Genomic DNA, 72,089 nt, shown 5'->3' on the forward strand with positions numbered 1-72,089 from the left:
ACGGGCTCCCTCGTACCGCCTACTTTCCTTTGGGCCTATTTGACCCGTTCACTTTTCTTGAGGCATCCTCGACCCTTTCCAATTCTATACTTCCCATGGGTTTTTGCTAACTCCTAGGGCTTCCTTGGCCTAAGTACTTCATACTTCATCTTTGGGGCTTATGGATTCTCCATTGTCCCTTACTCTCTTTACTCACATTGCTTTGGGTCTGCTGTGATAGCTGCGGCCCATTCTCACTTTTCTACATCTACACTGCCCATGGGTTTGCTACTTCTTTCTTCCAGGTAGTCTTAGGCCCATTTACTTCTTCAAGGTCCATTTGCTTGCTTTACGGACCCATGATCCATTATTCCTGCCATTTGGGCTTTAATGGTATTTATATCCCACTCTATTTCGTCCATGTCTTTGGGTCTTTCCTCCTGCTGGGCTTCTAAAAAAATGAGCATCTACAAGTGTATGCAAGCATATGTGTTTCTAGATGTTTTGCAAAAATAAGGAAGTTACCTAATAAAGCTATAGTCAGAAGTGGAGAGAGATATACTTGATTAAAACATGGCAATTTTTTATTTTTTATTTTTGTAAATAATGAAAAAACTCTTTCAAAAGAGAGAAAAAAAAAACATAAATAAGTAGCTTTTAAGGGAGAGTAGGTAAATAACCCTCCTAATTTGCTTGAGACATTAAACTCCGCGCTTTTAAATGAGATACTTTTAAAACACACACTTTCATAAATAGAACACTTTAAACCCCAAATTGGGTCCTTTTTTTCTTCTTGAAAATATGAGGTTTAAAGTAGTCCATATAAAAGTCTATATAAAAGTCTAGATCGAGTTAATGTGTCCCAGGAGTAAAATCGTAAGGTTTTATATATATATATACTTTCCCCCTTCCCCTATCTTTTATTTTAAGTCAAATATGCGTTTATTTTTGGTTCTTTAAAGATAATGTTGTTTGTCACAATTTGTTGAAATGATTGACTGTGACTAATAGAAAATTACATATATGAATCCAAAACTTTTTCTCTACCGCTTGCACTTGACAAAATCACAATTGTGATAAAAGTAGTGTCCTAAACTTTCCCATTACTTTAACTAAAAAGAACCAATGAATATAAAATATTTTTAAATGACTCATTCTAGAAATATAGTAAAAATCTATAATAATTTAACTGCATTTAATTTCAAATTAGCTTATCACCTCACATATGGATACTAAAAAAAAAAATTAATTGTAAATCATGATTGAATTTTTGTTGTATCCGTAGTTTTTTGCATTGTTATATTAGAATAGTATTATTTTATAAAAGGCTTAATAAATTATTAAAACTTTCTTCCATTCAGAAGGTTTAGATAATCGTCTAAAAAACTAGTCAAAAAGAGTTTCTATTTTATATTGTTACTTAAGTATAGAAAGTAGTTTTTATAGTATATATGACTAAAAGTATAAAATTTTATTCCATTCCAGGTTTAGACAATTGTCTAAATAAACAGTCAAAAAGAAGAGCTGGCCTTGATTATAATACTTGCTGTACCTGTAGGTTGCGTTTGTGATATTATGCCAGATCTTTTGTAAAGTATCTCGTTTTTCTGAATAAACTTTTCTCAGTTTACTAGAATAATAAAAGGTGAATCATATCAAAGTGCTGATATTTTGGCTAAAATGGATGCTTCTCAACTCATGGACTTTTCTTCTTTTGACTGCCCGCCGCCTGTGGTGGCTCTTTACTAGCTTTTGATAAAGCTCAACGCTTTTGTAATAAACTAATTTACTTACGAAAAAAAATGAGTAGTTAATATTAAATGGTTGAATCCGAATTCATTAGTTTAAATTTTTAGGTTAAGTGGCGTTCCTATATATTATATTAACCACTCGTCTAGAGTTTTCTCCGCAACATTATGTCCTAAAAATAATTTTTCATATATTTTATTAATATTAGTTCTTGTTTGTATTCTTTATCATTAACCTCTTTATATTTATATATATATATATATATATATATATATAGGATAAAGCATTTTGCACATATAAGCAATACAAAACTTGTTTATTTATTCATTTATGAAAAGAATTACTGTGTTATTAGATGCATGCGTTTTCCTCAAGTATGTAATCAATCAAACTACAAATAGTTAATGAAATGGCCGGTGGCACTAAGGCCAATGAGAGACATTGAGGGCCGTTTAGTGATATTATTCTAGTAACATTGTTTACGTGTTGTAGAAATACGTGTGAGTGAAAAAATATTGTGAAAATATGCTCTGTGTTGTTTAAATAACGAAAATTGTTATTAAAATAACACAACCAAACAGATCTTGAGAGTTTGAACCTGCATAGCATTGCAATAGAATCCCTAAATTTTTTCTCACTATTTTTGGATAAAATTTTATTTATTTTTTCTATTTTAGCTAACTACTTTTCAAAACACCCACATCAATTATTGATTTTGGCACTCATGTTATCATCTTCCCTCAACTTAAAAACACTTCCAATAGAAGTGGTAGTGTTAGTTCTAATCCTATTAGTAGAGTTCATCTCCCCCCCAATTACCTATTGTGGGGAGTAAAAGGACCCAAGCAGGCATTTGGGCCTTTGGGCTCTAACAAGGAGGGCCGACCTGTTCTTAAATTAAGAAACTGTTAGTACCGCAAATCGACCCATACGCCGAGGGTCCGGGGATACATCCGAGGGTGAGTTTCTCCTCGGATAGACCCAAGAGAACTCGGAGGTTCACTATAAAGGTCAGGGCAAAATTCTGGAAAGATTTTTGGTTAAAGGGGGAATTCCTGAACCTTTTAGACGCACCGGTGTTAGGAAAATATCTTAAGCAAAGGCTGCCACCTCCGCATTAAAGACCCTGCACCTACCTCCCTGGCCGCATTAATGGGGAAGTGACCCCTGGACAGTAGAACCGAAACTTCTGGTTACTATTTAAAGTACTAAGAGAAGAAATATCTAGGGGAGAGGAGATTTGAGCAACACGTGGATAAAGCACCAAGGGAAGAAGTATTTAATGGGGGTGAAGGCCAAAGAAAAGGGGATCGGTCAGTTGCCAAGAAAGAAATTAAGAATTGTAACCTTTAAGAGAGAAAGAGAAATAATACAGAAATGGTCCTCGGCTGTAAGCCGAGGAGGTCCCTTTGCTATTATCATCTACTATTTACAAGTATCTTCACACCTTAGCCTGTTATCAAGTTCTCAGTACCTCTAAATTAGATTTTAAACTCACACTCTACAAATTTCATTGTTTAAGGCTCATTGGGCCTGAGCCCATAATTGTCTTTGAGTCCAGATGCAATTGTGCGCTTACACCTATAAACCTAGGTGGTGTAAAGCCAACTTCTTGCCTTATCCTTAAAAGAAAAAGGAAGAAACGTAACTTAGCAGTCTCGATAACATTTTGTGCATAGAAACTACTAATTACCTCTTCAAAACCTCTAACATGGACATAAGAATTTTCATTTTCTTGTCCCCTAAAGTAGGAAGTATTGCTAATAAATCTTGTTTCACTTCTACATGCAGTGCATTAGGTGGAAACATGATGCATGAAGGAACATAATTTTGTGTGGGAGGCAATAGTTCATACATAGTTCTTCTATTCTCATCATGATTATTATGTGTTTCATCACCCATGATTGATGAAGAAGGTGAAGGTGAAGGTGTGTCAAAAAGATTACCAAAGTAAGTTTAAAAAATTTCTAATCTGCCTCTCTTGTTTTTAACCCAAATGCTCATGCAATAGTGAATGCACAATCAAATCAAATCAAATTTTTTTAAAAAAAAAAAAACATATATAAAAAAGGGAAAAATGGAATGAAGTTATCAATAGAAGAATTCCTACCAGTTATGCTTTGCTTTCAAAAAAAATTGCCTCTGAATACACAGTAGCTCCCCGGTAACGGCACCAAAATTGCTTGCTCACTCCCAAGTTTAGGAGATCATAGTAATATAATTCTCGGAATACCGAAATCGAACCACAAGAAGCAATGTAAATTCAAAGACAATGTAATCAAACAACAATTTGGATGAATAACAAAAGTAATGTTTTTTTTTCTTGGTGATTGTTAACAATTAAATAACGGCTGGTTTAAATCAATATTTTAAATACCAGGGCATTAGGGTGTTTCCCAATACTGAAATGAAATTATTTATGATCTAAGAAAATATATATTTCATAATTAATTGTTCTTAAACAATTAAAAATCTATGATTCAGTTGAACTGAAACAATTCAAGAACGCATGACAATCTTGATTAATAATGTGGTTAGAATAGTTTTCAAAAATACTCTTTCACTTTAAAACATGATTTCTATTTAAAACTATTAGAAATTCATCTAAACAATAAGAAAACATGATTGAACTTATTGGAAGTATGGAAGAACTAATACATCTAAAGAAATCTAATTGAACAATCAAATATGTCGTTATCTAAAATCTTAGAAAGAATCACATTAAATATTTATACTGTATAGAAGAAACATAACCCCTAGCCCTAACAAAGAATTTAGGCTGCCATTAGAGAAAATAAAATAAATTTTTTTTTACTTTTCCAAATTCATTCTCCACAACCTCTTTTCAAAAGCATGACGTAAAAGTGTCCAAAGAAAAATAAAATTTTTACTATTTAATTTTTGTCCAGATTTATAGCAGCAATTTGTGAGTTAATTTTGGCCTTCAAAAATTTTGAATTTTGAAAAATGCAAAATTGAAAAGTTTTAAATATTTAAGTTGCAGTTTCAGCACATCTTGCTTTGAGTCAATTGGATTTTTGAGAAGAGAGATACGTCCAAAATACTAATTAGTGCTCAAATCTGATTTTTCCTATTCAGATTCTGCTTTTTTGATTTCTTTCCTTATTTGAAACTTCTAAATATGGTAAACAACCCAAGCACTTCAGCTGTACCTCCTTAAACATTTAAGCATGGTCCTTTAGCTCCTCTTTAATTCTAGTTTGGCCTACATTCTCTCACAAACTCTTGTAAACTCATTTTTTCACATGATATCATGAAAGTAAAAAAAATTACATACAATAAATAATATCTTATTCAAGAAATTATGTCAAGATAAATAATAAGGACTAATGCAAATCATAGCTTAATTATACAAATTAAGCATAGTAATATAAGAAGATAATACCTACATAAATATATAACAAATATACATTTTAAGGCATTATTTTAAAATTATTTTCTCACACTTTTCAAAGCACACACTTTTCTTTACCACAGTTACCAAAATACAAAAAGTAATAAAGTAATGAAATGGAGAATGAACAGTGCAAGGGAGCAACTGTAGCAAATATGGGATAGGGAAGCCAATGTGGGGGTGTTTTTTGGGCTTTCCTTTCTATTTTGTTCTCTTACCCTATTTTAGGGAGACTAATATCAATGCTCATGTGAATGTGTTCGAGGCAGGTGATAGTGCAATTTCAACATGCTTCCTTTGTATAGCCCCCATCGGGTATACCATGGTGGCAATAGCTAAATGACTAATATACCGAAAAATATCATAGATCATAAACACTCCGTGTAATTAGTTTTAGATTCTAATTTTTATTGTATATAGTATATACAATATGATATACAGGATTATTATGGGACCACTCTGATACTTATTAGTCAAAAACAGAACAAAATTTTGCATCTTGCAAGAGGGGCCAACCGGCCAAGCCGCCAAGGGGTCCGCTATAGTTGCATTCATGGAGATTGGAGGCTGGAGGCTGGTAAGAGTATTCCCAAAGCTCGTTCTGTTTGTTTATTTAGGAACAAGTAGAGGGGACAAGGGACCCTATATGGTTATTCATGGAGGTGGTACATGCAGATTGGAGACTAAAAAGTGAAAATAGTATTCCCTAAAGCTCAATTTGTTTATTTAGAAAAGCAACAAAAGAGAGAAACCTGGAGATCGATTTTTGACTTATAAGAGTATTCCATAATCTCTATTTGTTTATTTAGGAACATCTTTTTCTTACTTTGGGGCTTACACTTATCTCTAATAAAGATGAAAGAATCCACGACAAACTTCTTAAGATCCGTTTGAGATCCGTTTATTTTTACTAAAATTGAAAACTTTTTGCTGAAAGTATTGTAAATGAAGGTAAAAGTTTGCTGAAATAATATAGTAGGACCATGAATAGTACCAAAAAATAAAGTGAAGTCTATGAATAATAGCAAAAATAAGCTGAATAGTAAAATAAGTTGGCAAAAATAATATTTGCCAAACATACACTTAATTTGGGGATTAGGACAAAAAGCAGTGGCAAAAAAGGAAGAAAAAGACGAACTATCAGTATTCCTTGCCTTTTGAGATACGGAGGGTTGCTTTTGTTCCTATAAAAACCAATTCTCGTACAAACTGTGAAACATAAAAAGAGAGCTTGATGAAGCAAAACATGTTTCGGGCAAACACTCCGTCAAACATTGTAAAGATGTTGGTGATTCTCGCAACGTTGCTTTTTAACATCAAGCCTCTTGAAGCTGCACGGCATTTGGACGTGAAGATGTCAAAACTTGGGACAATGAAAGTATCGATTTTACATAATAAAGCACCAACACCAGCTTCTTCTTCTAATCCACCCGGTTACATACCCGGACCCTATACTGGAGGTTCAGGTTGTCATAATTAAATGAAGAAAACGGAGCTTTAGGCTTTTGGTGTGGTCTTGGGGGAATTGCTATATTCAAGGCTACTCTCAATGGTAAGAATACAATTGTTATGTTCATCAAAAAAAAAAAAAGAATACAATTGTTATGTAGTAAGAAAAGGGAAAATATCTCTACTTGCCAAATGTTTCCCTTATGTTGTAGTTGCTTATTAATCCAAATGATATTGCGCATGGCTTAAAAGTTGTCAGAGTTTTGAGTGGAGTTCGATGTGTGTCTTTATAATAAAACCGAATTTTATCTTTCTTGTGTGAATGTTTGTTTCTCAAAATAAAAGTTATCATAAATGATTTAAAAATTATGTGGCATGAATATTTATATACAAGAGCCCAAGGATCCAAATATGGCACAATAATATATATATGTGTGTGTGTGAGAGAGAGAGAGAGAGATATTGAGGAAGCTACAAGAAAACAAACATATGGCTTTCTGAATGGAAAAAGAAACCAAACACGTTAACTTCTGAATAAAAGCCTTAAATCCACGAGAGGTCCCTTAAATCTATGAGGTGATAGGATTCTGGAATCCATAAGGAAAAAATAGACAAAGTCTATATTTTTTATAAATTTGAACAACTAAATTGCTCTGAAAGCTACAATATGTTTAAATAGTTTTTAAAAAAAAATCCTAGGGCGGCTAGGAAAATGCTCAGAAATCCTAATTCGCACTAATTACTAGATTAGGTGGCAAAATACCGAATTTTACCAAAAATAGTAAAATTTTGTTAAATGAAAAATCATAAAATACTGACCTTAAAGGTCGTCCCAAAACAAACGGGGCCTTATTTTGACTTTTAAACTAAAAGTTATTAAAGAAAAATAACTTTTACTATAAATAGCAAAAATACTGTTTTCGGGGTCTTAACGAAGGAATTTGCCTAAATTTAGGCAACACTTGATATTATCTCAAGTTTGGATTAGAATGTCGTTTCCCTTCAATTTACCAAATTTTATGCAATTCCAACACTATTAGTCTGATGGCCTCTATTAGCATCTCCCTTAATCTTGCACCGTGATTTTCAACGCTCTTGTTGCTCCAAGAAGGCTGTACTGTTTTGTTCTACATCAAGATATATATATATATATATCAATGGTTGAGATTAAAAGCTAAAAAATTCACTTTTAATCTCAACCCTTAAATCATTAAAATTTTTAACCTACAACTTTTTACTTTTTTATTTTTTATTTTTTATAATTTTCAAACTTACATCTCACAACACCATGATATAATTGAATGAGATCGAAATCCAAAGCGAAGGGGTTATGTGACCAAGGCACAAAATTAAGGGTGTTATGTTATGTGGCTACCTTGTCTTAAATCTAATGATCTTCTAACCCAATTGATTAGCTCTTGTTAGGTTCTAAGGATTTGGGATCTAAATGTATTAGAACTTCAATATGCAATGTTGGCAAACCATGATCAAAACTTAGAGTCTAGAATTAGGATGCTCAAAGTGTATATATTTGTATAGTTGGAATCAAGTGTACTACGGGATTTATTATGTAAATCTGCAAGACTCGATCGATCGAAGCTTGTGCAAGTTATTTTTCTGCAGAATTTTCCAACCCAGCCCAAGGCCGTTTGACGTGTAGGGTTTTATGTTTTATGTTTCATATAAATAGAAAAACCCTAGCCACGTTTTTGAAGTTGTTGTTTATGTTGTATGTTAAATCTCTTGTGAGATCTAGAAGTGTTTGTCTTCATACACACTTAGGGTTATCAAAATTGAGATTGATATTGAGAGCTTAGTGATCATTTCAGTTGCTGCATAAAGAGCTTAAAGATATACAAGTGGTGTACTTGTGGATGCTGTGGATCTGAGAAAAAAATAGTCTGTGGACTCGGAACTGTCACGTGGTCGTGGTAGTAAGTTTCCTACTAGAGGTAGCAATAGGATGTTAGTGGTCTAAGTTGCTATTATGTAAACTTCAATTCTTTCATCGTGGATCTTATTTTACCTTGAGGATAGCTAGATTAAATCCTCCCTAAGTTTTTTACCGGTTTGATTTTCTTGGGTTATCATATCGTTGTGTTCTTTATTTTTCGCACTTGTCAATGATATGATTTACTTGTGTTAACCTAGATCTGAATAATTTATCTAAGTTAATCACTTGGCTAAATAACTAGGTTAATCTGTTTGTGTTTAAAGGGTCTAAAAACGTACAAGTGATATCAGAGCGGGTTAGCTCTTGTGTTTAGATCCTTTGATCTAAAAGTTGATCCTTAACCCTTATTGTCATGAACGCGATCACTCTCTTGTGATCCCACCTCATTTTGATGGGAACAACTATGCCTACTAGAAAGTAAGGATGAAAGCATTCTTGAAATCTATTGATGAAAGAGTCTGAAATTCTGTTGAGTACGGATGGGAGAAGCCCACTACTCTAGTTAGTGAGTGCCAAACTTCTCAGAAAGAATCAGCCACTTTTAATAGCAAAGCCATAAATGCTATTTTTAACTGTTTCTATGGAGGAATTCTAGAGAATCTCTAATATTGAGGTTGCTCATACTGCATGGAATATTCTCCAAACTGTGCATGAAGGCACAAAGACAGTTAACATTAACAAACTATAGCAGTTAACTTCTAGATTTGAAAGTATTAGAATGACTAATAATGAATCTTTTGATGAATTTTATGCTAAACTGAATGATATTATTAACTCTACTTATGATTTGGGTGAAATCTATGATTAACCTAAGATTGTTAGAAAGATACTTAGATCCTTGACTGAGGACTTCAAGCCCAAAGTGACTGTCTGTTAGGACATATGTGTTTCACTTGTTTAAAACATATGTCATTCTTTATGTAATTGGCTAATCTTTTGACAAAACGCACTTTACTTGTAATTGGGTAGATTTAGGATGTGTTTAATGCTTCAAGAAACTATATTTCGAGATCAAGTGTTGAAGTCATCAAGTCTATCCAAGAAACAAGCTGAAAAGTGCAAGTTTATTAAAGCTCGACAGCTAGCATGTGTCGAGGTTTAAAAAGCTATTCCAGCCCCGTGGTTCGACAGCTGCCCGACAGCATCTCGACACCTCTATTTGTAGAGGTCTAAGAAAAACAGATTTTGAGTTCTATTTTGATTCCAATCTGTGGATGTATCTTTAGGCCTTTTTTTCTCCTAACCTTAGACATATAAAAGGATTATTTTAAGGGCCGTCAAAGAGTACACAAGTTGCACAAGCATTGAGAAATCCTTGTTCAAGCAAATTGTGACAAAAGACAAAGTTCATGCCTTAGTTCATCTCTCTTGTGAAGAAGTTGCTGTGTCTTTGCACCGTAGGGTTTTGTAACCAAGTATCTTCTTGATCTTCATCATGTGAATGAATTGAAGAATTTTGCAGCCAACAATCTTCTCTAGTTGGTGATTGAAGTCTCGTACTGAGATCCACGTAATTGGTTAGTCACGTACTTGGGAGTTATGCATTGAAAGGAGAAATTATCACTACAGAACAAGTCCAATTAGGTATTGGGGTAAGGGTTCAATTGTAGGTTGGTAAGGTACTTGAGATTCCTTTACTTGTAACCGCTTGTTGTGATAATAGTGGAATTTCGAGAGTGGTGACCTTAAAATCACCCAGTGGGGTTTTTGCAGTGTAGGTTTTTCCCATTTGTAAACAAATCACCGTGTCATTTATTTTCTGCTGCATACTTAGTTTAATTGGTGATTTTTTTGTGCTACCACGCAATTTGCATGTTAATTTGATTAATTAATAACTTTGCTAATTAATCAACTTAATTCACCACAATGGGTTAATATGTTTTTGGCCTATTACTGTCATTATTGAAAGCAATGATGTTGACTCCATTCGTGTTGATGAACTTGTAGGATCTCTTCAGTCTTATGAGTTAGACCTACTCAAGACAAACAAATCCAAATCAATGGCTCTTAAGTCAGTTGATGATGTTGAAGGGAATGGATTTGATGACGAGCTCTCTGCTATACATATTGCTTATCTTGCCAAGAACTTTAGGAACTTTCTTAGGAACAATAACAAAAAGGTAAGAAGTAAAAACAATGCTGAACCTAGAAATTTTAGGAGGAATGAACCCACTAAGATGAGCAATAATGAAAAATCTAAAGAGAAAGTAGGTCAAACCTCTAATAATTCTATAGGTCAACAATATTTTGGTTGTCAAAGGTATGGTCATGTAAAATCAGAATGTCCTACATTCTTGAGATCAAAGGGTAAGGCTATGGCTGTAACCCTTAGTAATGATGAAGTTTTTGATAATGAGTCTGGTAGTATTGAGGATGGAAACTTCATTGCTTTCACAACTACTGCTATAGTTGAAGAAAGTGTTGTGGTTGATGAGAATCCTTCTGATGGAGAACTCTCTGAAAATACTGATTTGCAAAAAGCCTATAATAAACTTTGCAAGGTTACTACAAAGGATGCTATGAATTTTGATTTAGGCTTAAAGAAAATTGCATCTCTTGAACTTGATAACAAAAATTTGCTGTTGAAACTGTTTGATGCTAATGAATTGTTAAATAATGTGAACACTGAGAACATGTTATTGCTTGATAAAGTTAAGAACTTGGAATTTGAATTATCTGTTACTAGAGAATAAACAAATCGGTCTGCTAGTGTTCATAAGTCTCCCTTAGACAAAACTGGTCTAGGTTTTCTGGAAAGTATATCTATGTCTAAAACTCATTCCACAAATTTTGTTCCTTCTTCTGAGCCTCCCATGAGTGAGATTGTCAAACTAGTGGAAGTTGCTCCTCCTAGGAAGGTTAGGGTTGATCTCAAAGAGTCTAAGCCTAAGACTCTTAACCCTCCTAAGGATAAGTTGCATGATAGACCTGCATGGGTTTGTCATTTTTGTGAAAAATCTAGGCACATTCGTCAAAACTGTTTCAAGTTGCTAGCTGCTAAGCGAGCAAATAAACCAAAAGTACATCTACCTCAAGCACAAGATCCTATGGTACTTATTGGTGAATTGGTAAAGGCTTTAAATCTTTATTCCAATCCTGGAGTTACTCATCATTCTAATCAGAATAATAACTCCAATGCTAAAGTTTCACCTAAAAATTTTTGGATGCAAAAGGCTCAATCTAATTGAGTCTTTCAAACATGGTCCTTGTGCTTTATCTCTCTACGCCTTGTGACCATTCTTCTTTTGTTGTTTTGGTTTGTTTTTGTTTTTAGGATTTTCATTGCATAACATTCATGCATTTCATGCTAGGTTGTTTTTGTTTTATTTTTAAAAAAAATTAAAAAAAAAATGTGTTTTGCACTATTTTTCTTGGATTTTGAAATCAAGGTTAGCCAAACCATCTTTGCATAACATGTTTATGTACTTTGTTTAGTTTGGTTGAGCTTATTTTATTGCACTTTACTACTTTAAGCTTTGTAGTGCATGTTGTGTGGGAGATGTTTATAGTTTTTGATCATTTGATCTTAATCTTAAAGTCACATGCTTTTGATTGTTGGACATGAATTCAATGAGAAAGGCATAAATAACTATCTCACCACTGTTAACTAGCCAATCATGAACACCTTAGTACATATCATAAGATTTTATGCTCGAAAAAGTGTAGCACATGCATAAAAAGAACATAAGGTGTAATCTCGGTTTAATTAATAAAATTGGTGTGTACATTATTAGGTTATAAACAATTCACAATGAAATAAAATTGGTGTGTACATTATCTTGACTATTTTAATAATCTCCAATTCTAATAAAATTGGTGTGTACATTATGAGGCAAAATAAGAAACTTACATGATTGCAAGCTTGTTTTCTAGAAAATGTGGGAGTTATATGATATAACTTTTTGAGTGATAGTTTCTTTCTAACTTATGTGATGAATTTTGTAGAAATTGTGATTGATTTCTATCTACATATCACCTCACATGTATCTCAAGCATTTTGCTAATTGCACACACTTCACAAGTTACTCTTTACTAAACTTGGTACATATTATTGTGTGTGATCTTGTTGTGGCCATCCAAGATTGACAAGCCCTGATTTTGTTGCAAAATGTGTTTAAAGTTTGTGTTTTGAGGAAAAAGTGATTGAAAATCTTATTTTTGGATAATGAGGGTTAAATTCAAGGGTATTTGAAAAAAAATTTATCTCATACTCATGCATTTCATTCATAAAACAATATGCTTTGAGGAGTTTCTGCATTAAAATACTCAGTTTAATAATAATAATAATAAACTGTCCAATCCATGGGTTCAACCCGACCCATGTGAGTTAGGTTGGGTTGAGTTGGACTTATGTGATAGGTTGAGTTGGGTCAAAAAATCCCTTCAATCCGACCCATGCACACCCCTACATATAGGCCCACCATTTACATCATTTTTTTTTATTTACGAGTAACCACTTATCACATCAGTAATTTATAATAAAAACACTTGTAACTCTAGCATTTTCCTCATTTTAGTGACCATAAAAAAATTTATAGATCTAAAATCTAAAACAAAATATACAAACTCAAAAAAAATAGCTCAACAACAAAAATTACCAATAAAACTAAAAAACAATTAAGCTCAATTAACTAATTTTATCCAAAATAAATAACCTTGTCCTTTAAAAAATTCTAAACAAAAATAATTTTATTCTTACCTACACAAAAAAATAAATAAATAAATAAATAAAATCTCAACAACTAAGTAGCAGAGTTAGAGGTTGAAACTACCGCATACAGTCAACAGTAAAGTCGTCCCCTTAACTCAAAGTTCTAGCTCCGTCCCTACATATATATATATATATATATATATATATATATATATATATATATATATCATATTTTTAGGGTTCAACTTACCATGAGTACATTTTTAACTGGACATGTCATTTTGTTCTAAATATATAATGGCAAGTGCTAATTCTCATCTTTTATTTAGTTAATGGGTAATGTGTCAATCTCTCATTAAAATAAAAGGAGATTCCTTTTTAAAAAGCAAAAGAGGTTTAGCCCGCAATGGCCAATGCCCAATGACAACAAGGGACGCCATTTAAAAAAAATGCAAACACAACCTTCATGCTTCCTTTTTTACTACAAATACTTTACAAATTAATGTGACAACCTATATGCCATTGACTTCCTCATCCGTAGTTAAATAAACAAGAGATAATTACACTCATTTCCCTTGAGGTTTGGGGAAATGATACTCCACCCCAACGTGAAGGGGGGAAAAAAAACATTTTCCTCCCTTAACATCCAATTGACCAAGCTTTGTTAAATTAATTAATATTAAATATCTTTTGTTGTTGTAGAAATATTAAAAATGTTTTGTATTAACCTACCCTTTTCTTAAGGGCATGTTTCCAAAATTATCTTATTTCATAATTAAAATTTATTGTTTTAAATTTTTTTATTAAAGTGTGTTTTAAAATATTAAGTGTAAATTTTTTTTCTTTTTTCAACAAATTTTGGAGAGATTTTCTGCTGCAAGTATTTTTTGGTGCTTGATAAATTTTGCATTTTATTCTAAATTTATCGGTTATTTTTTTACTAACTATGATTAAAAAAATTTTAAGAGATTTTTATAAAAATTTAGAATATTTCATTATTCATATAAAGAAAAGAGTGGAAGAGTGTTAATTTCTTCGAACTTTAAGAGAGGAGAGTGTTTTTTTCTTTCAAATTTGGGGTGGAGTGTCATTCTCCCAAACCTTAAGGGAGAGAAGTGTAATTATCCTAATAAACAAACCATCAAGTCTACTTATAAGTTAGGAGAATTGGTAAGGGTACAACAAATTTTACTACATAGAACTTATAATTTTTTTTTTTTTTTTTGAGAAAGAAACTTATAAATTGATGTATCACTAATTATCATAGCACATTTTAAACTTTTTTATTAAATGGTTAGAGTCCACTAATCACACACAATGCCACATCAATTTGTAAATTTTATTATGTAATAAAATTTGTAGTATCTTTAGCAATTTCTATTAACTTTTAATCTTTATTATTTTGTTTAAAAAAAAAAACCCCCAATGTCATAGGTTTCGGCCAATGCCACCTCATCAAAACCTCACGGCAGTGACGGTACTCCATAATTGTGGCCCATTCCCAAAAATCTCAGATCCAGCCCAGAAAGCCTTGGGTAATCTGCAGGATCCTAAAATTTCCTTGTAATTAATCTGTGGTCCGTTCACAAATGTGAGGTCCAATTCAAAACCCTTGGAAATCTGAAGGACCTAAAATTTCCTTGTAAATAATCTGGGCCTGTTCTCAACAATATTAGATCCAACTTAGAGCCCTTGGTAATTTATTGTGGTTTATCTTTCAACATTTGTAACCTACAGGTCCTACAGTATGAATAATAATTCAAAATTTTTATATTTGAACTTATGTTTTTATATTTGAACTTATGATATTTGCTCTATGATAATTACCTTTATCATTAAGTTAAGATTTTTTTTTTAATGAGAAATCAATACACTAATTGATATTTGATGTAAGTGAGATTCAAACCCAGACCATTATCCAATAACAAAAGACTTTATTAGTTAAACCAACTGTAACCCCTATTATTGGCATTCAATTACTCAAATATTTTTCTCAAAAAAAAAACACAAATATGAGTTTCTATCTTCTTTCAAAAAAAAAAAATTGAAATGAGATAATTTTAATAAATTGAAAATAGAATAATAGTAACAGAATTTGACTATAAGGTAATTTGCAATGTTCACCCATGTCAAATTATCAAGGTGAAAATCTTAATAATAGGTAGGACTGTAAATGAATTAAGCCGATCGTGAACAATTTGGGCTCGGCTCAATAAAAAGCTTGTTCATGTTTGTTTGCTTATAAATAAGTCAAGTTTGAGCCTTAGTTCTGGGCTCATTTAATAAACAAGCCGAGCCCAATCAAAAAAATTTGTTCTCGAACAAGCTTGTGAGCTATTAGGCTTGATACACTACAATATAAGCATAGACTCATTTATAAGTTTATATATGTTAGCTAAATATACTTGTAAGGACACAATTCAAATTCCCAAACCACGACTGGGAGGAAAATGGGCTTGAAAGGCCTTTCTTCACAATGAATTTGTCGAGGATGGGTTTGTAATTTAGATTTCAAGGATGGCTTTAGACAATCACAAAAAGAACGGGCTTTGGGCCCAATGGAACAAAACAAAGAATCGTTTGCAAAGAGTAAGATTGAGAATTCCTCCTCGGACTGTTTCCGAGGATAGTTTCTAATAGTATTTCTCAAGTCTGGATACAAATATTGATTATCATACACTTTTTCTTTCTCAAAAAGCCTCCCCCCTTCTTCGTATGCCTTCCCTCCTATTTATACTCCTCCTCTTCTCTTCATCATCTTCCACTTTATGGCCGCGACCCTGATTTTTGGATACTTGTCCCATCCATTCTTCCCTAAAGCCCGCTGGGATTTGGGACCAAGTTCAAGCTCTATGCTCAGGTCCCATCCTTCCATCTATACTGTCAGCGTATCAATTACAGGGTCTTTAATATATGGGCGGTGGTAGCAGCTTTACCTTAGACATTCCACCGCTCTTTCTACTGTCCTCCACGTATACTGTGTATCCTCGGCTTAACATTCCGAGGACAAATCTACTCCTCGGACGGTATGGGACACTTAAATACTCCACGATCATTTTGATGTTTTCGGATTTGGGTTTCTAGCCCAAAAGACCTTGTTGGGCCGTCCATTATAAATTACTGGGCCCAATACCCCTACAATACTCATTACACTTAATAATGACATTGCCAACATGAGACCACTACCTATATTACCTTAATTTTTTCCTTCCTTTAAACTGATTAAGAACCACTTTAGACTATAGTTATATTTAAGAATAAATAAATAATTAAGTATGCCACATATGATTCTTCCCTATCAATCATCCAAAGTAAAGTTATGAAACATGTTAGTATTTTCGCATTTATAATAGTTACAAACATGTATTTTTCTACTCCTACACCATCTAACGTGAATGTAAAAATTGTATTTTGAACAATTGTTGAAGCTGTAGACAAGGAATGATGAATGCATGAATTTAATTATGTAAATTATTAATTTGAATAATGGCTAATCATAAGTAGGACTAAATGCATGATAAAATGAGTATACTATTTTCTTTTTCTTTTTTCTTAATTTTAGAGATTTAAGCATTTAATAATGTAATTTTTTTAGATCTCAAGCTCAAAAACTTGACCTAAGCTCGAGTTTGAGCTTGATATTAAGTTTGAGTTTGGCTTGACTAATTAATCAAGTCAAGCTAAGCCAAGCTCAAGCTTAAACTTTTTGACTTTCCCATGAGCTCAAGCTCAAACATTATTTTTAGGCTTGTCACAAACTTAGGCCAAGCTCAAGCTTTTGATTTTTCTAGACGAGCCAAGCTTAAACATGCACTACTCGACAAAATTCGGCTCGTTTACAGCCCTAATAACAGGATTTTATAGATTACGATAATATACTTACAATGCCTTTTATAATTAGAGATGGTTAATTATTTATAAATATATTAATTTGTGCACTGATTTAAATGGTGAATAGTGAGAAGAGCATTAACTTGCAAAAAAAAAGAAAGTAAATTAATTAATCTTAAATCAAAATATTAACATTAAAAATTGGGAAAAGATTTGCTACAAATTAAGTTGCAATAACTCTTACAAAAATGCACACGTGTCAATGTCTTAGATAGACACTTGTTCAAGCTTATATTTTTTCATGTCAAGATTGAATTTTTCACTAAATGAGGTCTATTTGAGGTAGAGAAATGATATGTTCACAATATTTTTACAACAAATCCTAAGTGGCAGGTTATTAGTGGTTGTTATTGTTGGAGCAAAAAAAGTACTCTTAGTATTTGGTTCAAATTTAAACTAATAACAATTAACCACCTATGATTTATTGTGAAAATGTTGTAAAAATGTTGTAAAAATGTTGTGGATGTAGCATCTCTCTTTGAGGTATTGACACGTGTGCATTTTGCAAGAGTTGCTACAACTTAATTTGCATAAAATCCTTACCCATAAAAATTTACATTTGAAATGACATCATATGAAATGCCAATATAATTTAGCTTTAATAGCTGTAATTCCAATGGCTCTCTATGGTCACTTGATTTAGGAAATCTAGTTGCTTTTGACAAGTTGTAGTTTTTGATAGTTTGCTTTGATTCATAGAAATGGAAATAGAATGGCCTCTCAAGTCTTGTTGTAATGTTAATGGTCAATTAGAAGACATATACTCTTGTTATGTTGCTGAATTAGCAAATTATGTTGAAACACCAAAAATACTTTGTAACTCTTAACAAATTTATGATAACCACCATACACCCTTAGTATGATGATCACTCCATGAATATAAATGTTTATAGGGTATAGAGAATAAGGGTCTGCGATTAAGTTTCAAAGGAAAAATTTCACATACATACATGCTTATATTATGTTAGAGTATAATTCTATTTCAAAAACAAATTTATGATAAGATTCTAGAGAAAGATACTTCAGGATGTCCCATGACAAGGTAGTAAAACATGTCCTTATACCTGGGACTTGAATATTCCTAAGGATCCGTTTAGTCATCCTTTACACGATCAGATCACATAGGACATCCAGTATTCGGCCCACAAAAAACAGAGATATATATATATATATATATATATATGTTTTTTTTTTTTTTTTGGAGTAAAACGTAAGTGGGATATTATTAATAAATAAATAAAAATCAAGGTACATCTTATTGAAATACAGCATCTAAATCATAAATCTTTTACCTAAATATCCGTATCAGCCGCTAAAACTGCTCACTAGCTAGGCCATGAGCCAATCTACTCCCATCCCTTTAACGTGCTGAAATTGACAACCCCGCAAAAAGATATAATTGTTAATTAATTATTCCCTAGCAAAAGGCATGTTCTACTGATATATAGTCCAGGCTAAGCACAGATACCCAAGTGGCAGAAAGCTGCTTATTTGTTGCTTGTTTTTGGTGTCCGGGTTGGCAAGGATAGCATATCTAGATGTCCTTTGGTGCCATCGTTAGGAATCATGATATTGCACTTAGAGCATCTACAGTAATGAAGTTAAAATTTTAGTAATTTAGTTCCACAAAAAGTTACTTTATCTATATTATTTACTCACTTTACAAAACATGCTGTAACAATAGATCTATTTTAGCTTTCTACACAATAAAATAATATAAACATCACAATAAAATAATATATCTACTACAATAAAATAATATATCCAACTACCCAAAAAAAATATTCACAGCACTGACCACAACCACCTCTACCATCAACCACAACCACAACCACACCCACAACCACCACCACCACCACCAGTCCATAGCAAGGAAAAAAAAATTACCAACTGAAATCTCTAATCTTTTTCCTCAACCCAGACCAAACAAAATCACCAATCACAAACAAAATAAAAAATTACCAATCACAGAATTGGGCTTCAGTGTGGAGGACAGTGTCGGCATGGGTCTGATCGGCGGAAGAGAAGTGAGTTTGAGGCGAATGGGTCTGATCGTTGGAAAACCAAAGCAATGGTTTGATCGATGTTGGGTGAGCGTTGAGATGGAGGACTGGGCGGAGGCGTGGGTCTGATCGGCGAAAAACCAAAGCAATGGATCGGCGGCTTGGGGCTTGGGCCGGTGACGTTGAGGCCGGCGGAGGCGTGGGTCAGAGACTTTGAGACAAAGAGGTGAGAGGGACTGAGAAAGAGAGAGGCACGGAGTGACTGAGAAAGAGAGAGGCACCGTATGAATAGTGACTATGAGAGAGAACCTCAGATGAAGAAGAGATGAGAGTGATTGTGAGAGAGAGATAGGCGTGAATAAGAAAGAAAAGAAATATCAACCTATATTATTTTAATCGGTAAGCTGAATAAAAAACTTTTTTTTTATAGCTCTCAGCTACCGTGCTCATGTATTTATACATGAGCACTGTAGCAATTAAACTAAAAATTTTAGCTATACCTCCACTACTGCAGGAGGGTTTTTCATGTTTTGGTTGAGCTAAATAGCTATATAACTATTTAGCTCCACTACTGCAACTGCTCTTATGTTGCATTTGTAACACAGTATATTTTTAGTTTTAATGATTTATATTACATTGGCCGGTAACCTCATGTATATACATAAATTTATTTAAAAGATACACATTAAGATATATAGTATAATTCTTACATATATAATTTAAATATTATTAATAGTAATTTTTTTAACTTTTTAAAAAGTCTTGTAAGAATGTTATTAGGTAGAAAATATAAATTGTCCATTTTTTAAATATTTTATATTAATTAATTCTAAACTTTTTGTTTTTTTGCACACAATAACTCACTTGAATGGATATTTAATGATATAGTCTCACATTTGATTCCAAAATTAAGAAATAAAACTCTCTCTAAAAATAAGTAATTTAGGATACATGGTACAAAATTGGATTTCAATTGTAGAATCTAATTGAAACTTCTCTAAGTTTTACCTATTAATAAATATATATATATATGACTTTTAAATTTGAACGGTTTTTACTTATAAAAAAATGCTCATAAATATAAAAGCATTCAAATTCTCTCTTCCTCTAATTTTATATATAGTGTTAGATATATGACTATATTTTTTAAGATTTATTTATATTGAACTCCTCGTTTTCTACTCTAAATTAACTCATTTGGTACAAAAATTAAAAAATTTTGATTAGATAGTACATGTGTCATAAAATTAAACTTTAAGTGAAATCTAATTTTTATACTGAACTAACTAACTTTGTACAAAAAAATTAAAAAATTTGATTAAATAAGACACGTGGTGCAAAATTAGATTTTAATTAAATTCCAAATTGAAATCTAATTAAATTTTTTCTCAGCTTTACCTATATATATATATTTATATATAGATGACTTATAAACTTGAATTGTTTTTAGTTCTAAAAAAATACTCATAAATATAAAATCATTCAAAAATTATATATTTTTTAATAGTTTACTTATATTGAACTCTTTATTTTTTACACTAAATTAATTCATTTGGTACAAAAATTAAAAAACTTAAATTAGATGAGACACATGTCTCAAAATTAAACTCTAATTGAAATTCATTTTTTACATTAAATTAACTCATTTGACACAAAAATTTTAAAATTTAAGTTAAATGAGATATGTGGTGTAAAATTAGACTCTAATTAAATTTCAGCTTAAAATTTAATTGTATTTTCTTTTAATTTTATCTATTATTATATATATATAAATTTGTAATATTCCTAATGATGGCACCAAAGGACATCTAGATATGCTATCCTAGCCAACCAGGACACCAGAAAGAAGTAACAAATAAGCAGCTTTCTGCCTCCTGCGTATCTGTGCCTCCTGCGTATCTGTGCTTATCCTTTACTATCTATGTATCAAACTCTTTAAAAGTCCTCGGTATTGCAAAATACCATGCAAGCTCACAAAAATCTATTGTAAGAGTATTCCGATTTACGATTTTCATATTATTCTATTTTATTATTTTAAAAAATTATTTTATCAATTATTTCATACTATTTTATTATATACTAAACATCTTGATTTTTATTTTTCTATTCTACTCATTAAAATAATATATTTATAGATTAAAATAATATAATGTTACTACAGTACTATCATATATTTTTAAAAAGTAACTACAGTACCATTAAAATAATAATTTGTAATATATAAAAGTTGTTATAGTGTCATTCTATATTTGTAATGGTACTGTAGCACTATACCAACAAAATTTGGCATATCTCATGTTTACTAGTCCGGCTGTGGGCTGCTTTTGGGCTAAATTGTAAATTAGAGTTTACATTTCACATATCCAAGTGCTAGTGTCAATGCTCTAATCATGATATTAGAAATATGCCAAATCTTTTGTTGCTTGCTACTTTTCCTTCTACCCAAGACAATCTATAATACTCTTCCCCACACAATCTAGCAACTTGGGCATCATCTTCTAATGCCTGGTGTCTATCCATATCTCCTCCCTATCCTCTTAGGTTCTTGCTAAGGAGAGATATGCTGGTCCCTTTTGGCCAAGGTTTTCAAACCCAGACCGTTCATTGAACCGCAAAAGAGAGAAGTTCACAATTTTTAAGGTTGAACCATGATGACGCCATAATTAATTTAATAATTAAATAAAGCCTAAATATAGATATTAAATTTATAAAATTAGCAAATTTGACTAATATATCTATATATGTGAGGGGAATTTAATGATTTTCAAGCATATATTTAATAGTTAAATAAGAAAGTTAATAAAATAAAATAATAACCATGAAAAACATTAAAATTTATGATTAATTTTTTAAGTAAAGTTGAATATCTTTGAAGGATTTTAATTATAATTTTGTTTTATTTCTCATAAGAGATGGATAATTTAATTAAGTAGAATAAAAATGTGTTAAGTTTTTTTTTAATTGCTAAGGGGTCTAAGGGGTTGGACCGTGCAGTCCAACCCCGGTTTTAGGAGTTCAACCACGGTTTTAGGGGTTCACGGAATTGCCACATATGCCCGGTTCTCTATGCTTAAAAAACTAGATTTCTATCCGGTTCTCGGTTTTCACGGTCCGACCTCCCGGTCCGATCTGGGTTTGAAAACCTTGCTTTTAGCTAGTCCTTGTATGTGGTTTATCCATGTTTCTTCTGTTTCAATAAAATCATTTAGAGACTCTACACTTTGGAACTCACTTCACAATCTTGTTCAAACTCTTAATGTTTAAGCCAATTAAGATATTAAAATAAAATAAAACAAGACTAAAGTAACTTGATACTCACTACAAGAAAAATGCCTATTAGCGATCAAGAATTTTTTACGGACCCAAAAAGCCCTCTCAAAAAATCTTATTTATGATGACAAAATAAAGCCCTCACAAATACTTGGTAAAATGTGAAATATTTGTGACCAACAAAAAAAGCTATCGCAATTATGTGTTATAGCCGTCACCACTGTTTTAAAAACCAGACCGGACCGGCCAGTCCGACTGGTTCAACTGGGAAAACCGGTGCAGTCCGGTCAGGTTAAATGTCTCAAAGCCGGTCAAAAACCGGGAAAAACCGGTCAAAAACTGGAAATTTTGAAAAAAACGGTTTGATTCTCGGTTCGGTTTTTAAAACCATGGCCGTCACAAATACTAATATTTTGGAGGGAAATTTTCCCTCCATATTTTTTGTGAGGGACAATTAAAAATCTCTTGCAAAAAGTGTATTATTTGTGACGGTTAGTAAAAACCGTCACTAATACTAAATTATTTACGAGGGTTAGAATCGACCTTCACAAATAATCATTAAAATGTCAAAATTTTTGGAGAGAAATGTTTCCACCAAATTATTTGCAAAGGCCATGATTGACCTTCACAAAAAATCAATAAAATATTTTTTTTTTGGAGATAAAAGTTATTCTAAAATTTAAAAAAAGAAATGCATAAACATATAGCACTTTGTATTCTTTAGATGAACCTTTTGTTTACGATCTAAAAAAAAAAAAACTTTTATATAAAAAAGGTTTGTCATTATTTTCTAAACAATTGTACCCATAAAAAAATGATAGCACTTTCAACTTCAAAATAGTAGCCTAAAATTCAAAGAATTTCAGCCTCTTGTACTATCTCTCTCTCTCTCTCTCTCTCTCTCTCTCTGTCTCTCTGTCTCTGTCTCTCTCTCAAAAGTGAATTAAAATTTCTCCCCATTAAAATAATGCATAAAAGATGAGTTCATAGATCAAATGGTAAATTACATTCAATTGGCATGAATGTTAATAACATATAGAACATGTAATCCATGGTTGGATTTTCAAAATATGAATTCAATAATAAGTTATTGAATGATATAACTTTTTTAGAGTTACAACACATATAACTTGAACCCAACTCTATATTTCTTAATTTGATGTGAATTTTGACAAATTTACCGTTAAATTACATTATCTTCATACATTTTTCATGCTTATAATATTTCAACGTGATCAAATATTAATTGTCATATCATCAATCAATTGTTTAAATTCAAGTTTTTGTAGTTTAAAATAATGCATAAAAGATGAGTTTATAAATCAAGTGGTAAATTACATCGGATTGGCATGAAAATTGGCATGCATGTTAAGAACATATAAAGCATGTAATCCAATGGTTGGATTTTCAAAATATGAATTCAATAATAAGTTATTGGGTGATATAACTTTTTTAGAGTTACAACACATGTAACTTGAACCCAACTCTATATTTCTTAATTTGATGTGAATTTTGACAAATTTACCGTTAAATTATATTATCTTCATACATTTTTCATGCTTATAATATTTCAACGTGATCAAATATTAATTTTCATGTCATCAATCAATTGTTTAAATTCAAGTTTTTGTAGTTTAAAATAATGCATAAAAGATGAGTTTATAGATCAAGTAGTAAATTACATCCGATTGGCATGAAAATTGGCATGCATGTTAAGAACATATAAAGCATGTAATCCAATGGTTGGATTTTCAAAATATGAATTCAATAATAAGTTATTGGATGATGTAACATTTTTTAAAATTACGACAAGTGTAACTCGAACCCAATCCTATATTTCTTAATTCGATGTGAATTTTGACAAATTTGCCGTTGGATTACATTATCTTTATATATTTTTTATGCTTTAAAATTTTCATCGTGATCAAATATCAATAGTGATGTCATCAATCAATTGTCTAAATTCAAGTTTTAGTAGTTTAAAATAATGCATAAAAGACGAGTTTATAGATTAAATAGTAAATTACATTCGATTGGCATGAAAATTGGCATGCTTGTTAAGACCATATAGAATATGTAATCCAACGGTTGGATTTTCAAAATATGAATTAAGTAATAAATTATTAGATAGTGTAACATTTTTTAGAGTTACGCCTAGTGTAACTCGAACTCAACCCAATATTTGATGTGAATTTTGACAAATTTACCGTTAAATTACATTATCTTCATACATTTTTCATGCTTATAATATTTCAATGTGATCAAATATTAATTGTCATGTCATTAATCAATTGTTTAAATTCAAGTTTTTGTAGTTTAAAATAATGCATAAAAGATGAGTTTATAGATCATATGGTAAATTACATCCGATTGGCATGAAAATTGGCATGCATGTTAAGAACATATAAAGCATGTAATCCAACGGTTGAATTTTTAAAATATGAATTCAATAATAAGTTATTGGGTGGTGTAACATTTTTTAGAATTACATCGGGTGTAACTCGAACCCAACCCTATATTTCTTAATTCGATGTGAATTTTGACAAATCAGCTGTTGGATTATATTATCTTTATATATTTTTCATGCTTAAAAAATTTCACTGCGATCAAATATCAATAGTGATGTCATCAATTAATTGTCTAGATTCAAGTTTTAGTAGTTTAAAATAATGCATAAAAGACGAGTTTATAGATTAAATAGTAAATTACATTCGATTGTCATGCTTGTTAAGACCATATAGAATATGTAATCCAACGGTTGGATTTTCAAAATATGAATCCAGTAATAAGTTATTGGGTAGTGTAACATTTTTGAGAGTTACGTATGGTGTAACTCGAACCCAACCCTATATTTCTTAATTCGATGTGAATTTTGACAAATTTACCATTAGATAACATTATCTTTATATATTTTTTATTCTTACAAAATTTAAAGGTGATCAAAGACTAATAGTCATGTCATCAATCAATTGTCTAGATTCAAGTTTTAGTGGTTTAAAATAATGCATAAAATATGAGTTCATAGATTAAATGGTAAATTACATCCGATTGGCATGAAAATTGACATACATGTTAAGACCATATAGAACATGTAATCAAACGGTTGGATTTTCAAAATATGAATTCAGTAATAAGTTATTGGGTAGTGTAATATTTTTTAGAGTTACGTCAGGTGTAACTCGAACCCAACCTTATATTTCTTAATTCGACATGAATTTTGACAAATCTACTGTTAGATTACATTATCTTCATATATTTTTCATGCTCACAAAATTTCATAGTGATCAAAGATTAATAGCCATGCCATCAATCAATTGTCTAGATTCAAGTTTTAGTGGTTTAAAATAATGCGTAAAATATGAGTTTATAGATTAAATGGTAAATTATATCCGATTGGCATGAAAATTGGCATGCATGTTAAGACCATATAGAACATGTAATCCAATAGTTGGATTTTCAAAATATGAATTCAGTAATAAGTTATTGGGTAGTGTAATATTTTTTAGAGTTACGTCAAGTATAACTCGAGCCCAACCCTATATTTCTTAATTCCATGTGAATTTTAACAAATCTATCATTGGATTACATTATCTTCATATATTTTTCATGCTTACAAAATTTCACTGTGATCAAATATCAATAGTGATGTCATCAATCAATTGTCTAGATTCAAGTTTTAGTAGTTTAAAATAATGCATAAAAGACGAGTTTATAGATCAAATAGTAAATTACATTCGATTGGCATGAAAATTGGCATGCATGTTAAGACCATATAGAACATGTAATCCAATGGTTGGATTTGCAAAATATGAATTCAATAATAAGTTATTGGGTGTTGAAACATGTTTTTGAGTTACATCAGGTGTAACTTAAACCCAACCCTATATTTCTTAATTTGATGTGAATTTTGACAAATCTAGGTGTATGATGAATATTATACATTTGTGAGTGAGTTTTTTTTATCACTCTTTGGGCCTTTTTTTCAATTAAAAAAAATGTAATAAACTAAAATTATAATAGATGCAAATTATTAACTTTTACCTCTCAGATACTAGTATAGTGATAATGATGTTTTATAGGAGGGCCACAATAGAATCATTAGAAACGTCGCAATAGTCCAAAGGGCACTTGGAAACCGTTGCAATAATATTAAATTAGTGAAAATGTACTTTTGGTCCCTACATTTTAGGTCAATTTTCATTTTGGTCCCAAAATTGATTTCATTGCAAATTTCATCCCTAAAAAAAGAAATTTTTTTTTAAAATGGTCCCTACCATCAAGCTACTGATGGAAACCTCGTACGTGGTAGACAGAGTGCCCTACTTGCTGACGTGGCACTGATGTGGCCATAAAAAATATTATAAAAAATAATTATTTGGCATTTCCAAATACCTCATCAACATTTTAATTAATAAAAAATAAAAAATAAAAATAAGAAGCCCAGAAAATAAAAAGCTAGGTAAGAAAATAAATAAATAAATTTTAGAATAAGCATTAATCTAATTAAATTATTTTTCTTTTTACTTTTCATTTTTTTTTTTTACTTTTCATTCTAATTAAATTAGTTTTCATATATTAATTGTTTAAAACATTTTTTTCATGAGAGAATTTTCGGAATATTTTCTTCCTCAAACCTGTTCTTCTTCTTCCTCTCTTTTCACACAGACTCTCTCTCTTCCTTCCACCCATAGCCCTCCATGAACAACCACTTTCAGCTCTAGGAATTTGTTGATTCTCACTCTCCCTTTCTTTGATTTTTCTCTCTCCCAACTGATTGAGTGCTCTGGAATGGGATTGGTCTAAATCGGGTTCTCAAGCTCGACCATGGAGCTTTTATGGACAAGTGAAGGCAGCGAGATCAGTTTGGATGGTAGGTCAGTTGGATTTGTGGGTTATGTATTAGTTGGTGGTGGATATTGTGTGTTGTTGTGAAGCCCCAGATCTATGGTGGTTGTGGATTGGTTTGGATTCGTGGGTTGCGATCAGTTGTTGGAGGGTGTTGTGAAACACAGATCAGTTGTTGGTGGGTGTTGTGAAACACAGGTAGGTGGTTCGTAGCTAGGTGAGTCACGAAAGCGGGAGAATTAGAGATGGAGGTGTTGCTGAACGGTGGCTTAGACTGATTTGGTTGCTGTCACGGCATGGCTAGCGGCGGTCGGGTTATGGGTTTCAAAGTGAGTTTGGTGATTGGTGATGTATAACTTGTTGTATGTGGGTTTGGTGATGTATAACTTGTTAAAGGACCCAACTTTGTGTTCATTATCTGGGTTTTTGTTGTGTGTTCACTTTTTGGGTTTATGTTAATAGAGAGACGAAGAGTTTAATAACATTGTGATTTTAGTTGCAATGTTTGTTGTCAAATTTTTTTTTTTTTTGGGCTCAATCTAGGTTTTTGCTATCATCTCAAGCTTAGATTTTAATACCAGTGTATGTGTTTGAGTATGAGTTGCAGCTATCTGTGTGTTTGAATCTATGAATGTTATAGTACTGGTGCTTTTGATTTTGTTTTCTCTTCTTACTTGTGTGTTCTTCATTTAGATTAAGAAATAATTAATTAAGATCAAAAGATTCCAATGTCCACCCAGATGTGAATTTTTCTGGTTTTGAAATTTTATGGGCTTGAGGATGTATGTTCTTACAGGGAAAAAAAAAAGAAAAGTAAGAAAAAAAAAATAGATTAATGTTTATTCTAAATTTTTTATTTATTTTATGACCTAGCTTTTTATTTTCTGGGCTTTTTTTTAATTTTTATTAATTAAAATGCTGATGTGGTATTTAGAAATGCCAAATAATTATTTTTAATAATATTTTAATAGTCACGTCAGCAAGTAGAGCACTCCGTTTGCCACGTAGGAGGTTTCCGTTAGTGGCTTGACGGCAATGATCATTTTAGAAATGATTTTCTTTTTTTAAGGATGAAATTTGCAACGAAATCAATTTTAGGACCAAAATAAGAATTGACCCAAAATGTAGGGATCAAAATACATTTTCGCCCATTAAATTTCAGCAAAATTTTTTTTTCCCTTTCCCGCATAGAATTTCGTTTTTCCCACCCACTTAAAATTTTTTTCAGCATTCCCTCTAAACCTCACTCACTCCCTCGCAACAAAACCCTCTCTTTTTCCTTTCTCCTTCTCTCTCTCTCTCACGGCCCAGCCACTATCGCCACCCTATCTCCCTCTGCCGCTGCCTAACTTCCTCCCTCACGATCGTTCCCTTCTCTCTCTCACGATCTCCTTCACCCGATCTGCCCTCCTCTCTTATTCCCTTAGCTTTTCCCTCGCTGTAAGTTTTCATATTTGTGAAATCTAGGTTTGGAATTGGTGAAAGTTTTATGGGTTCTGTGGCTTTTTTCTTGACAAACTACCGTGTTTTAAATTTTATCCATAGAGAGTGGCTTGCCTAGGTATCGAGGTGAGTGCTTGGCTCACCTTTGACTACGCTGAGTAGTAGGAGGGGATCTTGAAAGCTACTGTAACGTCTCTGGCAATATCATTCTCTGATACCTATTGTGTTTTTAAGGTAATAGAAAGTTTTAATTTAAAAGAAATTCCTAGTTCTTAAGTTTACAAAATGGCTAAACTTAACTTCTATTTTCTTGTTTATCTAGAAAGGTACCAAAGTGAATGAAGCAGCCTATAGGTGGTGGCGGTGGGCTGTGCTGGGTATGGTGGTGGTTTTGTCACTGGTTGTGGGGGGTTTTTATTTTGTGTTTTTTATATTTATGGTTTTTTAATGTTATTTTAATATTAGTATATATTATTTTAATGCATAGAATTAAATAATATAATATGTGATAAATGATGAATGGTAAAATGGTGTGTTAAAATAGTAAATTAGACTTTTGATGTGTCAAAATGAGATTTTTTACAAGAGAGCTGATGAGAATGCTCTAAAGAGCAGGAAGTTACGGGTAGACAATAGAACATGGTTCCTGTAATGGTATGTGGTGAAGAGTGCACCTTATTAAAATTGTTGCTGCCCGTTATGATTTAAGAAAGGATTATTGGATTTGGGGGTGCAGTAACATGAAATTTTTTTAATGATGGTTTTCTTACCATTTGAAAATACAATATTGTTCCTGCTTCTTCGTAGGTAAAAATCACTGCAGTTTCTACTACAGGGAAGTGATTCCATTCATTAATTTGTGAAAAATAGCATCACAAAACTATTGGAGCATAAGAATGGGAATCTTATCAACTATATTTGGTTTTTTAGTCATATATATCTATACTGATATTGATTGAAGCTATTTATTTATATATGTTTTGATAATTAGTTTTTTTTTATGTCGTATATAGGCAAATACAAACTTTTGTATCTTATTGAAAATATATATATTGTGGTAATTTTTGGAACACTATATGGAATATTAAATGCATAAATTTTGTAGAGTTCTCTGATGTGAGTTTTAAATCTGTAAGGCTTGTAGTGAGCTGAAAATCTATAGATTATTTGAAAATTTTAATTAGGATGACGATGTTGACAACATATTTGTCCAATCTCAATTGTTTGGCTTGAGATTTGCTTTAGGTTGTGTTGATATTTCTATTTTGTGGCAAGATATGTGAATCCTTGATATTTATATTTTACAAGACTCAATGTTAACTATGCTAGTTATTTTTAAGAGTGAATAATTATACATGTGTTAGCAACCATTGTTGTTGTTAGTTGTATAATATGATGCTTTATAGAGAGTAAATAAAATGTCAATTGATAAATTTTGGATGCATCATTCTACTAGATATATTAAGTTCTTTAAGTAGCAATTGAAGCAATCATCAAGCTCTTGACATGAATCTTGATCTTGATAACCCTATGTGTGTGTATGAAGGTAAACACCTTTAGATCTCACAAAAGATTCACGACACAACACTTAAAAGACCTTCTAAAACGTACCTAGGATTTTTCCTTTTATATGTGAAGTAAAACATAAAACCTTACACGTCAAACGAGCTTGGGCTGAATTGAAAATTCTGTAGAAAATTAAATCTGCACGATTCGCGATCGATCGAATCTAATTTTCGATCGATCGAGTCTTGCAGATTTTGTTCAATAATTTCTGCAATCATTCGATTTCAATTTTACAATTAAATATACTTTGAGCAAGCTTAAACCTAGACTCTATGTTTTGATCATGATTTGTCAACATATTACACATTGAAGTTTTAATACATTAGTCTCTAAGGTCTTAGAACTTAACAGAGACCAATCACCCTTCTGCAATTGCTTGGTACTTTTCATTATATTCCTTTGTGCTATCTTGACACCAGAAGAAGAAGAAGAAGAATAGAGGTCAAAATAAATGATTTTGAGAAAAAGAAAAGAAAAGAAAAATTTATCAACAACATATATTTAATCCATTGGATTAAAAGACCACGAGAATGAAAGAAGGCCGCATACCTCTAGAATTTGGGGACTTGACGGTAACATGGAAAGCTCAGATCAAAGCCATGGCGATGGCAGAGTTTGGTATCTCAGCCTCTCAGGGGCTATATATCTTGAGGGTTTAGAATTTAGATAAATAAATAAAATAAAAAAATCATGCTTGCCAGTTAGAAAAGGGTGGACTGGGACTTTCATCATGTGAAAAAGACATGCAAAGGGTGTTATTGGATTGTGAAGATTTCATAAAACATGCGGAAATGTTGTCACGTAATTTAATAATATGCGTAACTATAACATAAAACAAAGTACAATAATAAACACGAGTAAAGGTATTTTGCCTTTTCCATATGTAACAATTTCATTATTACAACTAAGAATGAGCGAGATTTAAATCACAACTCCCTCACAACACCACAGCTTATAGAGATCCATTTTCTTCAATTATGGCAATCTTCATTGTTAGAAATACTGAATTGAATAGTATTGTATTTCTCATCGAAAGAATATACATAAGTGCCTTTATATAGGAGGCATATGAGTGCAGTACAAGTAAATATGAGTGTAGTACAAGTAAGAGTGCTATACAAGTAAGAGTGCTAAACAAGTAAACTAGTTTGGGCCTAAAGCCCACAACACTATATATGTTAACAGCCCCCCTCAAACTTAAGGTGGATGTGAGACCAACTTGAGGTTGTCAACCAAAGTACGAAGGCGTCCCTTAGGATGTGACTTGGTGAAGATATCTGCAAGTTGATTTGTAGAGGAGACTGAGATTACCTTGAGAGCACCATGGACAAGATGATAACGGATAAAATGACAATCGATCTCGATGTGTTTAGTCCGTTCATGGAAGACATCATTGTGAGCAATATGAATGACACTTTTGTTGTCACAATAAAGAAGAGTAGCAGAGGATGTCGACACACCTAAGTCTTTGAGAAGCCATCGTAGCCAAAGAAGCTCAGATGTGGTATCAGCAAGGGCACGATATTCTGCTTTAGTACTAGAACGGGCCACATGAGTTTGTTTCTTGCTTCGCCAAGAAATCAGAGAAGACCCAAGAAGAAAGCAATCACCAGTGGTGGACCTGCGATCAGTGGGATCTCCTGCCCAATCAGCATCAGAAAATGTACGGAGAACAAGAGGAGACCGAGCAGAGTAGAAAAGACCATGGAAGAGAGTGCCCCTTAGGTACCGAAGAATGCGCAGAACAGCAGCATAGTGAGTCGATCGTGGAGCAGACAGATATTGGCTCACCTGGTGAACAGCATAGGAAATGTCTGAACGAGTAACAGTGAGATAAACTAGGCTGCCAACTAAGCGTCTGTAAAGAGAGGGATTAGACAATAGTTTCCCCCCTAAGGGAGTCAGATGCGCATTAAGCTTGACTGGAGTGTCAACAGTCTTGCTATCAATGAGTCCAGCTCTAGACAAGAGTTCAGAGACATACTTGGCTTGAGTAATGTAAAGTCCATCTGTAGAATGAGTGATTTCAAGACCCAAGAAGTAGCTGAGATGTCCAAGATCTTTCATCTCAAACTGCTGACTGAGAAAATCCTTGAGTTCTTGAATGCCACTGAGGTCATCACCAGTTATGATCATATCATCCACATACAGGAGAAGTAAAATAGTGCCTTTGTCAGTGCAACGAAGAAATAAGGCAGAATCATAATGACTGGCCATGTAACCCAAACGAGAGATGGTAGAGTTGAACTTGGCAAACCAAGCACGTGGAGCTTGTTTAAGGCCATAAAGTGCACGTCGAAGGTGACAAACCTTGTTTGATTCAACAGAGAGACCAGGAGGAGGTTGCATATAAACTTCTTCACTCAAATCCCCATTAAGGAATGCATTTTTGACATCCATCTGGAAAAGATCCCATTTACTGGCAGTAGCAACAGCTAAGAGGGCACGAACAGATGAGATACGAGCAACCGGAGCAAAGGTCTCTTCATAATCAATCCCATACTCCTGTGTAAAACCTTTTGCAACAAGACGAGCTTTGTAGCGCTCAATGGACCCATCAGAGCGAGTCTTAATCTTGTAGATCCACTTACAACCAACCACAGATTTCCTAGGAGGGAGAGTGACCAAGTCCCAAGTATGGTTTTTAGATAATGCATCAAGTTCCTCTTTCATTGCAATCTGCCATAAAGGGTCAGTGGAAGTCTCACGATAGGTGTGAGGCTCGTGTAATGTAGCAAGGGTAGTGTAACAATGATAGTCAAGTAAATGTGCAGGAATGGACCTTACCCGAGTTGAGTGACGAGGTGGAATGTCTTGTACATGATCTTCAGGCGGAGCAGGAAGCGGGGAACCAAGATCAAGGTTGGGTAGCTCGTCTTCGACTGTTCATCTTCCACTGTTCATTAAAAGGGGAACTAGGAAAGGGATCAAGGATTTACGGTGGTTGGACGAGAGAAGTTAATAAGAGAATCAAGAGCAGCTACAAGAGGATCAGGATCAGCTATAGGAGGGTCAGGAGCAGCTACAGAAGGAATTTGCGTCTCATCTGGAAATAGATCTAAGACAGAAGAGGAAGATAAAGAAGTACGAAAGTGAGAGAGCTCAACAAAGAGGCGATGTTCCCAAAAGACAACATTGCGGGAGACACGAAGACGATGAGAAATAGGATCATAACACCGATACCCCTTTTGAGTTTCGCCATAACCAAGAAAACAACAAAGTCTTGACCTAGGCTCAAGTTTGTTATGCTCATGTGACTGAAGAAGAACCAAACAAGCAAAGCCGAATGAGCGTAGGTGGTGATAGTCTGGAGGTGACCCAAAAAGGCGCTTATATGGAGTTTGATTTTGGATGACAGGACTGGGAATGCGATTAATAGTATGAACAGCATGAAGAGCAGCTTCGCCCCAAAAAGGAGCAGGAACTTTGGCAGAGAGAAGAAGAGCACGAACAGTGTCAAGAATATGACGAAGTTTTCGTTCGGCTCTACCATTTTGCTGAGAGGTACCTGGACAAGTTAGTTGATGAACAGTGCCATAGGAGTGCAAAATAGCTTGGAAACATATTGAGTGTACTCAAGAGCATTATCAGATCGAAAATTTTTGATATGTTTAGAAAATTGAGTTTCAACCATTTTTGCAAAATTAGAATACACTTGCAATAATTCAGAACGATGTTTCATATTAAAGATCCAACTATAGCGAGAGTAATCATCAACAAAGACAACAAAATATCGAGATCCACCAATACTAGAGACAGAGGAAGGTCCCCAAACATCAGAATGAATAAGGTCAAAGATATCAGTGGATATAGATTCACTAGAATTGAAAGGCAAAGCTGGTTGTTTTCCTAATTGACATGAAACACAATCAAAATTTTCTGTAGACACTGAACCTAACAAACCTCTAGAAGCCAAGTGTTGTACACAGGAAGAAGATGCGTGACCAAGTCGAGCATGCCAAAGAGCAAGAGAAGGAATAGAAGAAACTGCAGCAGCTGCGGCAATAGAAATAGGAGCAACAAGTGGAAGACGAAGGTTGTCCACGGGAAACATACGCCCAACTCTGGGACCGGTCCCTAGCTCCTGTCCCGTCCTTGGATCCTGCACAATACACCCAGAATAATCAAATATGATTCGATAACCCAACTCAGCTAATTGTCTCACAGAAAACAAATTGTAAGAAAGGTCAGGAACATTAAATACCCTAGAAACGGAGAGGTTGGAGGTTGAAACGGAACCTATATTATGACCAGATATTGTAGAACCATTTGCTGTGCGAATAGTAAGAGGGTGTGGTGCAGGTTTAAGTTTAGAAAATAAGGACGAGTGAGGTGTCATGTGATTGCAACAAGCAGAATCCATAAGCCAAGAGGAAGGAGACATACCGGACAAAGCTGAGAGAGAAGAGGAATAAGATGCATTACCAACCATACGAATGACATTGGCGATGATGTTTTTAAGGTCATCTGTGGTCATGGTGAAAGTGCGACCTGAAGACTTAGACTGTGCAAAGACGGGAGCCATTGGTTGGACACTCTCAATGTTAGCAATAGTGGCAGAAGAACCTGAACCAGCTGATTTATTGCGCTAAAAGCAAGTCTCAATATTATGGCCAAAACGTTTGCAAAAATTGCAAAAGCGTTTGCTAGATTGTCGGCGACGATTGTTGCAAAAGGAAGAAGACCTGTCCTTATTCTTCATTTAGAAACAAAATATGCAAAAATGGATTGCAAAAATGAAATCTACGCGAAAAACTGGGTAAGGAGCACTTGGACTGCAAAAAGTCAACTCTGCAAAAAGTCAACAGTCAACGGCTGGTCAACGGTCAACAGAAGTCAACGGTCAGCGGTCAACGGGCAGTCAACGATGACGTGGCAGGTGACGTCAGCAGCGCGCTGGAAGGTGACGTCAGCGATGACGTGGCAAGCTGACGTGGCAGGATGACGTGGCTCAGGGCTGATGTCAGCAGGAGCAGTGGTCTTTGCAGTGTTCGAACTCCCCAACGGCGGCTGCTACAGGTATGTAAGAACATGGATCAGGTGAAGAAGGCGGTGTCGGTGCTTGCTCTTGTGAAACTAACACCTTCATAAGCTTGTACTTCATGACATGCAAATCCCTTGCGGCTTCAAGAGGCTCGATGTTAAAAATCAAAACCAACAATGTAAGAATCACCACCACATTCACAATGTAATTAGAGAGAGATTTCCCCAATAACATTCTTTCCTTCATCAACAAAGAATGTATATTTATTTATTAACGTCTTTATGTTTTACAAAGTGAATCAGAAAGAGAATAGGTTTTATAGAACAAACCAAAAAGATTGTGGAACACGCACGCAGCTAGTTAGAGCCAGACTGGTTTTTGCCTTTTTACAGGAGAAGTATCACTCTATCTCTATGTCTAAGGAGGAGAGCGAATATTTAATAATACGTGCCGACCTTATTTCAGCCAGCTGGTTGCCTGATTAGCAAGAGGGCAATGAATATCTTCTATGATAATTCTGGCCTTTTTTTTTTTTTTTTACGTGCTTGTTATGAAATCCATGATCTTTGCCTTTTTTTTTGGGGGGGGGGGGGGGGAGAGGGGGGGGGTGTTATGGCATGATACGATCTTCTCAATCCTCCAATATCCTTTAATTTTCATATAAGGCTATATTTAAAAATCAGATAAATATCAAATGAGGGGATTCAATTGATAGGGTTCTTTTGCCCACAAAAATAGTGTTGTGTTTGCCAAAAATAAATAAATAAAAAAAATAACAAGTTTTGTCATAATTCATGCAAATCAGAAAGAAGAGAGAATTATTCTTAAAATATATATATATATATTAAAAGAGAGAAAGAATCGTAGAATACCTTATAGTTTAACTGGTTGACACTTCTAAGCGTTTAAAATGAAAATATATAGGGTTGAACTCTTTTCCCCTCCTATGTTTTCCTTATAAAGATGCATATATCATTGTTACATGTGCACCTCTTCCTAATAGTTGTAATTCAATCTAAATGTGCATTTATGGCAACAAACATCTCTTCAGGGCCGGCTGAAGCTATAGGCAGTTTAGGCCCCCGCCTAAGGCCCCCACTTGTAACAGGGGCCCCAAAATAATAATATATTATATAGTATTAGTTTTTCATTTGAAAAAAAAAAAAAAAAAAAAAAAAAACCGTTTCTCACAAACCCAAAAAGACTGAAGTGACGTGAAGATCACCACACCATCACCAAATCTCTAGCTTGCAGTTCTCATCTGAAGAAAAAAAAAAAAAAAAATCCCGTTGCTCTGAAGGGACATGAAAGGCAAGCTAATCCTATCACAAAATCTCTAGCTTGCAGGAGAAAAGATTACAAAAGATAGCTTGCATAAGAAAAAATTACAAAAGGCAAAAAATTGAAAGAAGATACAAATAAGAAAAGGCAGAAAAAAAATACTCTTCACTTTCTGAGTTCTGACTCTCCATCTTCCTTCATTCTTAAAAAAAAAAAAAACCCTTGACTTACTCATCAATTGGTGTTGACAATAAATTTGGTGTGTTCACAGATCTTCATTTCAGGTTCGTTTATTATTTTCTCTTCCTTTGCCTCTTTGTCTTCTTCATGGTTTGCAGTTTGTTGTTGGGTGTCTGGTTTTTTTTTTTTTTTTGGAAGAGGAGTTTGCTGCTGTTGCCGCTGCCTGCTGGGTTTTTTTTGAAGAGGAGTTTGCTGCTTGACTGCTTCTATTGTTTTTTTGGTTTGTTCTCTTAAGTTATTTCTCTAGAATGCTATAGATATCTGAATAGTCATTGGTCAGTGGGTCCACTTAAGAGTCAAAGGCTTTAGTCTTTACTCTTTAGATTTCTCTAGAACTCCTCTTACACGTTTTGTTTTGTTTTGTTTTTTTTTTTTTTTTTTTTAAGAAATCAGATTTAGTGGGCTGGTCTTAGCTTTGTGGTTCAAGTTGACTCTTGCTTAAAAAAAAAAAAGGGTTTACTGCTACTTAGAATAAATTGCTTATTTACTTTGTATTAATTTTAATTTTAATTTTTTGTGCAGGTTTAAAGTGTAAAGTGATCATATTAAGTAAAGCTACAATTGTGCTTTTGATAAACCAGGTTCTATTGTTTTATACATTAAATTTATATTATTCTAATTAAATTGTAATTTTTTTAATTATAAATTGTGCTTCATTTATTCATAAATAGTTTTTAATTACAAATGTCTACTAGAAAATATCTATCTGGATATGAAAAACTAAAAAAAAAAAGGTAAAGAGAAGAACTAATTGAATCTCAAAAAGGAGCTATGGACAAATTTATTACTAGTAAAAAACAAAATCTTGCAGAAAATTTGAGTGAAGGTTTTATAAATGAACAAGTAATTCATCAAAAAGAGTTAGAAGATAATGAAAATATACAACAAAATGATAATAACGAAGGTGGCCATGATAATGTTCAAACATGTAATGTCACCATTCTTGATAATGAAGCTCAAAATAATTTAGAGGAGAGAGAAAATATTAATGATCAACCTAACTATATTCCTACAAATATTTTTGATCCAAGTCAATGGAAAACTATTGATATAAAATTAAGAGATTTGTTAGTAGAAAATGGTCCAATAAGAGTTGATGATCTAAACTTTCCTATAGATAAGAACTCTAGACATTTTTCTACTACGCATTATATTCGAAAATTGCCAAATGGGGAGAAACATGATAGAAAATGGTTAGTGTATTCAAAAGACCTAGATAAAGTATTTTGTTTTTGTTGCAAGTTGTTTAATTCAAAATCTAATACAAATCAACTAGCTAATGGAGGAACTAAGGATTGGAAAAATATTAGTTCTATTCTTAAAAATCACGAAACAACCAATGAGCATATTACTAATATGAATACTTGGATTGATTTAGAACTAAGATTATTGAAGAATAAAACAATTGATAGAAATGTCCAAGAACAAATTAAGAAAGAGAAAGATCATTGGAAAAAAGTGTTATTAAGAATAATAGCGGTGGTAAAAAATCTTGGTAAAAATAATTTGGCATTCCGAGGAAAAAACGAAAAGATCTATCAAGAAAATAACGGAAATTTTTTAAGTATAATTGAAATGATTGCAGAATTTGATCCAGTAATGCAAGAACATGTTCAACGTATTCAACATGGTGCAATCCATAATCATTATCTTGGACATAATATGCAAAATGAAGTGATACAATTATTAGCAAATGAAATTAAAAGTAAAATTATAAAAAAGATTAAAGAAGCAAAATACTTTTCAATTATACTTGATTGTACCCCTGATGTAAGTCATCAAGAACAAATGACTCTCATACTAAGATGTGTGGATATTTCAATAAGTCCGATAAAAATAGATGAACATTTTGTGGAATTTTTAAAGGTAGATAATACTTCTGGAAAAGGTCTTTTCAATGAAATTATAAATGCAATAAAAAATCTTGAACTTGATATTAATGATGTACGTGGACAAGGATATGATAATGGGTCTAATATGAAAGGGAAAAAACAAGGGGTACAAAAAAAATTCTTGATATAAATTCTAAAGCATTTTACACACCATGTGGTTGTCATAATCTCAACCTTGTCCTATGTGATATGGCTAATTCTTGTCCTAAAGCTATATATTTTTTTGGCGTAGTACAACGTATATACACACTATTTTCTTCTTCCACAAAGCGATGGAAAATTTTACAAGATAATGTGACAGGTTTAACTCTTAAGCCATTGTCACAAACACGTTGGGAAAGTCGAATTGAAAGTGTGAAAGCAATAAAATTTCAAATTCTAGAAATAAGAGATGCTTTGTTACAACTGGCGAGGAAACAAGTGAAGATCCCAAAACAAAAAGTGAAGCTGATTGTTTAGCAACATATGAGATTGAAAGTTTTGAGTTTTTGCTAGCTATGACTATTTGGTATGACATATTATTTGCTGTTAACTCTGTTAGTAAAAATTTACAATCGAAAGACATGCATATTGATGTTGCTATAGATCAATTAAAAGGTCTCATGTCTTTTTTAAAAAAATATAGAGAAGATGGATTTACATCGTAACCTATGAATTCATCTAAAGAAATTGCAACCAAAATGGAAATAGAGCCCATATTTCGTGAAAAACGTATAATTCGTAGGAAGAAACAGTTTGATGAGAATGTCAATGATGAGACAACACAATCCGCTGAAGAATATTTTAGAATTAATTATTTTTTATATATAGTAGATCAAGCTATTTCTTCAATTGAAAGTAGGTTTGAACAATTTCAAATATATGAAAATATTTTTGGTTTTTTATTTAATTTTGAAAAACTAAAATCACTAGATGATGATAGTTTGAAAAAAAATTGTCTTAATCTTGAATGTTCTCTCACACATGAAACTTATTCCGATATAGATGGCTTAGATTTATATTCAGAACTAAAAATTTTAAGAGAAGTTTTGCAAACAAATGAAAACTCTCCAATTAATGTACTAAATTATATAAAGAGGTTAGAATCTTTTCCGAATGCATGTATTGCTTACAGAATATTACTAACTATACTGTTACATTGCTTAACGAGAAAGAAGTTTTTCAAAATTAAAATTAATAAAATCCTATTTAAGATCAACTATGTCACAAGAAAGATTAAGTTGATTAGCTATATTATCAATTGAAAAGGAAATGTTAGCGGAACTTGAATGTAAAAATTTAATTAGTAATTTTGCCTCTCAAAAAGCAAGAAAAATAAATTTTAATTGAAAAAAAAATAAAAATATATAATTACATATAATAAAAGGCCCCGTGTAAAGCTCTCGCCTAGGGCCCCCAAATTCGTTGAGCCGGCACTGCATCTCTTGCATTTCGCAGAACATCTGTTGATATCCCAAGGCCAAGGTGTTCAGTTATTAATTGCTAGCTATGATACCAAAATGTTACGACCACCATGGTCAGGTGAAGCACCCCTCCTGTCTCCAGGTGCTTTGGTGAACCGATTAGAGGAAAAATGAAATAAAACTCACACAAAGATGGTCTGCTTTGAGGGAAGACCAATTCCATAAACTATAAATTTTATGTGATTGCAACCTTCCCTTACGCTCGACTGGCTGTCATGGCTTTCACTAATTCCATTGAGTAAGGTAGTTGAATTTTTTGCTAAGTGTTGCAATGACACTCCCAGAAAAGTCAAGAATCACCACGCCAATGCTAGCTAATGACAAGTTGGGGAAAATAGCTCCATCCAAATTTGCTTTGTAAAGGTTGCGTTACCGACCACTGCACACCTTTGGTGCGATGGTCACTTCACAAGTATTTATACTTGTGGAGTGTGATATTTTTAATGCGTGTATCAAATACATATTGTTATGTGTGAACTTTTGCTAGGCCAACTAGGTGTGCCTAAGGCCCCTAAGTGGAACAAGACTCTCAATTTTAATCAATAAGGATATTTCTATACTTATAAGAATATTAATTAGGCCCCAAATATTAGCTAATAAATAAATAAAAATAATTAAAAAGAGAGAAATATTATGTCTACAATATTTTCACAACAAATTTTAAGTAGTAAGTTGTTATTGATTGTTAATAGTGAGCAAAAAATTAATTTTAGTGGTGGATTCAAATTAGCACCAATAACAGCTTACTACCTAACATTTATTGTAAAATTGTGTAAAAATGTTGTGGTGGTTTTCAAAAACTTTAATGAGTAATGTTGTGGACACAACAAAATGTTACAATAATTTCATAACATTCCAAAATTAACAAGCCAACTCATGCATGGGGACACCACAATCTCTAATTTAAAGCTTTTGCTATGTTAATTAGGAATGTTGTGAAATTGTTATGACATTTTGACGTGTCTTTAGTAGTACTCAAAAGTAATTGTTTATTATAGAAAAATAAATTTTAAAAAAGTAAAAAAGAAAAAAGCAAAGTTTAGGTGGATCACTGCCCACTCATTTCTTTGTTTGCTTGTTTGTTTGTTTGTTTGTTTTTTTTTTTTTATAAATATTTTGAATAAAATTTTATCTCTATAGCTTTATATATATATATATATATATATATATATATATATATATATATATATATATATATATACACTAGTTGTTAACCAAAAAAAAAAAAATTGTGAAAAATTAATCAAGTCTCAAAAGAGTTCTCTAGATAATTTGTTACTAGCAAGAAACATAATATAATTTTTTTGAAAAAAAAGGTGAAAATCTCACAAACAAATAAGAATTTTCCAAAAAAGGTTAATTTAAAAAAAATATAGATGAACAGCTCACAAATGAACAGGAAAATAATAAAATAAAATAAAATAAACTTTCAAAAGTTGCATCAAAATAAATTAGAAGAATATATTTTAAGTAAAAAAAAAATTATATATGTGTGTATATATACCTCAATTTAAATGTGGCTTTAGGCTCCAAAATTTCTTGAGCTGGCAACAAAACCACAACAAGATTGTTTCCCAACACCCTAAAAAAAAAAAAAAAAAAACTCTACAATCACAGTCTTTGTCCGTAGAGAATAAAACTCCTTCTACAAAAAGGCATGACAGTTCCACAGCTTAAGAGAAGAAGCGGTCAAGATAGTTAGGAGCTGTTTGGTAACGTTGTTTAAGTAATGTTGTTTGTATTTTTTTAAAATACTTATGAGTAAAAAAATGTATATAAATGCGTGTAATATTATTTGAAAGCTGAAAACATGTCGTTAAACCACCCTACCAAACATGACCCTAACTTTCTTAGTGACAAAGAAACTTTTCTAAATAAAATTAAAACATAAAAGGTCAAATGAAAATTCCTTGAACCGGCCTTTACCTTTGTCCCGCATTTATAATTTGATCCAAATGTGCATTCATGGCAATAAACATAAATCTCTTGCATTTCACGGAACATCTGTTGCTGTCCCGAGGCTAAGGTGTTCTCCTCGGCTTATAGTAGCTCATAATGGATGAGTTTTTTATTGCTGGCTTTGATACCAGAATGTTATAACCTCCATGAGAGTTTGCTTATTGCATCTACGGTCGTATGTAGCTATGTATGTATAACATATACCAATTGGAAAAAATGGGTTTTATAGAACAAGCAATCCCCCAGAAGATTGTAAAACACGACGTCGGAGTGGTTTTTTCTTTTTAGGGGAGAATATGTCTGCTCATTAATTACGATCTACGAAATCGGTGTGCTTAGTTGCTTTACCTTTGGCTTTTGTCTAGGAGGTGGAGAAAGAGAATACGTGCCGACCTGATTAGCAAGAGACCAATCGAACAATCTTTTATGATTATAATATGGGAAATGATATATCCACAACATTTTTACAACATTTTTACAACAAATCTTAAGTGGCAGGTTGTTACTGGTTGTTATTGTTGGGGCAAAAAAGTAATCTTAGTGTTAAGTTCAAATTTGAACCAATAATAACTAACCACCTATGATTTGTTGTGAAAATGTTGTAAAAATGTTGTGGACGTAGCACCTCTCTTATAATATTGGCCTTCTTTTTTGTTTACATCTATTTTATGGATTCTATAATATTTCATTTTTTAATTATTTTTCATGATATGTTTGTACAGTATAACATGGACTCTGTTTTGTCATTATTGGTGCAAATTAGAAAGAAGAGAGATTTTTTTTTTTTGGGAGAAGATAAAGAAGAGAGAATTAGATAATGAAGATACTTTTTAATATATACGATGATGCCGAGATCGTCAGTCAAGTAGGTTCGTCTAGATAAGTTAGCACGGGTTTCGTCTTTGTACCTACAAGGTTAAGGATAGAATCCTTTCTGAGTGGTCATTAGTGTGGTGCCGACCATGGAGTATTTGATTGTAAAGTTAGTAAATGGAATTGGCAGAGAGGGATGATGAGAGCTAGAGTAAATAAAGAAAGTATCAGTGTTTTAGCGTGTATATACCTGCTTTAGTTCTAGAGTGTATCTTATATATATATATATATATATATATATATATATAAGATACCCTTTTCTTCTAGCAGTTATACCCTATTTATAGAAGTCTAAATCTTCTGTTCCACTTTTCCTACTCCACTCTATACTTCATCAATAAAAACTTGTCACGTGTTCACCTAATTAATTAAATATTACTATTAATTAATAACGGTAGTATTTAATAAGTCAATAATGATAATATTTAATTAATTAAGTGAACACGTGACAAGTTTTTATTGATGGAGTATAGAGTGGAGCAGGAAAAATGGGACAGAAGATTTGGACTCTATTTATGGTGGCATAAGTGCCTCTTTTGTAACGCCTCTAGACTCATTCAATGTGGGCTTTGATAGGTCTCCAATAGTCTTTTTGGCTAATTCGTAACCATTCGAGGTATTGAATGTTCATTTTTATGGCTCTTCTACCATCGTTCAGGCTGGGTTTGGGTGGACGATGGTACTTGATGGGCTCGTCTAAACAATGATATTTATTGGGCCTATCAGCTGCCCCCCCCAGTTTTGTGGTCGTCCTTACATGTAATGAAGACCACAAGAAAATGGAAGGTTTTTTGTTCAAATGAGACCCTTGGGATTCCATTCCAATCGGATTTAATGCGAAACGGCGGCGCCGTACGTGTCATGGCCACGTGGCACATTCTGACTGATGGATGCCTTTATTTGGTTTGAGGGGCTTTTGGTTTTCCTGCTAGTTTTCAGTTTCCTAAGCTTGGTTCTTCTCCACTTTATCACTTCTTGCGACTCCACTGTGATAACTCACTCCCACATTTTTCAATCTTTTTGATCACTTGTCTTTCGGCTTCAGAAGGGAATGAGCCTCTCCACATTGCTTCAATCACCCTTCCACACCCCTTATCGGACATCCACATTTCTTCAAAACAGAATGGCCTTGAACTTGGTGAGGGGTCTATACCACTTGGAGCAATCCATAGATGGGAATGATCCGAGGTAGTACATGTGAGGTGAACAACCTTGGTGCCAGCAAAGTGGTTGGTGTTTGAGGTAAAGAAAATAAACTAAAGCACAATAATTCCCTTTAATTCTAACAAGGAAGATGCTATGGTTCATACTTTGAGGTAAAGCACAATAAACTAAAGCGTTCTGCTGAATTGCACAATGGTTCATCTTTATCTTTAAAAAAGAAAAAAAATTCCAAACGTGAGTTAAGTATCAACAATCAGACAAACACAAGAAAAGAAATTTAGAGAAATTATCAACTTGGACTTGGTGAAGGATTAAATAAGTTGAGGAGATTTCGCAAAGGATCACAATTTAGGTGAAAAATAAAAGTTAAAGGAAATCATCTGTCTGATACAGAAATAAGAAAAAGAAGGAATGAAATCAGGACTTGTATTTAGCAATCTTGGTTGCCGAGATTTCACATCTTCCCCAATTTTCTTGCCAACAAACAGCCTTATAATTAAAAAATAAACCCAAATGAGCAAATTTGACATCGGTTTATCAAAAATCGAGGGAAAAAGGTTTTTTTTTTTTTAATTTGAGGTCTACAAAACTCGTATATTTTTCATATTGGGCTCATTCAAATTTCTAACAAATAATCAAACAAAAAAAAATTCCTGAAAAAAAAATTTCCTGATTTTCTCGGAAACTAATTAAACAGCCCTTAAACAAAATCAAAACCAAATCCAAACTTAAATCACAAACTTAGTATGAAGAGAAAAGAAGATTGAAAACAAAGATGTTTAAGAAAAGAATAAAAAAGAAATCAAAAGATGAGCTTACCTTGAACAAACCAAAGCTTGAAAAGTGTAATTTTAGAGCGAGAGAGATTATGTATCCGTTTGGATCCGCGTTTGCGGATCCACGACTACATTTTTTCCTTTTTTTTTTTTTTTTTTTTTTTCCAGCCGCATGTTTTGACTTTTCAGCAGTAAATAGTGCACGGATGCATTGTTTACGGGTCCCACAAATTTCACTTTTCAGCAACTTTTTCATTAAAAAATGGGTCCCACGTTACTATTCACACATTTAAAAATTATTTTGCTACAGTATTTTTAGTTTTCAATTTTCAGTTTCAGCAAAATAAGTTCTATCCAAACGGACCCTATACTAGCGGAGTAGAAACGCAAGTATTCCCATCATGAATATAGGCTGATATTTCTCTCACGTGAAGTTTGGGCCTTTTGACAAGAATTTTTAAATTTTTTTTTTCTTTTCTCATATGTAAAGAGAGAAGATAGGTAAAGATAAAGAAACAAACCAAAAACTTGTAGCTTGAATTATACATAAGCTTTTTATTATAGACTCATAGAGAACCTTTTTTTTTTTTTTTTTTTTTTTCATTTTCTATGGTTGATTCCCAATCTACAATGCAACTGTAACATAAAACAATTGGTAAAATAAAGATTTCACATGGCAATTTATTTATTGCAATCAAATGTGACAAACAACTCGCAATATGATATGACCAAAGCTAAAGCTCCATTATCTTTAATTAGGAACAACCTCCATCATTGGATCCAAGTATGTAGGTGCATGGATTAGGCGCAAATGGTGGAATTGGTGCTCGATTCTGTGAAACTGACACACTGAGTGACTCAAGCTTTGACTTCATGTCATATAGAGGCCTCATGGCTTCAAGAGGCTTGCTGTTAAGTATCATCAGCAAGGCTAAAGTCATTCCCACCTTTACAATGTTGTAGATAGATTTACCCCGTAGCATTTTTTGCTTCATCAAGAAGGAGGTGTGTATTTCAAATGTATGTTTTGTTAATGAGAAAATGAGTATTTTATAGATAAGAAAAATTTGACCGGAGTCCTTGTATTGTATTGAGCTACATTCATTAGTCTATGCTTAGTTTAGGGTTAGTCATTTATTCTTTAGTATATAAATCCTATATTGGATTCATTATAACACAAGTGTTTAATATAATATGTAGCCGTTAAGAGCTTTCTCATGATTGACATAGGGCACTAGGCCAAACCACGTAATCATTGACTTGTGCTCTCTCTTTTATACTTTTACTCATCATTTAATTATCACACACAATCACACAATTTTCACATGGTAAGGTTAATAACTTGATATGCTTGTTCTATAAGTATATGAGCCTACAATTGGTAAGGGTCACTTAGGCCATGATATAACTAACACTTTACCACAACAATTCTAAGCAGCTGACTTTGAATAGATGTATATCACTGCCACAAGAATTACAACACTTTTTTTCTTTCACTATTTACAATTTATGAACTAAAATCCACAGTTGTGATAAAGCGTGAGTGAGAAAGCAATTGATACTATTGTGAGTTTAATATTTGGGCCGTAGTTTGAGTATTGTATTCCATGGTGGGACCGTGGACTTACACGTCGAAAATATTGCCTGTTTTGGACGTCCAATGTGTGAATGACTAGCTAGTACAAAAGTCAGTTTTTTTTTTTTTTGACTGAAAGTACAGAAGTGAGAATCTGAGAGATGTGACGGCCGAAAGGTTGCTTCTCTATATATAAAGAATTTGAGAGCATTAATTTAAGGCTACTTGTTTCAAAGTGGAAAGGACGAGAGAGTAGACGGGATTGAGAGATCCCTTGCAAATTGTAATGCTGGTGTGCAATAGTTCTAACTTTAAACTTTAAACCCGAGCCATTGAAATAATAGAACTGGAATATAAATTAAGGATGGTAGTGTGAATTGGAAACCTCCTCTTTATGCTAACAAAATTGCCTATGGGATGTCGACGGGTCTATTCAGAGTGGGTCTCTTTTGAAAGTTATCCTTGAGAAATTTGCTTTTGTTTTGTTTTTGTTTTTGTTTTTGTTTTTGTTTTCCTTGGCTCCCAAGGTTTATCTATTTATTTATTTAATTTTTATTTATAATCTTAACAGAAAGTTTTTGATTCCTTAATCCTTCTCCTATAGTATCCCACGACCCACATTCTTATTTTAACTCTCAAATTTTTTTTAGTCAATGAAAATATATAAAACAACTTTAATGTGGTTTAATTTTTGATATGACTCCTTAATTAAGATGTTAAATAAATCAGATTAGGATCAATATTAAACCCAGTGCAATTACCCCCCCACCCCTCTACTTAGAAATTTTTTTTACTACTTTCACTTTTAAAAAAATCTCACTTTTTTTATTATATGGTACTTTTGGAAGTTGTAATTATTATAAAGCCTCACTGTACAACTTTCATGTCACAATACTACTCTCTTTTCATCAAGTCATAGCAATTGTAAACCCAAAATTCCAAGTTTGATAATCAAACAATTGAAAAATTTTCACAAATGTATTTTTTGTATTGATGAATGAGTGGGGTATAATTCTTTGTATTTGTATTATATTACAAAAGAATTATCCCCTAATTCGATCTCTTTGAAAAAATATTTGATTCAAGAATTGTGCTAAAGCAACCTTGATTTGAACACAAATTGTCCTTCACTCTGATTGGAAAGTGAATCAAAAGATCTTTGGAACAAAATTCCATTGAACTTTTGGCCATGCACTTGTTAGACTTCTTGTTCTTCGTGTTCTTCATGTACTCTTAAATGTTTTTTTTTTTTTGAAGAGATATAGTGGAAGTTCTTCGGGGTTTTAGATAAAGCTTTGATTGATTAGAGTTCTTGAACTTTTTGAAGGCTTTGAATCTTGAATATAGTAGAAATCCGAGACAAGGAGGATGATTTGGAAGAACATCCTTTGAATGTTCTTTGTATTAAGATTTGTGGTAGAAGTTCTTCGAGGCTTTAGAGATTTGAATCTGTAGAGATTAACTACTTTGGAGTTTTTTAGAGTTTTGAGAGGTCTTATTGAGATTATTTTTAGTGAATTTTGAGATTTAGGAGGATGACTTGAATGATTTTTAATTTGAATGTTTATCATATTCTTGAAATTCTTGGAGGCTTTGGAGAGGTTTGAGACTTCTAAATGTCCTCCTATGAGACTGATGAGAGCCTCTATTTATAAAAGTCTTTAGGAGGTTTGATTACACATTATTAGATATGAGTGGTAGCATGTGTCATAGTGTTGGAGCTAGTGTTGGAGCTAGGAATAGTACGGAGAGAGAGTTTATTTATTTATTTTGTTTAACAAAGAAGCAATTTTATCAGTAATTCTTCTGATGCAACACTTTCATAATATGTTAAAGATATATAAAAGAGTGATGCCAGATAAAAACCAATTACAACATATCACTTAACTTTTGTTATAAAATTATTGTGAAAATATTGTGAAAGTAGTACTAAGATAATTATATTTAAACTTATTTCAATTGGGTTTAAACAAAATTTAGATTTGGAGTGTTCAAATTTTTTATTTAGGGTTCAAAAAAAAAAATTATATATAGCGTAGGAAACATTTTCACTGCAACTTCAGCAAACTTTTTTATTTTTTGGTTAATAATCTGCAATGGTGTTAATAAAACAGAACAGAACAGAGTGAGCAATCTTCCTTACAGAAAGAGTCAATGGAAGGAGGAAAAAACAACAGAGAAACAGGAATTTAAAGCGAGCTTAGCGGCTATATGAGTAGCATAATTACAGTATCGATTAACCCAAACAAAATATAGAACAAAGGACTTAGCTAGGCTCTTAATATGAAAGATGATAGAACTAATAGCCCTCCTCTTCTAAAGGCTTGGACCTAGAAACAGAAATCATGAACAAAGACAATACATTCACCTCTCAATGCTCTCATCAATTGACCACTTCAAAGGATTAGAGATGAAGTCAATGTTTGAAAGAGAGAGAACAACAATAACAACTACATTTAATCAATCGGGCAGGGCTAATAGACCATAAGTTTTTTTTTCTTCATCTGCTACGATTGATTCCAAATGTAGGTAATACAATCTTTCCCAACTATAACATAAGAGCGACATTTGGCAAGTAACTTCTTCTCACAACATAACAATTCAGAATAGAGTCTTCTAAAAAAAAAAAAACAATTCAGAATAGAACTGAATATAGTAACTCACCACAAGACCACACCAAATGCCTAAAGCTCCGTTTGTCTTCATTTATGGTTTATGGCAACCTGAATCTCCAGTATTGGGTCCAGGTATGTGAGTACATGGATTAGGAACAGAGGTTCGAACCGGTGGTCGATCTCTTGATGAAACTGATGACACCTTGATTTTTCCGAGTGTTGGCTTCACGACATCCAAAGGTGGCCTTGCAGCTTCAATAGCCTTGGTGTTAAAAAGCAACAGTGCCAAAATCATCGCCACCTTTACAATATTGAAGATAGAAGAGCTTCCCAAAAACATGTTTTGCTTCATTTAGTAAGAAAAAATGTGTAATTTGTGGTTGCAATGTTGATTGATGTTCATCAGATTGGCTTCTTAGCCTTCTATATATACTAGAACACAGAACCAACTTGGGTACGTGATATTACACAAAAGGACAAACAAGTAAACACCATCGCGATCTTTTTAGTGGCGTTCTAGAAGCAGAAGGGCTTCTTTTGACAGAATTCACCAATTTAGCATGCCGCGTCATCATTCATAATTTTGTGACTTTGAGTTGGAGTTCCTGAAACAGCACCCACGAGAAATTATGAGATTATTAAGGTGGATAAGTGACATGGTCCACCATTCTACTAAAAGACTTTTATTTGTTTAAAGTTGTTGGATTAAAATTTTTTTTTAAACAAAAACTGATTACTAACTCAGCAATTTTAAACAAATGAGAGTTTTTTAGTAGAAAGATAGACAAATGATATAACTAGAAAACAGTATAATTTCTCCACACACACACAATACTTCCTTATTAATATACTAATTTAATAAACTAAATCCCATAAAAAAAATAAAAAAATAAAAAAACAAACAAAACAAAACAAAAAAGTCTGCTACCAAATCCCAGAGCAATTTCAAGAGAGGATTTGGTTCTCTGTCTTTTTTGGAGACTTCTCCTCCCATCAATTTTTTTTTTTTTTTCTTTTCGTTCTTTCTATCAAATTAATCACTTAATTTATAGCTATATTGATTCTATTTAGTAACTTAGCCCAAATATTCAACTACAATTTCATTATTTTTTTTTTCAACATGAATTGTGTGTTTTTCGTTGAATTTCTGATTGATATTTCGCGCCGGGGGTGGGGGGGGGGGGGGAATAAAAGTCTACCCTTTATAGTTAGTTTTTTTTTTTTTTTGTTTGACCTTTAATTACAGTTTCTCAGTAGTAAAAAAAAAAATTAGGGTATTGACAATGGAAAACGTATTTGATTACAAATTTACAATCTGTTCTCTCAGCTATACCTGTCCAAATGATATCAATTATAGCACTGCTATAATCTCTATGCAACAATATAGACATGCTGTTCAAAGAATTTTTTTGGGATGCAAAGGTAAATCAGAGAAACTATTCCTTACAAGCTTGGAAGGATTTAAGATTTTGTTTTTGAGAGGAAAAGGATTTAAGAATTAAAGCTTAGAAATTAAGTATCGGAAAATAGACCGGCAATGGGTAAAGTAATAAACAATTTATTTAGTAATTGTTAATATCAAACTAGAAATATGTTGATTTATTTTTACTTTTAAAACATCAAAAATAATTTAATGAAAGTAGTAATTAAGATTAGGTTAAATTACAATTTGAATTTTGATCTAAGGTTTTTGTAAGTGCACAATTGTACCCAGACCCAAAAACGAATGTTGGGCTCAAGCCCAACGAGCCTTATACAATAAGATTTGTAAAGTGTGGGCTTGAAATCTAGGTTCGGGATGTTGGAAGTTCGATTAACAGGTTGGAATGTTACAATCTACGCAAATGATGAATGAATATAACAAATATGTCTCCTCGGACGTAAGCCGAGGATGGTTTATATAAATACTCTCTTTCTAGGCAAAAGTTTACAACTCTTAGTTCTTTTTTAGTTTTAGGAGCCGATCCCTCTCTCCTTTCTCTCTCGTCTCTTTATATATTTCTTCCCTTTCACTGTTCATCCATGTGTCATACAAATCTTCCACTTAGATACTTGTTCCATCCGCCACCTTCTTGAAGTCTTTAAACAATAGCGAGAAAGCTGAATCCTACTGTTCAGAGGTCATTTCTCCATTAATGCGGCTAGGAAGGTAGATACAGGGTCTTTAATGTGGAGGTAGCATCCTTTTTCCTAGATATCTATCTCACATTATTGCATCTTAGAGGGTGCTTGGATCACCCTCTTACCCATTAGTTTTTCCAGGTATCTGCCTTTAACCTTCTTGGCAAGTCCTAAGGTCATCAGCAGACCTATCCGATGAGACACTCATCCTCGAACATATCCTCGGACCTCTACAGTATAGGCTGACTCGTGGGCTTAGGGGCCCAATGACAAAAACAAACTGGTACCTATTGATCAAGCCCAAAACCCATTTGTTTATTTAATCACTCTCACCCCCCATAATAGCCTCTCAAAAATTTATTTTTCCTTCCCATCCGAGGAGAAAGATAGAGTTTTGAACCAAACAGTACACATTCCACATGCTCCGTAGACCGCCACGTGTGTGGGGATCCTTTCGTTTTCCTGAAAATGCCGCCTAACGCTTTGAAGCCCGGAATACGCGCATTTATGACCGCAAGTTACATCCTGTTCCCCATGTTCAACGATGAGATGAGCATCCAACGGTCCAGGTAGCCCCCTAAAAATTTGAGCAGGACAAATCTAATTTCGAGACCACCTCCCGCACGTCAAAACGCTTGGAAACTCGCGCCTTCATTCATTTCTTCAGAATTCAATCATATCAAAGTATCGATCATCCTCTTTTCTCTCTAGAAACTTGTGAAGACTCGCATAACCAACTCCAGTAAGTTTTTGCTTTTCTTTGCTCATTACTCCTCGGTTTCTGTCCTCGGCTCCCATCTAAACTCCCTTTCTTCTTCAAACTTTCATTTTCGCTTCCTCCAGATGGGTAGGTTTAAGTGCCTGGTCGATACCACCGCTGGTATGGAAGGCTTTAGGGCCAAGTATCGCATCCCCAATGACGTAGGTTTAAGGTATTGCCCAGTTGAAGCCGTAGGTAGTGCTAGGAGAGACAGAGAAGTCATCATTCCAATGATCGCCTTTATAGAAGGTGGAATGACCCTCCCTATGAGAAATGTGACTAGTGAGTACCTTCACAACCATAGGTTATGCCCAGACCAGTGCGCGCCAAATATGTTTAGGATCTTAGGTAGCGTCGACGCTCTGAACGAGCAAATGGATCTAAACCTCACATGGCACAACATCGCCTTTATGTACGAGTGCCACAAATTCAAAAATGTAGGGTATTAAATTAAGTCGCGGTTTAGTGTAGTTAGGTTGATTTTCTGTCTGCCTAAATCCAACAAAGGCATGAAGGACGACTACCTCATCGCCTTAGAAAATTGGTACGACGGTTCTCACTGCCCAGTCGAATGGGGAGAACCAGGTATGACTTCTTAGGAATTAGATTTACTAACCCGTAATTCAATCCTGCTACCTTCTACTGCTTTAATCCTCATTGCTCACTATTGCTTCTGATTTTCATGTTTACTACTAATCTGAACATGTTTGTCTTCTTAGATGTTTCTTCTCACAGATAAACAGCACGTACGCCCACGCCTGAGCTTCTGCAACGTTGCCGACTTAAATCGCGTTCTCCGCTCAAAAGTCTTCGTAAGTGAAGATTTACAAGTGAGGGCAGCACATTTAATATTAGGATACGATCCTATATCCTCGGACTTCCAAGAGATAGAAAACGCTATCATCACGGGGGATAAGCGTCGTAGAAGGATAAACGTCGCAAGGCCAGGCTTCCTTTCTAATGACAATCTTCCTGACGACCCCACCATCATCCTATACACACGCCCTATTGCGGTAGTTCCCCTCTCGGCACACTCCTAAACAATCGCCGTCTAAGAAGAACAAGCGTCCTTGCCGCACTCGTTAGATGAGGAGATAGACCAGTTTCAACTTAAGGACGTTGAAAGGCCTCAAGGAAACCCATTTGTCATTCTCTCGGACGAGGAGCCCGAGCCCGCCGAGACTTCGAGGATACAAGGCTTGATAGTCGCTCGCCCCGATTCCAGCTCTGAAGAAGAAAAGATGGATATGCTGAAGGGACTAATGCACAAGAGGGGCGAAAGAGTCTCCAAAAAGGGAGCAGGTGGGTCACAGGTCCCTCCGTCCTTGCCCCCACCCCCTCCTCCATCCAATCCTAAGCCTCCCGTTGCGGAGCCTAAGAAGAAAAGGAAGGGCGAGGCCGAGGAGGATGATAGGGAGAGGTAGAAAAAGCAGAAACAACAACAACAACAACAACAACCCCCACAACAAAGACCTGACAAGGGTAAGGGGCATGCCTCGTCAGTGGAGAGCGGGGAGATCAAGGATCTTGCCGAAGTGTGCCGTGCACCGGCTAGTTGGTCTCCCGAGCTTAAGCTGGACGGGCACCCATCTCTAGCCAGTCCAACATCAAGATGTTCCAACAAGGCCATGCTCTCCACCTGGCCAATGCCTTGGAACGTCCTCTCCTGCTGCCCAAGGACATGGAAGCCTTGGAAAAAATGAACCAGTCACACCTGTTCCTTTCGCTAAAACGGGACTTGGCCCTGGTAAGTTTTAACTCTTATCTTCACTTTATTTTTTTTATCGCATCTAACTACTAGGAGACATTTTTATGCGTTTGACCTTTTGATATTCTGTCACAGGCCATCTAGGAAGTCTTTGCCACCGAGAAGTTCGTGGAGGATTCTCGGAAGAAGGCTGGACTGGAATTGGAGCTTTGGTTGGAGACCGAGAAGTCCCTAGGCCAAGCCCTCGCACAAAATGAGAAGCTCACCACACAGCTGGCGGAGCTAAAAAGAGAAAGGGATGGTGCCGAGGCCACCTTAAAGATGATGAAGTCCCAAGTGGAGGGGCAATGCAAGCTTCTTCGTCAGAAGGATGAAGAGTTCTCCAAAGCTCAGCATGAGCACTCCAACTTGAAGAAGGAGCTTGCAAAGATGAAGGACGAGGCCCGCGCCTTCAAGGACTCACTAGAGGCTGCGAAGAAGGCTACCTACAAGGAACGGGTAGCGGCGACAAAAGACCAACTGACGAAGGAGTTCGTCGTGCTGTGCAGAGAATACTGCCAGCAAGTCTTGGGTGAAGCTTTAAATGTAGTAGGGGTTCCTCCAGCTTTCGAGCTAAGGAAGCCCGAGAATATTTGGCTTCCCCTAGACATACAAGAGATAGAAGAGCTTCCTCCTGTCGCCCCTGCCCCTGCCCCTGAGACAGCTCCTTCCATGCCCCCTCCTGTGATCCCAGAGCCCATTCCTGCTCCTACAAAACCTACAAGTTCTAATAAAGAGAAGGAACAGGGTGAAGGTGCCGAGAAGGTAGTAAGTCAAAGTGCCGAGACTAATGTTCCTCCACCAGTAGCGGCAAACAAGGGAAAACAAGTCCAATCCTCCTTTGAGATGGAGCTAAAAGGCACTGAAGCTGGCATCACTTCTGAGCAAGACCCTCCTTCCAAAGTTTAGGGCCAAGCCTAGGACTCCTTTTTTGTAATTAAGAATTTCTTTGTAATATATATTAAAAGCAATTAATGAAAGTTTGTCTTGTTTGATCTTCATTTGACTTGTATTTATTTTATTTTTATTTTTATTATAAGAGTTCTCATTAGCACACAAAGAAAGAATGAGTGGAACAACAAACTCCATTTTCAATAGTTGAACTATCATAACTTTAAACAACAGTACACATGCTTAGCTTGTACTTTACAAATTACGCCTTAAGAGTATAACATGTGTGATACAATGATGAACGCCTAACAAGCTAACTTAGAATTCAATTTGAGGCATAAAGTGATCAAAAATACTTCATCAAAATCTCAACATTAATATGCCATGGATTTACGCCAGTAATCCTAAAGTAAAGTATTCAAGGACCTGACATGAACTAACTTTGCCTTGATGATAAGTACGATATCAATTTATACAAGGTACGTGGGCCGAGAACCATGCATACCTAAAGTTCTGTTTAGCAAATGATAAGACATTAATTTTCACAAGGCATGTGATTCGAGGACCATACACGTCCAAGTTTCTGTTTGATACTTAGTAATAGTAACTTAAGATGTTAATTTCCCCAAAGTAGAAGGTCTGTGGACCCGGCATAACTAAGGTTCTGTTTAACAAATGATAAGACATCAATTTTCACAAGGCATGTGGTTCGAAAACCACACACGTCCAAGTTTCTGTTTGATACTTAGTAATAGTAACTTAAGATGTTAATTTTTCCAAATTAGAAGGTCTGTAGACCCGGCATAATTAAGGTTCTGTTTAACAAATGATAAGACATCAATTTCTACAAGGCATGTGGTCTGAGGACCATTCACGTCTAAGTTTCTGTTTGATACTTAGTAATAGTAACTTAAGATGTTAATTTCCCCAAAGTAGAAGGTCTGTGGACCCGACATAACTAAGGTTCTGTTTAACAAATGATAAGACATCAATTTTCACAAGGCATGTGGTTCGAGAACCATACACGTCCAAGTTTCTGTTTGATACTTAGTAATAGTAACTTAAGATGTTAATTTTACCAAATTAGAAGGTCTGTAGACCCGGCATAATTAAGGTTCTGTTTAACAAATGATAAGACATCAATTTTTACAAGGCATGTGGTCTGAGGACCATACACGTCCAAGTTTCTGTTTGATACTTAGTAATAGTAACTTAAGATGTTAGTTTCTCCAAAGTAGAAGGTCTGTGGACCCGGCATAACTAAGGTTCTGTTTAACAAATGATAAGGCATCAATTTCCACAAGGTATGTGGTCCGAAGACCATGCATCACTAAGTTTCTGTTTGATACTTAAGAATATATCAATTTCCACAAGGTATGTGGTCCGAGAACCATGCATCACCAAGTTTTTGTTTGATACTTAAGAATATATCAATTTCCACAAGGTATGTGGTCTAAGGACCCTACATTACCAAGTTTCTATTTGATATTTAAGAATATATCAATTTCCACATGGTATGTGATCCGAGGACCCTGCATTACCAAGTTGCTATTTGATATTTAAAAATTGTAACTTATAAGCCCAAATATATTCATAATTTGAACCACGAATGACAAAAGTGCCTTTTATTAATAATAATACCTTCGAAGATTGTTTACATTCCATGGGCGTTGTACAATTTTTTCATCTAGATCAGCTAGCCGATATGACCCTATGCCTGCTACAGAAATGATCCGATATGGTCCTTCCCAATTTGGTCCTAGCTTTCCCCAAGCTGGGTTTTTGGCAGTACCCACAATTTTTCTCAACACTAGATCCCTAGGTGCAAGTGGCCTTAGCTTCACATGGGCATCATACCCTCGTTTAAGTTTCTGCTGATAATAAGCCATTTGGAACATGGCGGCCTCTCACCATTCCTCAACCAAATCCAAACTTTTCTCTAGGAGGCCGTCATTATCTTCTGGACTAAAAGAACTTGTCCTTAGCGTGGGGAAACCAGATTCTAAAGGTATTACTGCCTCGGCCCCATAAATCATAGAGAATGGTGTCTCTCCAGTGGATCTGCGTAGCGTAGTTCGATACGTCCATAAAACGTGTGGTAGCTCCTCTACCCATCTGCCCTTCGCGTCATCCAGCCTCTTCTTGAGTCCACTGACTATGACCTTGTTAACGGCCTCAGCTTGCCCATTTCCTTAAAAATAAGCTGGGGTAGAGTATCTGTTTATGATGCCCATGTCACTACAATACTTCCTAAAAGCTCTACTATCAAATTGAATGCCATTGTCTGAAATAAGTGTGTGTGGTACCCCAAATATAGTGATAATATTCTTCCAAATAAACTTCTTGGAATCGATGTCCCTAATATTTGCTAAGGGTTCAGCCTCGACCCACTTGGTGAAGTAGTCGGTTCCCACGAGTAGCCACCTCTTGTTTCCTACAGCCCTCGGAAAAGGACCCATTATATCCAACCCCCATTGAGCGAAAGGCCAAGGACTGGACAAAGGATTAAGAACTCCCCCAACCTGATGTATGTTGGGAGCGAATTTTTGGCATTGATCACACTTTCGTACGTAGTCCTGAGCTTCCCTCTGCATATTGGGCCACCAATATCCCTGAGTCAAAGCCCTATGGTCCAAGGACCTTCCCCCAGTATGGCTTCCGCAAATTCCCTCATGCAATTCTTCCAAAAGTATCTCCATTGACTCAGGGTGTACACATAACAAGTATGGTCCAGAGAAGAAGCATTTATACAATTTCTGATCTTCAGATAGCCAAAAACGAGGCGCCTTGCAGCCAATCTTATCTGCCTCAGATTTGTCCTCAGGAAGAATGTTGCTTTTCAGAAAAGATACCATAGGGTCAATCCAACTAGGCCCGGGTCTTATCAAATGGACATGGACGACACTTGCAGTGATCAGAGTCGGCTCTAGCAAGTCTTCGACGAGAATAATCCTAGGCAAACACTGAGCCGAGGACAATGCTAAGGTGACCAGTGAGTCTGTGTGTGTGTTTCCACTTCTGGAAACATGAGAAAGGATACAGGAATCAAATTCAGATTGTAAACGTTTGACTTGGGTCAAGTACTCTTGCATTCTTGGATCCTTAGCCTCCATGGTCCCCGTCACTTGGCTAACCACTAACTGAGAATCCGAGAACATATGAACTTCCCTTCCGCCCATCCTACGCACCATGTTCATACCGACCAAGACTGCTTCGTACTCGGCCTTGTTATTAGTCGCCGAGAAGGCTAATCTTAAAGATTTTTCGAAGACAATTCCCTCAGGGGAAACCCGTACGAGTCCGACACCAGATCCCCTTTGGTTGGCTACCCCATCTACGGATACCTTCCAAATTGGAGGTCCTTTTTTCCATGATCATGCTAATTGATTTTTCATCCATGTGTGATTCCTTCGCAGTTTCTTCCACCAATGGTTCAGTAAATTCTGCCACCAAATCTGCGAGAATCTGGCCCTTCACCGAGGTGCGCGACATGTATTTGATATCAAAAGCTTCCAGAATAGTTCCCCACTTGAATATCCTTTCGGAGTAGTCAGCACTGCGTAACACTGACTTGAGAGGCAGTTGGGTCAAAACCACGACGGTGTGGGACTGGAAGTAGTGAGAAAGCTTTCGCGTAGCATGGACTACGGCCAGAAGTGCCTTCTCCAAGGGTAAATAACGCACCTCAGCTTCATTCAAGGACTTGGCTGACATAATAGATCGGTCTTTGCACCCCGCCGTCGTCCCTTATAAGGACCAGGCTGTCTGCATGGACGGCGACAGGTAGGTACGCAAACAGGATTTCGTCAACCTCCGGCCGAGACATAATGGATGGCCGGGAGAGGTATTCCTTCAGTCGATGGAAAGCTGAAGCACACTCCTCAAACCATTGGAATCCTTTCCATTTATTCAACAGTTAGAAGAAAGGTCTGCACCTGTCAACTGACCAAGAGATAAATCTGCTGAGAGCAACAATCATTCCGGTCAACTTCTGAACTTCCTTTGGATTCCGAGGTGGCTGTAAGCCTTGGATGGCTTTAACCTACGCCGGATTCACCTCTATTCCTCTATGAGTCACCATGTAGTCTAGAAACTTTCCGGCACCTACCCCAAAAGAACACTTTGAGGCGTTAAGGCGCAGCTTGTACTTTCTAAGTATTTGAAAGGTGTCGTCCAAATCTTTCACGTGCGTGGGTATTTTCTTACGCTTCACTACCATATCGTCCACATATACCTCAATGGTTTTTCCAAGTTGTGATTCAAACAATCTGGTCATCATCCTTTGATAAGTAGCCCCTGCATTCTTTAACCCGAACGACATCACTTTGTAGTGATAATTCCCTGTTGGAGTAATGAAGGCAGTCTTCTCCTGATCATCCGCCGCCAAAGGAATTTAGTGATAGCCTTGGAAGGCATCTAAAAAGCTCATCCGAGGATGTCCGATCGTGGCATCCACAAACTGATCAATGCGGGGCATCAAGAACGAATCCTTTGGGCAGGTTTTGTTCAAATTTGTGAAGTCCTCACATACTCTCCACTTTCCGTTCTTTTCTTTCACCACAACTGTGTGCGCCAACCACTCTTGGTAGAAAACTTCTTTAATAGCCCCGACCCTCTTGAGCTTGAGCACTTTTTCTTTTACAGCCTCGGAGTGCTCTTTGAAGGAACGCCGAGGTGGCTGCCTTCTAGGAACAATAGCAGGGTTAACATTCAAATGATGACAAATGAAGCTTGGGTCAACTCCCGAAGCCTTATAGGGATCCCAAGCAAAAACATCGATGTTGTCCTTTAAAAACTCCACCAATTCCATCTTCTCTTGGTGTGGTAAACGTACCCCAACTTGAAAGAACCTTTCGGGATCATCAGCAATCAAAAACTTCTCCAAATCTTCACACATGGTCTCCTCTAACGTCACCACTTCTGGCGCATCTGGAGTCGTTAATTGCTATAAGTCCTCTCCGGCCGAGGACTGATGCAGTACTGCAGCAGATATGTATTGCCTTGCCACTGATTGGCTACCAAGAATTTCTTCGATGAATCCTCCCGAAGCGAACTTTACTTTAACATGCAAGGTGGAGGAAACAACACCCAAAGCATGCAACCAAGGCTTGGTGAGGATGGCCGTGTATGGGGAATACGCATCAACCACGATAAAATCCACTTTGACCTTTTCCGAGCCAGACTGTATAGGCAATCGAATATGTCCTTTTGGTATGACGGCTTTTCCTTCAAAGCTTATCAGTGGCGAGTCATAAGGAGTGAGATCCTCTAGTTTTAACCTCAACCCCTTGAATAAGTCAGGGTGCATGATATCCGCGCCGCTGTCTTGATCGATCATCACCCTTTTTACATCGTAATTCCTTATTCTCAGAGTGACCACCAGGGCATCATCATGGGGTTGGATGGTCCCAACCTTATCCTCCTCTGAAAATCCCAAGACAAGCACATTCACCTTCAGCCTCTTCGGCTTCACGCTTGACTCCTTGGCTTGGGAGTACGAAACTGCCATCACTCTGGTGGGACATGAACCGGTCCTGCCAGGTGCAGCGAAGATAACGTTTATCGTTCCCAAGGGCGGTCGAGATGAATTGTTCTTCGGATTATTTGAGCCAGACTGACTGCCTTGCTAGTTAGGTTAGTACAGGTGCTGCTTTAATTTCCCTTCGCTGACAAGCTGTTCTAGATGGTTCTAGAGAGTCCGACAATTCTCGGTGGTATGACCCACATCCTGATGATACTGACAGAAAAGATTTTGATTCCACTTTGTAGGGTCCTCTACCATCTTACTAGGCCATCTGAAGTAGGGTTCCTTACGGACTTTCTCCAGTAGTTGGTGCACTGGTTCTCGGAATACGGTGTTAACTGTTTAAGGAGTAGCTGAGCCAACCTGCCCGGAGTAATCTCTCCTTGGTTTATTATTGTGATACCTGTCCGACCTGAAATCCCTTCTCTCCTACGGGATAACCTTCGCCTTACCCTTACCTTGCTGTTGATCCTATTCAACCCTTTTGTATTCGTCAATACGGTCCATGAGGCGACGTACACTCCATACAGGCTTTTTGGTCAAGGATTTCCTTAAGTCATGGTCAGTGGGAAAGCCCACTTTAAAAGTATTAATTGCCACCTCGTCAAAATCTCCATCTATCTCGTTGAACATCTCCCAATACCTGTCGAAGTATGCTTTCAACGTCTCACCCTCCCCCATGGCCATAAATAATAGTGAGTCCAACGATTGAGGAACTCTGCTGCATGTAATGAACCGAGAGGCAAATGCCCTAGTAAGTTCCTTAAATGAACCGACAAATCCCAACTTTAGTCCGTTGAACCATCTCATAGCAACATGTCCCAAGCTAGAGGGGAAGACTTTGCACATCAAGGTCTCATTGTGAGAATGCACCGCCATCCTCTGATTAAAGTGGCGAACATGCTCCACCGGGTCTGTCCGGCCATTATAAATGGTGAAAGTGGGCTGGATGAACCGCCTGGGGAGCCTTCCATTCTTAATCCTGCGTGAAAAGAGCGACTTGGAGAGTTGATGCAGTGCTCGACTCATAGCGTTGTTTCCCAAGCCCCTGGAGGGGAGTTTCTTATGCTTGCGACCCAGTAGGCCATCCTCGTCGCAAGAGGAGGTTTTGCAAGAGGGCGTCCAGGACCTCGAACTATAACTGCTTCCCCGAGATTCCCCTGAAGAAAGATTGGGTGGAGGTGAAGCCTGCCTTCTTCTGACACGACGCAACTTCTTCTTAAGGTGGTTAATCTCCCTTTGCATGGCCTTGGCATCATCCTCGTGGGAGGTGCTGCCTCTAGTGTGCGTATGACTCGCACCAGGATGTACAGTATGAACGCTTCCCTCTCGATCCCTCCGATGCTCAAGACGCTCAAAAAGATCTTTGGGCTACGATCCTTGAGATTTTGCGTGATGCAAACCCAAGCCTGCCATGATGTTCCAATTCCTCCAACGCTAAATTTTCCACAGACGGCGCCAATTGTAAGTGCACAATTGTACCCGGACCCAAAAACGAATGTTGGGCTTAAGCCCAACGAGCCTTATACAATAAGATTTGTAGAGTGTGGGCTTGAAATCTAGGTTCGGGATGTTGGAAGTTCGATTAACAGGTTGGAATGTTACAATCTACGCAAATGATGAATGAATATAACAAATAGGTCTCCTCGGACGTAAGCCGAGAATGGTTTATATAAATACTCTCTTTCCAGGCCAAAGTTTACAACTCTTAGTTCTTTTTTAGTTTTAGGAGCCGATCCCCCTCTCCTTCCTCTCTCGTCTCTCTATATATTTCTTCCCTTTCACTGTTCATCCATGTGTCATACAAATCTTCCACTTAGATACTTGTTATATCCGCTACCTTCTTGAAGTCTTCAAACAATAGCGAGAAAGTTGAATCCTACTATTCAGAAGTCATTTCCCCATTAATGTGGCTAGGAAGGTAGATGCAGGGTCTTTAATGTGGAGGTAGCAGCCTTTTCCCTAGATATTTATCTCACATTATTGCATCTTAGATGGTGCTTGGATCACCCTCTTACCCATCAGTTTTTTCAGGACTCTGCCTTTAACCTTCTTGGCAAGTCCCAAGGTCATCAGCGGACCTGTCCAAGGAGACACTCATCCTCGGACATATCCTCAGACCTCTGCAGTATAGGCTGACTCGTGGGCTTAGGGGCCAAATGACAAAAACAAACTGGTACCTATTGATCAAGCCCAAAATCCATTTGTTTATTTAATCACTCTCCCCCCCCCCCCACAGTTTTTTTTAAACAAAATTAAAATTTAGAATCAGGGTATCATTGAATAACTGGTGAATTAGCAAGCACAAAATTATTTATGTCAGGAGGAAGATACCTTATCCAAACTAACAACGAAAAAGAGAATCTTGCTTTGCAGGTTAAAGTATGTTTTACTGCATTGCCTTGCTTATGGGTATAAGAGAAGGAAAATTTTTGAAAAGAGCTAATATAAGACAATATATTTTACTAAATGATCAAAAGAAGAGTGAAACATATCACCATGTTGGTTGTTGCAAAGAATTTATAACGATCTCAAAATCATCTTCAAAGATGGATTAATGGAGATCATTCTCTTGCATAAATTGCATTGCTCTCCTAGCTACAAGTAACTCCAGGATAACCACAAAAGAAGGCTTCAGAATTCTTTCTGACAAAGTTAGAGTGTAATCCTTAAAATTTGACTCAAAATTTATAAGTTTACTAATATACGAGGTAGGTTTCTTTTATTTATTTATTTATTTTTGGCTGAACCAAGGCAGGTTTGTTAATCCGTTTGATTGGATTGTCAGCTTCTAAATCTTGTAAATTTGAGAGTTTGGGCAACAAGTAATAGTTGTGATTAAATTAGCATTAAATGCAAATTTAAGATTTTGGGTGCATGTGTTTATTTAACAAGTTAGTGAGTCTTTTATGTTTATTCAACTTCCAAACATAACCCAAGAGCCTTAAACTTATGCTCTGTTTGAATACAGCTTATTTTGTTGAAAACTGAAAACACTGTAGTAAAATAATTTTTAAATATGTAAATAGTGTCGTAGGACCCATTTTTAGTGAAAAAGTTGCTGAAAAGTAAGGTTTGTGGATCTTGTGAACAATGCATAAGACCCACTAGTGTGCACTGTCTATCGCTTATTTTGCTGGTGTGAACAGTACACTTACAAAAAATTCAAAAATCAAGGCTCAAAAAAAAAAAAAAAAAATGCAGATGCAAAATGCGCTGCTTTTCATCCATATCCAAACATATACTTAGTGGCATTGAAATGATAATTTTTTTGCTAAACTTAGTGGCATTGAAAAGATAATTAGGATTTAAGTCCTCCTTCCCTATTATATTAACTATCAAATTATTTATAATATATATTTAAAAAATTCTATACACAATTTATATTATTATTTCATGAGCTTGAAAGCACTCCAAACTCCAAACTCCAAACTCCAAACCATTTGCAAGTCCTCCAATGGAGCCCAAAATCGGTGATTAAAAAAAAAAACCCTTTTATTGCCCCCAAACCACAATACCTACACTTTTTCACTTGGGTTTTCATGTAGGATTGGACCAAATGATGAAGTTTGGGCTCTAGGATTTTGTATCTATCTTGTTTCATTTTTTGTCTAGAGAGTGGTCTTGATTTGACTAAATATTCAAACTTCCAAAGTATTCTTTCTCATGCATTTACCCGACATTTCATGATTCATCCTTTTGTGGTAGCAGCCATCAGGATATAAAAGTGCCACACGGTAAGCTAAAATATATATATATACACACACACACACATAGAATTGCAGTGCCAAATGTTAGGTCTGCAAAAAAGGAAATCATACTACTTGTTGTATTCGGTCGGCCTGACCGACTTGTGGGTTGGAAATTCAAGCTACACACTGCCGTGCAACAATTTCTCTTTCCTTCAATTTTGTGTCCACAGTCTAATTGCCGTTTGATGTTAGGGTTGAAAACGATATTTTAATTTAATTATTTATTTATTCATTGGTTTGCCTTGTTCTTTCTCCAAAGGCTTGGAGTCAAAACGAAAGTGGCATCAACAACAAATGATTTCACATTAGGCAATGGCTTTGAATGGACTATTACTCTGAATTATAAGTTCTGATATAAATTTTGAGTGTGCTATTGTAAGCAATAGCATTTTAGTCGTTATTTCTGCTAGGTTGAATAAGTAGGAATTTTCATAGGTTTAGTTATGAGAGGGGTGATTACAGATGTGAACAATTGATTTTTAGTTAATATGAATTTAATGGATTGAATCTTTTCATTAATAGATGAATTGTTATTTTATCTAGAATGCAATGGCTTATGGAATAACATAAATTAAACTCATGACCAATATATATATATATATATATATATATATATATATATATATATATATATATATATTTTATGGGACATGACCAATATTCTGATTTGATGTTCATTGAGTTGAGTATTTTTTTTTTTTTTTTGAGAAATAATTACAACATGCTACAACCCCGCAGCTCGAACTTTTTCTCCCCTAAACCCCTAAGCACTTTATACATAGGAGGTACCAATTATAGTGTTTTGGAAGTTATTGTAATAATTAGGTACATAATCAAATGTGGTGTGTTAGATTCTATATATATTGATATAAGTTTGGGCTTCGGGATTTTGTATCTATCTTGCCTCATTTTTTTTATCTATCGAGTGGACTTAATTTGGCCATCTATTCATGTATTTTAAAGCCTGACAAATGAAAACCATTTTGTCTAGCCTTGAGTAATTGGGCCTTAAACAGCTTTATTTGTCTAGCCTTGAGTAATTGGGCCTAAAACTACTTTATTAGCCCGAATACGAAGATTTAATTTTGCTGGCCTATTGTGTTGGGCTATATATATTTATCCTAGAGCACTATCCAGATCTATTCATCATGTGTTTTGTATGAAGGGATATGGACCAAGACAGCGGCATAAAGTGGTAATCATCGGTTGTGCTATATAATGAAAATTCATAAACATCTTTAATTAAAGAATAAAAAATCAACCCCATGTCTTGGCCTTTTGTGGTTCTTAATCAAATCCGTGAGACAAGAATAATATGGAAAGTAACATATTTGTGTGGCTACTATAAATACATAGGTTAAACTGCAAATTTCACCCTTTAAATTTGCATTAAAATAATTTCAAGTCTTTAATATTACTTTCGTTTAACTAAGTCCTCTAAATTTCAAATTTATTCAATTCACATCTTCTATCCACTTTCATTTAAAAAATATATATCTTTCCTCACATGAAAAAAAAAATCTATAAAATTAATAAATTTATTTTATAGATTTTTTTATGTGATAATTTTTTTAAATAAAAAATTCATTAATTCATTACTTAACAGAAAATTTTTAACGGAATTTGATGGAACTCTTAAATTGAATAAAATTAAAACTTAAATGACTCAGTTGAATAAAAATAAAGTTAAAAACTTAAAATGATATTCAGACAAACTGTACAATTTACATTTTAAACAAAAATCCATATTTGTTCTTTAAAAAACTTTCAGTGCAGCTTTGAATTCCCGAGAAGTCATTAGGAACTTGAACTTTTTAAACTGCTTGAACGGATGATGAACCATTTTCTACAGGTAAGTCCATATAAGAGACAATCCAAGCCACTGGAAGAGTGCCTCTAAGATTTTGATATTGATTTGGATATCTCAAAGTCTCATTTCGAGCCCAAATAACGGAAATTGGTCTGTGAAATAGTGTAAACGGTAAACCATTGAAACTTTCTAAGGGGCTTGTCTAAGCTTATTTGGAATAGTTTTGGCGTTCAACAAAATGCAACATATTCAGCTGAAGTTCATATAAACCAGGCCAAGAAATTTGTCTTAGTAGCTTTTAATTTAGAGCATTTGCATCAACTTGTGCAAAAATTCATATTCATTTGAGTATAAAAATTTACTTTTTTTTATTTTACATACTCACTTTTCAAAACACCACTCATTGATCATATTATTTATTTTATACTATATTTTAGTATAATATTAATTTTTCTTGATTTTTTCCATACAATAATTACTATTCACCCTCTTCCTTCTTCCTTGGAATACGTAAAGAATAAAAAATGTAAAATGAATAGCATAGTATAAATTGACACGATTATTGTAGTAACCATATATTTTTACACAATTTTGCATATATGACTTGATGTAGGGTTTAAAGTGTTCTATTTATGAAAGTGTGAGATTTAAAATAATTCATTTAAAAGCATGTAGTTTAATGTGTCTCAAGTATAAAACTAGGAGCTTTGTTTACCTATTTTCCCCTAAAAATACCTATTTATGATATTTTTCCTCTCTTTTTAAAGAAATTTTTCATTACTTACAGGGGAAAAAAAAAACTTCCATACTTTAATCAAATGTCTATCTCTCTCCACCGCTAACTATAGCTTTTTCCACTACAAAAAACGCGCTTTGGGGCCGCGTTTTTGTAAAACGCAGCTACAGAAAGGGGTTTTGAACCGCGTTTATGAAAAACGCAGCTCCAAGAAACATGTATAGCTGCGTTTAATAAACGCGGCTATAGACCCACTCTGAAGCCGCGTTCTTAGGGGGTTAGGCTGTGTTTGGCTGGTAGGTCTTAAGCCGCGTTTCTAAAAACGCGGCTCCAGGGATTTTTTTCATTATTTCTGGAGCTGCGTTTAAAAAACGCAGCTCTAGACATGTTAAAGCTGCGTTTCATTAAACGCAGCTCATACATGTCTGGAGCTGCAATTAATTAAACGCGGCCTAACACTTAGTATAAATAACAAAAAAAAAAAAAATCCCTAAATCAGATCGCTAGCTCTCAACCCTAAATCATCTCCACCTGTTCCTCCATCGACTCCTTCCTGCTCGATCTCTCTCACTCGCCTGACCAAACCCAAACTCTCTCTCATTTCAAAGCTCTTCTTCAGCCTCACCGACTCCTCCTCTTCCAAACCCAACCCATCCAACGGCCTCCCTCGTCTTTCAATCTCCGCCGTCGATCGGCTCTCCCTCGTCAAATACGTCTCCCTCTTCTCTCCGATTCCATTTCCATCAAAAGAGCGATGAAATTCAGGCTAGAGAATTGGATGGTTGTTCTCTGTGTCTCAAGCCCTTCATCGACCCCTTGTGTTGCCAAAAGGGCCATGTCTTCTGCAAATAATTCATCCTCGAATGCCTCCTCTCTCAAAAGAAAGACATCCAAAGGTCCCCTCTCTCTCTCTCTCTCAATATTCTACTTTAATTTTAGTCCAACATGGAATTTTTTTTTGCTTAATTTTTGTGCAATTCATAGTTTGTATGATTATATTATTATATTAGTTGAATCAATGGTGAACTGTTAAACTTGCTTGCATGAAATGCTAGTTTTCGTAGCGGTTTAATGTTCTGAATTTTGATTGGTTCTTTGGGCATTAGCTGATGAGTTATATTCAGGGAAAATTGATGTTTGGGTTACATTAGCTGAATTAAGCTCGTTTTGGTTGTGTGCATATTGTGTGTGTTTGTGTGTGTGGTTCTTTTAATAATGAAAAGTGTGGTTTTTAATTGGTGAATTTGTTAAACTCACGTGCCTTAAAGTTAGTCAATGAAATTCCTTTGTGTCAAATGTATGTCAATTGCATCATAGTAGTTCCCCTGCTTGGGAAAAAAAAAAAGAAGCTAATTTTCTTTGCGGTTTAATGTTCTATATTTTGATGGATTCTACTAAACCTTAATTTCCACTGGGTATTGGTTGGCTAATTGGTTGTTGAGGGAAATGCATTAGCTGTAACAAGCTAATAAATTTATAAATTGAAAACTAAATTATGAATTGATATATAATTAATTTCTTATGCATACAGCATATTGTCCAAATTCTTATATATAGAGAGAGAGAGATTGTGGTTTGCAATGTGATTGTGAACCTCAATCAGACAAGAATCAGTAAATTGTTTCCACAATGTGGACAAAAAGCAAGAAAAAATCTTCCTTCCTAGCTGAGACACCACATCCTTGGGTGGGAATTTGAAGGTTAGGTAGGAATTTAAGGGTACTTGTACTTCACAGTTCACAGTATAAGGCAAGTGCAGGTAAACTAGCAAAGGGGCTTTTAACATTAGATAATGAATCTCTTGTGGTAGGAAGACAATGTAGCCCAGCTTATAGAGACATTTGTAAACAAGCTAGTACACTGCACCGACATTGAGATCTACATGGATCATCATTTCTGTGAGGGATTTCCTGTTTTAGTATTTTTAAGTTTACACTGATGTTTTCCACTTTCTATAAAGATAAACAGTTCTTTTAGGATCACACCGTTTACTACAGTTTTTGTTACAAATTAATGATGTGGTTGATCATAAGAAGTAAATAATCACTGTCACGTAGATCTACCACTGAAAGTCAACCACCTTAAAATTGTAATAAAAGTTGTCCTTAAACTTTATTTTGAGACAAATGTACTCCATTTCTAGGTAGCAAAATTCTTACCAGCCTTTCTTTCTTGGAATTCCATTGTCAATTCCATTATAAATGTCGTACTTAGTACACAAACCTCTCACTTTTGCAGAGTCCGCCTTTCCCCTATTTTGTTGGAGAGGGAGAGTCCGATATGTGTTACTAATAAAGTGAATTTTTTTCTGATATTTGTGTTATTGGTTTTATATGAGGTATGTTATAGAGATTGATCTCTCTACGGGTCGTCCCAGCGAGCAATCGATCCACAGGGTGTTTGTTGATCCAGGAGGGACTCATTGCATTGCCACTGTAGTTGGAAGTGGAGGTGTTGATACTTTTTATACTCATGCCAAGTGGATTAAGCCTCGAGTTTTAACCAAATTGAAAGGTCTTGTTGTCAATGCTGTTGCTTGGAATAGACAACTCATTACTGAAGGTAAGGTTTTATCCATGCCTTGTTTGTTTGATTCATACATGTGGATATAGATAGCCAAGCGTACATGCAATTTGATTTTGTTGTTTTAAAATGCAGCTTCGACAAAGGAAGTTATTCTTGGTACGGATAATGGCCAACTTCATGAGATTTACAGGTCTCTCTTTTTCTGTGTTTTTCTTCCGAAAAAAAAAAAAAAGGATTTTTGTTTGCTAGGTACTTTATATTTCTGACTAACTTGTGTGTTCCGTTACACAAGAAGCAACTAAGAAAGTTTTTCTTTGGATAGTAACAATTTTAATGCTTTGGTGTGTCGAGTTGCGTGCATTTGCTATGTATCCAGTTGATTTGGGTTGTTGGCCATGAATTTTCTGTCAGACAATGCCTAATCAACTACTTTGGATTTTCTCAAGCACTTCAAACCTTGTATGTCTTGAAGATTAAAGGATTCGTTTGCTTGTTCTGATAGATGAACTTGTGAAGTACCTGTAGGGGGTCAAAACACTGGAATGCCATCTTTTTTTTTTGGGGAGGGAGGGGGGTAATTGGGTGGGGGCAATTGGGTTACTAGGTATTGGAATGGGAGCTAGATAGATTAAATCAAAGCTGTCTTGATTTTCAGAAATTGACACTACAACTTATTTGCAAAAGGAATTTATCTGTGTACAAGTCTAAGGCATTCTGTTTTGGTTTCTTTCTTTTTGATTACAGATGGAAACAGCTAGCATAATGAATGGAACTAGATACTATGTAATGGTTGTTACTCCTACACGACTTTACTCTTTTACTGGGATTGGATCCTTGGAGGTAAGATTAACTAACACCCATTTTTTACAATGAACATGTCTGATTCTATGGTGGGACAATTTGTTATCTACTTATAGCTTCTGTCTTCTTATTGTATAATTTGAATTTTATGCTTATTGATCATTTTAAATATTTAGATTGTTTTTGCAAGTTATTTAGATCGTGCTGTGCATTTCATGGAACTTCCTGGTGAAATACCGAACAGGTAAATGCATTTTTTAGAATAACTTATTTACAAAATCAGATACTAAAACTGTAGAGGCTGGAATATTCTTTTATACTTACATTGGAAGTTTGCTTCTCTTCTATAAAATCGATTATTTATGGTACTTGGCTGAAATTTTATTTCCTGCCAATTCTTTTTTAGCTTTCTGAATATGAGGTTTCCTTGTGATCTTGGTTTACTATCAGTGAACTGCATTTCCTGCCAATTCTAGGGAATATTTTTGTTACTCCTGGTACAATTAAAAAACCAAAAGAACAACCAAACAAAACCCTTTCTAGAGTTGAATATTCCTTGGCTATTCTTTTTCTTCCTTTTTTTTTTTTATTTTTTTTTAAAATTAATTGATTGGTAGACATGTGGATATGTTGCCCTCACCATCAAATATGTCCCAATAAACCTTATGATATGCTACGCCGTAATAATTAGGAAGCTTGAGAAAACAAAGCCATTATGAAGCTATTACATTTGGCATTTGGATTAGTAGAGGACTGACTTTCTACCCCTTCATTTCTCTCACAAACAACAAAAAGAAGAATCATTACAAAATAATCGAAATTGGGAATTTTTAAATAAGTGAGAACAAATTGAGATTTATGTAGTTGAGACAAAGACAATTTTCACTAATTTACTAAATACGTTTTGATAATGTGGTGTGGTTTTATTCTTTAAAATGATAGAGTGACAAGATTATTGTAGTGGAGAAATCTCGTAACTCCAAAATAGATTGGCACTGGGATAGGGTCAAAGGGCCTAAGCCAAGCCCAACTAGGTTTGGCTATTTGTGATGTTGTTGGCTGTGGCTGTGGCTTTTTGTGATGTTGGAAACTGGTTTATTTTGGCAATTTTTGTGTTGGGAACTTGTTTATGGAACTTGTGTTGGGAAGTTGTGATAGCAGGGAACTTGTTTATTTTGATAAGTTGTGTTGTGTTGGAAACTTGTGGTAGCAGTGAAAAATTCTTTAGTTGTGATAACAGGGAAAAGAAAGAAAAAAAAAGAGGGAAGGAAAAAAAAGAAAAAAAAAAAAAAAGAGAAGCTATAGCCGCGTTTTTAAAAAGCGGCTATAGTTTCTAGGCTTTGGTTGGCAAATGAAGCTGAAAGAGGGCTATAGCCGCGTTAAAAAATGCGGCTTAAGTGGGTCTGTAGCTGCGCCGCTTAGGTTGTGGTTGTAAACGCGGCCATAGAAAACGCGGCTATAGGCTATAGCCGCGTTTTCGGTGTCTATAGCCGCGTTTTTGAAACACGGCTATAGACCTCGTTTTTTGTAGTGTTCATGTAACTTCTTTGTTTTTACAAAAAGTCTAGAAATGCATACTTGCACACACTTCGTCTCATAAGTCATAATTATTAGTATACATATCAACTATCAAGCGGTGAGTGGATTAATTTTTATAAATATTAGTGGCAGTGCCCATGCATAAGTCATGAAATCCAATCACAACAAATATGCAAATTATGTCAAAGTATGTGGTTAATATATGTCAAATTGTTGTTTTTGCCTCAAGAGTCAAGACTCACACCCAAGTATAATTTTCCTCTACTTGTACGGATTCTATACCCTCGAGCCTTGATTCTTTCACATTTGCACAACTTTTGTATTCTTTTCATTTAATTTTCTCTTAAACACTCCAAGTAACTAGCTTTTTCATGAAAGTTCCTTGTTCTTACCTCACTCTAGTAAAATGTTCTATTCCCTCCATGTATCTCTTAAACCGTTATTGTCCACACAGCTGGTGCATTCTTAGATATGAATAGATTTTAATTTAATTATTTAATGTTAATGTATTCAAAATACATTATTTGTCTTTGAATCTTTGTTAAATTTCTACATATTGTAGGGTTCTTTGAACAAGTAGCATCCATAAATGGTCCAGGGGTCATATCTATCTATCTATCAGATATGTAAAAATAAAAACTCTTTTTCAGGTAAATAATTACATGTATGTTTTTTCTTTATATATTTATTATTTTGATATAGTGAACAAAGGAGAATGTTTATCTAATTTATTTTGAAAAGAATTTTTAACTTGATTAGAAACACTCCTCATTGTCAAGAACAACAGTTCAATTCTCACGTAAATCTCTCTTTACCAATTTTACTTCTAATTTTTTTTTGGGTC

The sequence above is a fragment of the Castanea sativa genome, chromosome 2 (genome assembly GCF_040712315.1).
Source record: "Castanea sativa cultivar Marrone di Chiusa Pesio chromosome 2, ASM4071231v1".
Lineage (NCBI taxonomy): Eukaryota > Viridiplantae > Streptophyta > Magnoliopsida > Fagales > Fagaceae > Castanea > Castanea sativa.